Below are 72089 nucleotides of genomic sequence, written 5' to 3' on the forward strand. Positions count from 1 at the left end.
AGTTCCTGCAGACAGCAGGGAGAGCTTGATCTCAGAGCTGCTCAAAGTGGCTGCACAAATCGAGCTTGGCACATCCAAGACTTAACATGTATGGTACACAGCAGCTATGGTTGTGTCCACAATCAAAATGTGTGATGAAACATTTAAAAGCTGCTTCCTCTAACCTTTGCAAGACTGACAATTTATTTAGTAGGCTGTTTAAAATTCTGCAAAGCAACTGCAGGAGTCCAGATGCTTAATAAAAGCGGTGCAGGTGGAGGAGTGTGTCTGAGGGCATTTCCTGTAGCAGAGGAAGGAGAACACCATTATGTATCACTACCTTTGAGGGGACGTATCCCTCCATGGTAAAAATACTGTTCTTGTTTTATTTTAGATTTTAATTAGACAACTCCAAAGTGGCCAACCTAGTCTCATATACATGCCTCTACATTTTACAAAAAACACCAAAACTATATCTATACATATAATTCACTGCAGTTTTGAGCTGCTATGTTATGACCATGCTTTTAACATTGCACATGATTTGTAAAGTAAAAAATTATTTGCATCACATAACCAGCTCTATATGTATGGCTTTTCTTTACACTGTAAACTTGCTCGGTATCTCACCTGGTCAGACCTGGATTAACGAATGGGCCTACAGGGCATGTGCACCACCACGGCATAATCCGGTCCTGCACATGATTCAGCATTTGCACACTTGAGTCCTGTGAAACAGGAGACACTAAAACAGCTCAAAGAAATGTAGAAGCAAACTGAAATTGCGTGGTCAGAAAAGTATGCTTTTTTAATGTTTGCTTTTGTGAACACACTATCAGTTAGGTTTGTAGTAGAAAACAGTGTAGGTGGTACATTATTTTCAGATGTGATGGAGCACCTCTTAGTGCCATTCACCAGACATTTCCTTTCCAAACTGCCAGAATGTGCACAGCAACATTCCTCTATTTCAAATTTTTTTTTATTTATAAAAATATCTTTTTTTTTTTCCTCGCTCACTCACAGGACATTTCACTTTGAAAGAATCGTGTAACATGCAATACACAACGTACTATCTTAGCAAATAGCATGCATTTCTTATGTATTCTCTGCACTAGCATAATCAAACAAAATCATAAAAATAATGATTGTTTTCAAACTGGTTTCTCCAGCACACCTCTGTCAGCCATTGGTTAATCAACCATATAGTCTGGCTTCTTAATTTGTGTAAGTCAAGATGCTTAAACAATTAATGATATCACAAGGTCACAATGTTACAGTTTTCCAAGGAAATCAATCAATGTTTCCTTGATGTTATCTGTTTGTATTAAGCTGGGATAGGAAATAGGAACTAACAGTGGAAAACAACATCACATTTAGGGCCGTACAGTATTTTAAGAGCAGTATGTCTAACAGGGATAATTGACCCCAAAATGAACATTCTGTCATCGTTTACATACCCTCATTTTGTTTCAAATCTACATGATTTCTTTTCTTCTGTAAAACACAAAAAAATTATGTATTTTGATGTATATTTGTAACAAAATTGTTTTGTTTACCATTCACTTCCATTGTATGTACAACAACAACAACAACAACAAAACACTATGACATTTCTCCAAATATCACACATATAAGCCACATAGGTTTGGAATGATAGGGTTGGAATTTTAATTTTGGGGTGAACTATCATTTTAAGTGCAGTGCTGGGAAATATGTCACATTAGGCAGGGGGAAAGAGAATCGGAAAGCGTGAATGTGTTGGTTCCCTATTATGTATTTCATTACTTGTCAAGTAACAGTGATATGAATGAGGCCAGTCCATTAGTAAAAAGTGGTTTATGCAATATACATTGGTAAAACAGATCATTTGTGTGTTACCTGTGTCATATACTAACTCAAAAAAGTGGGACTTGTCAGGATTAATTAGATGTAGACTAATAACAGTGCTGTGTATGAACTAATTTGCTGTTTCAAACCATCAAGGAAATGTGACTTATTATAAGGAGGATCAGATTTGCCAGCAACAGGTGCCCTATTGCCATGGTAACTGCGAAAACAACCCAATGACTGATAGCCATGATTGGCTAATTGTGTTACTCGAAACAGCAGAGACTGAATGAGATTTGGAGCTTTATGCAGTGTATGGAATAAGCACACCACACACATACACACACACATGAATGTTAATGCTTCAATTATGAAATGATTATTTCTAGATTGCAACCAGCAGAATGTCACTATTGAGGCCTTTCAAATAGTTTCATAAAACTGTCTGGGTCAGCAGCGTTCCTCATATGTATCTCTCAGGTCATCACCATTCTCCCTATGCTGAATCCGAACCCTCCTCCTCCATCTTTATAAACAAAACCAATCCTCCTTTTCGCGTTTGTGGCATGTCTTTGACTCCCTGACCCCAACTCCACCCATAATGAGAATGGGGATTCTGAGTCCTATTCTAAATGCATTAGGACAGTAAACACATCACAAATGTCTAATTGTGTTTGTGCCTTGTATTTTTCCTGGCTCAAGTTTTTGTTTGCTGTGACACCAATGTGACCAGTGGCCCATTATGAATTCTGAACAAAACCGCAATAAGTGATCTCACAAAAAACCCCAACACCTTTCTGTGTCAACAGATAATTACAACACAAATACAACTCTGCCTTTCCATCTGCACTGTGATTGGTGGTAAAAGGGGGCTAATTAGCATGCAACCACACCATTCAACTGAAATTTGTTTTTAACAATTGGCCTCTGTGTGCACGGCCCTCCTATAAGCACTTATGTTATTAATGGAACAAAACTGAATTCAGAGAGGTGCACATTTCAGATGGTGCTATTTGGCCACCGCAGTCGCTGCTCTGTAGAGACCACATAAAAGGCAATTATGGCTCAGAGTAAACTGTGGGATATTGGGAAACTGAAAGTTAGCATAACATTAACACTTTTTGATTTGATTTGCATTAGACTGGTACCTTTCAAGATCCTTTGTATTCTGGTGTGTATTCCTTGTCTCCTGTCTTTAAAAGGATGAGCCATGTTGATTGACTTTTAATTACCCATGAAGCTTTTCCTTTCAGGGATCACACGACTGGATTCTAAAATAATCAGTTCATTTGGGTCCCTTATTACTTTTTAATCTAAGAAAGGAAAGGAAAGCAAATCATCACATCGAATGAGTGAATGAGCTGAATAAACTGTGCTGTCATGGGAGATTTTGTGCTTCTGTCACAATGAAACTTGTCAATAACACAATTTAAAGACACAACAATTGCTATGGCTATCCAAAGTGTTTGTTTATGCGTTTTAGACAAACCTCACATATTCATGTATATTTTTTTTGTTATCCACTGTATGAACTGAATTATCAATCAAATGATTAATTTGAAACAACATCAGCATTGTCACACTACACTAGGAGTCAAGGAAGCCAGGAATGAGGAGACAAGGAATTCACGAAAAGAGAGTCTTTAATAATCCAGATGGGGAACATAAAGCACATAGAAGACATTCAAGAACCGACAAACACAAACTGAAAGGACTAGGGGTTAAAAAGAAGGGATACTTAGGGAAACACGGGTGCATGGAATAATTAATTAACAGGGACGCGGAACGCATGTGGAGGGAAAACACAACATATTGAATCCAGGGGAATGACATTACTCACCCCACCCGGAAGGTGTGTCCTCGCACTGTAGGAAAACATGGGGAGGGGAGTGGGTGGGAACTAGGGAGGAAGCTAAGGAGGAGGATGATTAACTGGGTGGGGGCCAGCAGACAAAGTCAAGGGGGGGATAGGAGGAGCTTGGAGCAGGAGTAGTTCAGCTGGACCCAGGCCACAGCTTTAACAGCGGCCACAGTGGAGCTGACGGAGGGAATGGCAGCCGATTCCAGGCCGATCAACAGCAGCAGAGCAGGTGGAGCCAGAGGGCCAGAGATGGAGAGCCAATGAGCCAGGGGGATGCCGAGGATCGGGGGGCCAGTTTGGAGCCGAGGACTCTGGTGACAGAGGTGGAGATCCGGTGATCAGCGGCACAGCGACTGAGGACCAAGGTGGAGCTGGTGGGAGGAAGGAGCCCAATGGTGAAATGGAGCGACAAGGCGCAGCCAGAGAAGAGGAGTCCAGAGGCAATGGTGGGTTGACACTGCATGGTGGAGCTGATGGATCGATGTGCGAGGGGAGTGGCAAGGGAGCTAGGAGCTGAGGTGGAGCCACTGGGTCTATGGCCCTTGGCAGTGTCCAGGTCTCAGAGATTGGAGGCAAAAGAGAGGGCAACACTGGAGGATTGCAGTCCCACGGGGCTCGCACCGCGATGATGGTGACCTGTAGGTGAATAGAGGGACTGCCAGACAACAGCGGTGGAGGGGGCTGGAGATGGTGGGAGGGTGGGGATTTTCGAGGAGCGGGCACTTGAGGGCACTTTTTAGGAGTAGGCAGTGGAGAATCGGAAGCCCCCCAGGGCTGGATGAGGGCATGAGGGATGAGGGAAGGAGAGGGGGCAACTCAATCTCCAGTTTAGATTCCCAGTCAGTGAGATCCTCCTCCTTGATTTGGCCCTTTTGCTGCGCCATACTCAGCTCACCCTCATACTCAGCTCATGGTGCAGAGGCTCCCCTCCATGCTCACACTATCTGCTGCTTTTTCCCTCATGGTACGCTCTGTAGCCAGCTCTGCCCTCTGGTCTGACAGCTTGGGCACTCCATCTGGGGCAATCCTCAACTGAGTTACTCGGTATTGCGCTGACTCGCAGATCGCAGCGGGAATTTTCTTTCCTTCTTCCATGGGCTTGGGCTTAAGCTTCGCACAGCAGGGAGATGGTGGGCTGGGCTCTGGGTCAGGAGTGACACTGGCGATAAGCTCCTGGGAACCATCAGGTTGTGTCGACTCCACAACAAGGATGGAGGAATTTGCTTGGGGACCATCCTCAGACATTGGAGTTCTGTATGCAATGTTCAAATTGGCATGGTAGAATGCACAGAGCTCATCGTCCAGATAGTTGGAGAGGCTTAACAGTACCAAGAACAAGCTCCGAGTGATTTCTACCCCTGCTCCAACAGGAGGGTTAGTTATTCTGGTCGAATTATGGGCAACACAATGGAAAGAAAAAAACTGAGAAAAACAGGAAAAAAGGGGAGACAAACGAAGGTAACTGTTTTGAGGTTGGTTCTTCTGTCACACTACATGAGGAGTCACGGCAACCAGAAATGAGGAGATGAGGACTTCACGAAACGAGAGTCTTTAATAATCCAGATGGGGAACATAGAGCACATAGAAGACATTCAAGAACCGACAAACAACAAAATTAAAGGACTACGGTTTATAAAGACAGGATAATTGGGGAAACACAGGTTCATGGAATAAAGGGTAAGCAAATTACATATTTATATTTTAATATATGCTAGAATATGTGTTCAATGATACAAATTTATCATTAGTACACTACGTGTGTGCACCACGCAAGCAAGAGGAATTTTAATTAAACATATGCTCAGCTTTCAAACTAGCCTTTTAAAATAGATTTTTCACTAATTTGTTTATCCACAAGGTGGCAACATGAGATGAGTTGTAACCATAGACTGTGAAAAAAAAAGAAGATGGACAATGTGTCTCCACTTCCTTCCACTATAGAAGTGAAGTGGCCACTGTCATCCTGCGATCGAGTCTGTGCAGTCAGAGCCAGATTATCCATAAGGGCACTTGGGCCAGTGCCCAGGGGCACCAACCATTCACAACAACTAGGGGGGCACCACATGATACAAGCTTTAAAAATATTTTTTGTAAATTGTTTTATTATTAACTTGAAATCCGCACGTCTAGCGTCTCTGTCACTCCCACGTTACACTTATTTACAGGAACTGAACTAAAAATACATTTATAAGTCATTGCTTTCAAAAATGAATTATATGTGGGTTATCTTGTTAATGCTACTAAATTACAGCGATAAGACCACAGAAATTCCAAAAATGGCATTTCCCTTATATTCAGCTTCAAAAAGTGCATTCATCTTTGCCATGTTACATTCATTTGGTTGACTAGTACTATGTGCTGTATTAACAAAAACATAAATGGCATTAATAAAAACACTAACACTGACAAGCTACGCAATATCACTTTGTGGTCATTTATCGTCCCCCAGGTCAATTGGGAAACTTCTTGGATGAGTTGGATGTGCTGCTATCAAACTTTCCTGAAGATGGGACTCCTCTGGTACTGCTTGGTGACTTCAACATCCATATAGACAAACCCCAGGCTGCTGACTTCAACACTCTGCTCGCCTCATTTGATCTCAAACGAGTGTCTACTACAGCGACTCACAAATCAGTCAACAAACTGGACCTCATCTACACACGCTGTTACTCCGTGGGCAACCCTTTAGTTGCTCCACTGCACACCTCAGACCACTTCCTCATTACTGCTAACCTAGCACTTACTCCTCAAACGGCACACACTCCAACGTAGGTCACATTTAGAGGGAACATACGCTCACTTTCTCCATCTCCCCTATCTTCTGTGATTTCATCCTCACCTCCTTCACTCTCTCAATTTTCAGCTCTGGACACGAACAGTGCTTAGGAGACTCTTTGCTCCACTCTAACCTCTTGCTTGGACAACTTTTGCCCACTGTCATCTAGACCAGCACGCACTACCCCATCTGCCCCCTGGATGTCCGACGTTCTTCGCTTTAAACTCAGGGCTCTAAATCCAAATCATCTCTAAATCCAGCACTTCTAGAAAACTACAGAGCATTATCCCTTCTTCCATTTATTTCAAAGACACTCTATGTCTCTATGTGCAGAACAACCCCCTGGACAGCAACCAATCTGGCTTCAAAAGTGGCCACTCACCTGAGACTGCCCTGCTTTTGGTTACTGAAGCCCAGTGACTGGCAAGAGCAGCTTCAAAATCCTCAGTACTCATCTTGCTGGACCTGTCTGCTGTTTTTGACACCATGAATCACCAGATTCTCCTGTCCACCCTCAGAAAGATGGGCATCTCTTGAACCGCACACATGATCCTTCAGGGTGTCTTGGAGGGGTGATGTTTATAAGTCACAACAACTTGCTACTGGGGTTCCTCAAGGCTCATTACTTGGACCACTTCTCTTCTCCATCTACATGACATCATTAGGATCTGTCATTCAGAAGCATGGCTTTTCTTATCACTGCTATGCTGATGACAGTCAACTCTACTTCTCATTCCAACCAGATGACCCGACGGTAGTTGCTTGCATTTCAGCCTGTCTGAGTGACATTTCTAGCAGGATGAATGACCATCACCTTCAGCTAAACCTTACTAATACAGAACTGCTTGTGGTTCCAGCTAACCCATCGTTTAATCACAACTTCTCTATACAGCTGGGTTTGTCAACCATAACTCCTTCCAGGACAGCCAGAAACCTAGGAGTTGTGATGGATCATCAGTTAAGCTTCACAGACCATATTGCTACAACAACCTGGTCCTGCAGATTTGCCTTATACAACATTAGGAAGATTAGACCCCTCCTGTCAGAGCAAAGCCACCCAACTTCTTGTCCAAGCTCTTGTTCTCTCCAGAATGGACTATTGTAATGCTCTCCTGGTGGACCTTCCTGCATGTACTATTAAGCCTCTGCAGCTGATCCAGAATGCAGCAATGAGGGTTGTCTTCAATGAGCCAAAAAAAGCTCACGTTACTCCTCTCCTCGTCAGGTTACACTGGCAACCAGTAGCTGCTCGCATCAAATTCAAGGTACTGATGGTTGCCTACAAGATTACCACTGGCACGGCACCAACATACCTAAACTCACTAGTTCAATCTTATGTGCCCTCCAGAAGTTTATGCTCTGCAAGTGAACGACGCCTTGTGGTGCCATCCAAAAGAAGTTCAAAATCACTCTTACTGACATTTTCTGGACTGTGCCCAGCTGATGGAATGACCTCCCAATCTCAATTTGAATAGCTGGTTTCATTTTCAAAAAACATCTAAAGACTCATCTTTTTCTTCAACACTTAAACCAACTAATACTAGCACCTACCTTTTCTTTTCTTGTGTTTTCATATTTTTTTTTTTACAATTTGTTTACACTTTAAAAAAAAATACTTAAAAAATAAAATAAAATAAAAAAGAATAAGAAATAAAATACTGCCGCAAAGTTCTCCACTAAATAAAATACTCTCAGTCTCAAACCAATATCATATAATAAAATATAATGAAAAATATAAATAAATAACTATGATAAGAGTGCATCATTACCAATCCCAGCTTGTAGGCCTGCTCATATTTAATATATATATATATATATATATATATATATATATATATATATATAACTTTTCCAAAGTGTAAAGTGCAGCGTCAACAGTTTCAGTTTTTAGACCTGCTCAGATTTCATTATTGCGTTGACCCGATCCGAATTAAGAGCAAAGGTCTGTTTAAATGCCGGCAGGAGCTGCGTTTGAATTACAATGGTTTTTTCCCTAGTTGTAGTGATGTTCACACTCGCGTGATGCCTTTTGTAAACCTTAGGCCGGTGACACACTGGCACATTGCACCTGTCAAACATAGTCTATTTTGCCGTCAATACTGTTGACGGTGTGCTTTAACAGTAGGCTTTATATTTATGCTCAAAATGATATTGTTGTCGTGAAGACAAGATCCTGGTCTGTCGGTGCCTCGGCAGCCTCCCTCTATGTCACCTACAGTAGCAGCAGCGCGCCAGCAACGCGTCAGGCATGATTCTGGTGTGTAAAGACACAGAAATAGCGAAGCAGCCATCAAGCAACTGAAACGCAGCAGAAACACCATGCTCACGCCACGCAGCCAGTGTATCACCGGCCTTAGAATCAGCTGCAGGGCGGGATTTGCGCTGAACGCGGAGACTTCCACTACTTAATATGTTCGTTTGGAAACACGAAAATGTACCCATGTTCCACACACAAAATACTGCATTCGGTCATTCGGTACACACGTGCACCGTACCGAAAGCCCTGTACCGACACGGTCCAGTACGAATACACGTACCGTTACACCCCTAATATATATATATATATAAAACCTGGCTATGCGTTCTGTACTAGACTAACTGAGACTTGTATACTGTTGTTTTTCTTCTTGTTGATCTGATTGCTTCTATTGTTCTCATTTGTAAGTTGCTTTGGATAAAAGCATCTGATAAATGATTAAATGTAAATGTACTCGACCAGAAAAATCTTTAGTCAAGGGCAATCCCTCTCTTCAGGACATATGCAGCACACAAAAAACAATAAATTACTATGGACTGCAACAACAATAAATGGCGGTGTTAAGGAGTGCCAAGTTAAGAGATCTATAATTTAAACAAGCACATGGACATTTTATCACTCATAATCTCTGGAGAGAATTAACACAGACTATGAAAGGCTATTCATTTGACTGTACACATGAATTCACCTCAAGTTTAAGTGAGGGCTTGGCCTTCAATGTCTGGTCACCTTTGCCATTGTCCGATTAATTTTGTATATTTTTTTTTAATGAAGAATTGATTTAGCAATAGATTCAAGTTGGTCATGCAGATTTACATCACTGATAAATAGAAAGCAGAATTCTGGTCACCCAGAATATTCACTACAAAATTTTCACATTGTGACCACACATTTAAACACGGTATAAATGAGAATACATTACAGATCAACTATGTACAAGAAATATTTCAAAGATTATTTACTGCCTACGTGCTTAACCAAATAGATTACATGGAATTAAATATTTCAAAATATAAGAAGAAATGGGAAGGGGAAATCAGCAAGATGATGTGCTTGAGTGCATGTGTAGAGAGAAAGAGAAATGGATAAATGTGTGTATCAGAGAGGCTCATCATCTCAAGACCTCACAAGGATTTATTTGAACTCCATCTCATCCTGACTTGAAGTCCCAATGACACTTCCAGATAATGAGCCTTAAGATATTTCTCAAAGATGTGTGATTTTTCTTCTCTCAGCCTCTCTCTCTTTCTCTCTGAGCTGTAAGGATTAGGTTTTGCACTAATAACAGATCTTGTCGCTCTTTTAAATGGGGCATCTGAAGGGCTCTTAAACCTTGGAAGCTTTGATGAAATAATGTAATCTAAACTCCTTGACACAATGATAGACCACAGCTGTGGCTTTGAGCAGTGTTTTGACTTCCTTGTGGACATTTTCACAACAAAACACTTGAGTTCTTTAACTGTTATACTTCACTGTAATGCCAGAACACTGTTATTAAAGTATTCACCACACTCTGCATCATATTACCTTGTACGAATTGCCATGTAGCTGAATAACTCAGTGTATAATAAAACAGTGGAAGTCTTTAGAATAATAAAAAGTAAAACAAATTCAATTAAAAAACTATACATTAATTAACTAAATATTAATTTAACAAAATAGTGTTTAGTTCAAGGATTAACCTGGAAAGAGCTACTGTTGTTATTTTTCTCACAAGCTCTGGAAACATTTTAGGCCAATCTCCTCAGCTGTAATTGTCATATGACAAACGTGACGTTTTGCCCACATCATCTTTAGCTACTGTGCCAGCAGAGGTGGACCAACCAATTCTTAACTCTCCTGGATTAGTTGACATATAACCTGATTGGAATGGTTGTAGTTTGAGTGCAGTAATTCTCCAGGACAATGGAAGGCAGCATAGAGAACAATGACAAATCTGCAGTGCAATACATACTCCAGGTTTGAAATTGAATGTCGATCTAATTTTAGTCTTTTTGGTTGCTGCTGTGCTGATTAAATATGGCTTAAACTTTTTTTCTCAGCTGCCTGACACCGTGTCTTCACCGGACACGAGTGGTGCGGCATGACAAAACATTATAGATCTCATTAATCAGTGATGCTGTCTACACTGAATGCGGTGCGACACAACAAATCCCAGACAGAAAACTGTGTTCGATTTATGACGCATTGAAAGAACAATTATTTTCAATGGTGGCTTTGTTGCGTCCAGTTTAGACAGACTTCCGTGACAACTGTCATGTCCAGTGTAGACACGGTGTTAGGTGCCAGGCAACACAAAACACAAGGGAATCTACTTTAATAAAGTTTGCATTTTTTTTCTTTATGGGTTACCCTGATTGATCAGTGAGTTGACTAAACACACTTTAAGCTATATCAAAATCATATTATGTTGCTCAATTTGGCCCACCTTCAATTTTTTATATCTGACTCAGCTTAAATGACATTTATATTAGCAGTTAAATACTTTATGTCTGTTTCTTTTGTGCATTTTAATTTTCTCATGTAAAAAGGATGCACAGTAGCTTGTACAGGACACAAACAGGCAAAACAGACACACATAGCAATAAGGCAGTTTGCGTTTACTAGAGTGTGATGATTGCTAACGTCTCACAGCTTAAGGGCAGAGAGGTCATGTCCACGAAGACCATCAGTACCAGTCTCTTACTGACTATAATCATATTGGAGTCACAGGTCAAAACGGTCTGCTTTGATGATATCAGAATCAGACGTATGACCGAGTGAGTAATTTTGCCTTTAGAGCTGTTAATCTCCAGCTTTTGGCCGGTAGTTTCATTGTACATGTTATCAAATGTAATGTGGCACTAAAAGTAGATAAAAGGGTGCTGTAACAGTCACAGGTGCTGTTGTTACTAAAGCTGAGTTATAATATTAATAGTAAGCATAATAGTAAGCATACATTTTGTTAATTAATTTGTTTTAGTAATTACATTTATTGTTCCAAACACACACACACAGACACACACAATTCAGACACCTTTTTCTCAAAATTATTTTAAAGCTTTTATAGTTTAATTTTTAATTATATGTTAACATATATTAATGATTTTATGCTTATAGTTTTCATATAATTTTTTATCAACTCAATATATTATATATAAATAATATATAATGTATAAAAATATATTAATTGTTAGATGGATGTCAGGTTTATTTACTGATTCTTTATAGTCAGTAGCAGTGAAACATTACAGGCTGCATTTGATGCCTTGAAGGATAAGCATACGAAAGAATGTGTAGGAAGAAGGGAAAGCAGATGGCCTTATCACATACATACGAAGAACACAAGTAGACGCATATGTGCACATCTACAAAACACAAACACACTGTCCTCAGATAGCATCAATCATCCGTAGGAATCAGTAAGATGCATGACTCATTTTACATTTCATAATGCATAAAATAAATCCAAGTTATTGGTTTCTTATCACATAAACGGTGGAAGGTGCAAAATCGGGCATTTTCAAAAATGTTTGCCAAGAAATGCTCAAATCAGATTTTCTCCCTAAGAAACATTTTCACTATATGCAAATAACAGAGCAGAGTGACCTTGTGATGTGGGAACAGATGTGGCTCCCAGTGAGCAAGCAAACACTTCAACATGTACAGATGTCCTACAGTGTGTAGTTGCTCTTAATGCAATGCTGAAGGTGAGAAAATCACAGCAGTGCTTACGATGCCACAATATCTCTAATAACCAACACTCTCACACTCTAATATCTCAATCTCTTAGATGAGAGACCTTTGTCAAAGAGGAAATTTTTTCATCTCGTGATACTGGAAGTGACAATATCATATTCATTGACTTCCTAGTGTATAGATAATAACTGTGCTCTTGCTTGGCGCATGCAGAAAAAAAATGACAGGAAATGAAATGTCACAGATCAGCCAAGAGTGGCAAGAATAGCACTAGAAGGTTAGTAAATAAGAAAGACAAAAAAGAAACTACACCACTTACTTAATCAATCCGGAACAAATGAGAAAACTTGAATTTAAGGGAAAAACTGTACTTCTTAACCAGTATACTTTATGTTTGGACAGAGCTTTTCATCTGCATTAAACTTACTTGCTAAAACATTTTCCAAAATGTTATTTACTGAATTATTGTAGTGAACTGACTTTAGGATTGACATTCAGATTCAACATTATTTGTTAAGTTAGGGTTACCGTTAGGGATAAACTTTATTTTAAGGTGTCCTTGTTACAGTGTAATTAAACATTTAACTATTGAGTGATGTTAATTAGCTACATACTTACTATATGGTTAGGGTTACTTGCATGTAATTATGCATAATTATTATAATAGTAAGTAAATGTAAAATGTGTAATAAGGACTACTTAGAAATGAAGTGTTACCTAAGTTAGTTAGTATTTAAATTACCATTGTTGTTTAATACAGATGACTTCCAAAGATGTATGGCAAGGGCTTTGCAACAACCAAACTACATAGACATGAAACATAATACCCTAAACATAAAAAAAAAAAAAAAAAACATTAGTTAATAAAACCTCTTAAATAGTCTACACATTCATGTCTATCAGACATGAACAATGTATAGATACACAAGAAGATAAAAGTAAAGAAACGTCATGTCGATTAAAGGCCTAAAAAGTACATTTTCAAAATTAAAACTCTAGAACTGGTGCAAACACTCAGTAAGTTTACATTTTCAGTTGACATCAAGTGATGCTGCAGTTCTGAAGGGAAAATTCAGCGTGTGGATTGTCATGCAGTAAGTAATATTTACAAAATGTGTGATTTTTGTCTGGCTCCAAATCAAACTCTGAACAAACTCTGTGAATTATCTGCCAGCTTCTCTGATATGCAAGTCAAGGTGTTGCTTCTCAACATCTGCTGCTTTGGCTGTGGATGATGGATCCCCTGCCCTAGCTTGGGACAAATTTGTTTTGCTAACAAGCATGTCTGTCCAAATGAATTAAATTAGCCTAGTGTATTTGATACAGTCTATCTGATTGACGAAGCATATCACTGTCCCTACAAGTTTTTGCAGTTTGCAGTGTTTCCCGCTTCTTGCAAAACACCTCAAAAGTGTTACTGCCTGTGAGAAAGTGGACTTTTTTTCCACCATAAGATGAAGCGGAAAAAAAAAAAAAGTTGTGTGATGGATTCTCTCTCTGCCGGGCGAAACCAAGGGAATCAAACATCAAACCCCGTCAACAAGGCACCTTTTCCAAGTCACTGATTACAGCTGCTCTTCCATCTGTGCTGGGTTTGAAGAGTGCGACTCGCATATGTGTGTGAGAAAGAGCGTGTGTAAACCCAATCAGAACAAACTGCTTCCCAACAGGTAGAATTTAACAGTCAATATGTCTCACCTTTGTGTCCTGAAGTCCACTTGGGGACTCCAAGCTAAAAGCTTCATCAATTTCACAGACGCAGCTTGGAAAAGTTGGAAATTGTTTCCAAGGTCCCAGGCATTGGCGAAACTCTCATGGCTCCTATGACAGTTTAAATCAAAACAAATCACAATTAACCAGTTGAACTAACAGTTTTGTCTGCAGTGTTAAAATAATAATGAGGAGCTTCTCTTCCAGAAATTCACCTTAAACTAAAAACATGTTGACACTGAACTTAATGAAGATTGGTTTCAGGTTTCTAAATCTCCAGTTAAAATTGTGGTTTTTCAGTTTTGCAGAGTTACTTGTTAGAGTAATTCCAGTGGCATTTCAATGATGTTTGAACTCATCCAAGGTTTTCATCTCCAGTCTCATAAGTGAGAAATGCCATAATTGTTTTTCTTCTTTATTTTTGTGATAAAGCCTTTAAATGAACATGACACTTAATTTCTGGCTCAACAAAGGCAAGGCGTTACATGGGAATGTATGATACATTTCATCTCATTCTCTTTTTTATGACACCAGAAGACATAAAAGTATATTTTGAAAACTGACACATTTGGCTTTCAGGAAACTGAATGTGAATCTTCAGAGAGCCTGATTTCAAAGACCCAGGAAACGGAGACAGACAAACACTTTTTTCCTTCTTTTTACATAAACAACAAATACATGTGCACACAGTGGATTTTTAAAAGCCTCTGTGAACTCCAGGTTTTCCACAGAAGTCATGTCTCTACCCTCTGGCAATATCTAAACAGCAGACAATATGCAGTCAGCATGCACACTTTAGGTATGAGTGTAATCTTTAATCTTCTGTGTTTATGGCACCTGCTATTTGCAGAGAGATAGGATGTGGAAATATTTCCCTTCTCCCATGGCACCCTTGACATTGTCAAATCACGAGGGAGTATTCGGCTGGGTAAAATATATGCCATTCACACACATCTCGTGGGAAACAACCGTGCTTTCCGTGCGTATTCGTCGCTAGCAGACATTCACTCTTAATAAACTTGAACTACTTAAGTAGTTTTCTCAAAATGCAAGTAATAACAAAGATCTATTAGAGAACACTTTCCAGCATAATCATCAAATTATCGCAGCCCAGGAGATTTATTTATTCATTACCTACATGGAAGATTAGGTTGGAGGCAGAATTACATTTTAAGAACTGCAACTAAGCGAAAAAAAAAAATAGATAAAAAGTGCTAAAAAGTCAGAGAAAATCCCAAAGTTAAAAGAAGATGATACCAAAACAACACCAAATAAACCAAGAACCAACATAATCATACTTTACACAAATAATTATTTTGGTTATACTTAATTACGAATATAACTTGAATTAATGATTTGTGAATAAGTAAAATACAAACAAACAAACAACAACAACAAAAAACTTATATTATTTTTAGCCTCGTTAAAGTGTGAAAATCTCTATCCATAAAAAAATAAATAAAAATAAATAAAACACACACACACAAGTATAACCAAATAATACTCACCATTTATTTATTTATTTATTACACATAACAAAGGACATTTTTCTATTACATTTTTTACTGGATTCTAACAGGGTGTGTTTTAAGCTAACGAAACCCAAAAGAACAACATGCAAGCAGAAGATTAACATTTATTATTTATTTCATATATATTAACATTTTATGTAAATAAAATAATTCAGAGGGAACTGAACAAACTGTAAAAATTACCACATTACCTTAATTTTAATATAAACCCAAGTCTAAATGTAGTACACATACACATGGTAGACATTAGATTCCTTCCAGCAACATTATTTACCTTAAAAAAATAAAATTACTGGAAAGTGTTGGCTCACCTGAAATGTACATTCCTCGTCTCTGCAAAGGATCAAAGGGAGAGCTTTGACTCTTTGCATGGTGATGTATATGTGAGTGAATCTTAGCTTTCTTTCAACCATGGCTGACACAGACAGAGGCCGACTCATCACATGACAGCAGTAGTGGCAAGAGTGAGGCTGTTAAAGCCCTTTTGAGGATTGCTGGGACTGACAAACGAGTGCCACTTCTGCCCCCCCTGGTCACTTCTCTCTTTGATGGTTTTGAGTGAGTAATGCTAAAAATTATAGATTAAAAGAATGAAAGAAAGAAAAAGGTTAGGCACCTTATCATTCGTTTAGATCAAATAAAATAAATAATAAAAATAATATAATAATAAAGAGTAGCTACATCATGAGTCATAATTTATTGACATTGACTGATCTTGAGAAAGTGTATTGACTACAATAAACAGTGTTAGTCTTTTCTTTTGATTTGAATAATACTAGATGATGGTTTACTTCTTGAGCTGTTGATTTGTTTAAATATCTTGGTTTTTGGATTGACACTACAATTACTTTTAACCCCAATATTGATTACATTGTTAATAAAACACAAGATTGTTTGCATTTACTTAATTGTTTTACATGTCAAGTTAGGAGGTAACATTTTATAGTCACGTTCAGTTGTAAGTCATTTATAAGTGATTAGTAAACGATGAAATAATAATTTACAAAACATTCATAAGCCAATAATAAGTGATATGCTAACAATTTGTGTATGTTTTGTTCAATCATTTACAAGTCATTTATAAGTTATTAGTTAACATGACTATTCATAAATGATTAAGTGCTTATGTTATGTTTTTTATCTCTGTTTTGTAAATTAACTTTACAAATCTGACGCAAATTATCTTAAAAAAATTGCATCATGAAATAAACATATCCTTAGTAAATGGTTAAGGTTAGGTAACTAGTTAGGTTGCTACTTAATATATTATGAATAACTTATAAATCATTGAAATGTCAACATTGTACTATTATCTCTATAAACATTTGTTAACCATTAGTAAATAATCAGTAGCCTATATAATTACTATTTGTTTCGTAAAAGTTGTAAACTGGTCTGTTGTTTTTTTTTTTTAAGAATAATAAATTATTTGCTGTCAAATGAATAAATGTGTAAATGACTTACAGTCAGGGGATTCTAGTGGGTTGTGCTGGATCCACTGATAATGTGAACCAGTTTTACCCTCCACTCAAGTGCACAGCGTTAAAATACAACATGTGCGTCAGAAGAAGACATCTGTTTACACCCTCATCAGTCAGCCTTTACACTGCAGTACACACTACAAAGTATTCAAAACCTGTTGTGCAAAAGTATGAATAAATCTTTTACAAAGCTTTCTGCATCCCCTAATCTAAAGTTTAAACTACTCATCACTTGTAAATGTGTTACATAACATTGTATATTTGTATTACTTACAAATTATCTGTAGGTGTATTCAAGGCATTTACAACACTTTATGTATCTAAAGTATAAACTACTCATCAATGTTTTAAAAACCTTCCGTTACAGGTTGTGTGTGTGTGTGTGTGTGTGTGTATCTATATATGCATACACACAACCTGTAACCAGTATATCTCTGTGTGTGTGTGTACGTTTTGTATGTTGTTTTGTTTATGTTGTAATATTTTGTTACTTGACACTTAACTGGAAAACATGATTTTACTGTCGAAATCTAGTCAATTTGAAATCCTCCGTATCATAATTTGAATTGGTTCTACTCATTAGCCCCACTGACGTCCTCAAACTAGCCACATAGCATCGTTCAGCTGAGTCATATTTTGCAATTGGATTAATGCATATTCAGATAAGCTTCAAATAGTGTTATGAGCTGATTTCCAGTCTGCCTTGCACTTCCAAAAGAGCAAAATTAAACACTGCATATTTGCTGCCCCTTGGGTTTGCAGAACAGACAAACATGAAATATTCTTAATGTCAAATTTCACACACGAGTAAGCTGCTTTCTGAGCATTTTTAAGAATCGTGTACAAAATAGGAAAACAGTATAGCTCAGAGGTTGCTCTTTCATAACTCAGTAGACTTAATTTTTCAGTTTTGTTTCAATGACTTTTTAGCTTTGTCTCAGTTGTTTCTCCTAACATTCCATTTATCCATATGTTTTATTTTTTAAATTAATTGATACTTTTTGGTGTCAGTTTTCACTTTCCTAGACCATGATTCTTATAACACTTTGTTAATAGAGTGCTGCATCAATGACACATTTTCGTGAATGCCTGAAATGAGGTCTCGTAACACAAGGTCAAAATATATTCACATTCTGTTTACCGAATGTGAATCTATTTTTCTTTTAAATAAAGACTGGACTATCTGATGGAAGTTAATTGGTGATATTGTTGAAATAGTTTGTATATAGTCTATGTTTAGCTTTAAACTTGCATTTACTGTAGGCTTAAGGTTGTTTTCATTTGTGAAGATTATCATATTGAACCAAATGTGTAAAAATCCTAAACTGCTGCAGCACTCTATTTGCCTTTATGATTATCTTACTCAGTTTATTTGAAAGTATGTAATCAGTGGTGTTTTTGAGGGCATCAATGTGTGAAGAACTTTTGACAAGCCTGATTAAAATAGTTTAAAAACTAAAAAGTTTTCAGGCCTTTTCTACAGAGAGAACAATAATACAATTCTAAAAGCTCTGTTTGTAAAAGCTAAATGTCACAACCAACACATCAAACTGTGTTTTAATGTATGGTAGTCTGTCATGACAAAACAGTGCCCTTCAAAAGCCAAAGTCTTAATTTAGAGTTATTAAAAATGTACTTATTTTAGTACTTAAAACTGTGTTCACAGGAGGAAGTCACAATTTTGATATGTGATTCTGGTGCTCTAAGTCCTGTGAGCGGTTTAACGGCACTACAAGCTCATTTGACAATTCTCCTGCCTTACAGTTCAGTTGTAAAATTAAGTATTCAACAATGTAAAGTGCCATTGAAAGATATTTGTGGTACCACCCAACTTTCAAATGAGCACATAGAATGGGCTGTAAAATCAAAAATGCATTTGAAAGATGTCTTTAGTAAGTTTTTGTGTGGGGACGGGGGGACTGAAAGTAGTGTGGATGTATTGGTGCATTACAGTAAATAATGCAGTGTGGAGAAATACAACAGCACTCTGTCTGAAGTGTCTGCTATTTTTCAGCAGTTGACAGACTACTTTTTCAGGTCAATGCAAAAAAAAAAAAATGTCCTAACCTAGATCATCACTAGAACACAATTTACAAAGCACTCAAAGCAATGGCAATGCAATGTATAAAATGCAAGCGCAGCACTTTCCTAATTTGCTTTTTCTTTTACAGAGGGAGTTTGCCATCAACATACCATTTGTACTTGTGCTCATAAAGGCATTTTACTTAGCAGCGCTTTGCAAGTCCATTAAAGCTCTCTGCACAGCCTGTCTGCTAATGAAGAGAGGCAGTTTTAGGACTGCGATCATCCCTGCAGCACCAGCTAACACTTACAGCTCACGGAGATGCCTCTTATGAGGTTCAACATATTCATACCATAACTTTCTAATCTTTTGGATTGATATAATTTTTTTTAAGAACTCTCTTATGCTTCCAATTATATGATTTAAAAATACTGTAAAAACAGTAATATTGTTAAATATTATTATAATTTTATATATATATATATATATATATATATATATATATATATATATATATATATATATATATATATATATATATATATATATATATATATATATATATATATATATATATAGAACTCTTCTTAATATAAAACATTTGTGCTGCTTAACCACCTTGAAAATCACAGAAGGTTTTAGGCTTTATTATATAATTTTAACAATGTCATGATAAAAATAATTTATATTTTAAAGTTTTAACTTTTTGATTAAATCAGAAAATGCAATATAAACTTTTAACTTGCATTTATAAAGGAAACCTTTATCTAACACATTGATAATGCCCTATTCAGAAGTGCATTTGCCTCCCATGCCTAATTTATTTTACAAATGAAAGCATCCGATAATAGTTATTAGGATAAAAATGAGTAGTACGCTGCCTGTCATTTCATCTTAACACAGTGACTACTATAAAGGGGTACCAAATTAAAACAGCTTTATCTAGGCTACTATGACGGGAGTCTTCATCTCATTTAAGAGTATATCTTTTGACAAAAATACTATTTATATCCTAAGGTAGAAAAAATAACTTTACACATTAGAGTCATTTTTATCTGATAAATAAAAAGCACTACAAGCTTCAAAGTCTCCCCTTTTTTAAACTCTCCAAATCACCAGGCATTCTGAAATGTGACATTAACAAACACCTGAGGCATTTAGTAAAACTTTTCTAATATGATCATATAACTTTGTGTGTACTTAGTATTGTCTGAATGCACCTAGAGCTCTGGTTCCATCTTATCGCTTCATAGCCATTTACTGGCGATGGTTTAAAGTCAAGACCACAATGTCAGATCAAATATGGTTAATGATATTTGGTTGTTACGGAGTGCAGAACTTGAGATGCATGAAGAATCTGATGTACATTTGTATATACAGTATGTGTGTGCAAACACATGTGAAATGCCGTAAGGCTTGATGGTGAAGTGTCTGAGAAAATAAATCCTTGTCCCTCCTCGCTCCCCACTTCTCTCACTTTGTAGTTGAGAGCACCTTCGCAGCCCAGACACTAGATACTCAAGTGTTCTTATGAACCTCAAAGAGAAGGATAGACATAAAAAGGGATTTTGTGAGAGTGAGTGATCAAGAGAGAAAAATAAAAAGAGCTCAAGGTGAACGGCTTGAGAATGCACATGTTGAGTGGCTTAGGCAAAAAGAAAGAAAGAAAGAAAGAAAGAAAGAGAGAGCAATGAGGAGGGTTAAGAGAGAGAGAGATCAGCAAAAATATAATAGTGTTGCAGAAGAATGATACAATTCAGGCTTTAGAGGGAGCCTGACAGGAGAGCATGAGGGATAGAGAAAGAAAGAGAGGGGGATCGGATAAAGGGATGGATGTCACTAGCCGTAGGCTGGGTGAAAAGGTGTCAGTCCCTCAAGTTGGACACGTCACTAGGAGTTTGGAAATGAATCTTCTAGCTTAGGACAGACCTGTACCTGACAAGACAAGCATATATATACTAACAATAGAAGGGACTGATGTACACACACACACACACAAACACACACACACACACACACACACACACACACACACACACACACAGCTGTTGGACACATAAAATAATACCAAATATATAAATATATACAGTTACGTATGGCCGTGCTGATATACATGCGAACACTGTTATATTGCTTTTCTAGAACAGTGCAAAGGACATCTATACAAATACATAAGGAGAAATCAAGGGGTGTCTCAAATACTATTTTGTGTGTGGAACTAATCAAAAAATTTTGTTTGTAGAAGAGCTCTCTTTTGCTTACCAGGGTGGGAAAATACTTGATCAAAAATACAGTAAAAACACCAATATTGTGACATATTTACATATTTTGAAATATTTAGGTGTTTCGTCAGCAAACATCTGGCGTTTTTAGAGAGTGAAATCGATATTTTTTAAACTGGATCCCAGAGTGGATAAATCTGAAAATGCCACACTTGCGTATTCATCTGGACAGTGAATCTGTATATTTTCTGATATCATCAGCCCATGTCTCATCCCTAGTCAGACACTGTTACGTCACATAACAGAAACAAAAACACGAACAAACACTGAACAATTGTCTTTTTTTAACTAACATTAACACAGATGAATAAATGTATTGTTCCATGTTGGTTTGTATACCACGAGCAAGGTTTATGTGCATAGTCAAAGTTTTCTTCTCCATTTTTTTATCTCAGAATTACAGCACTACATACTGGTCTGGCATGTATACTACATAATTTTGTTGGTTTTGTGGTTTTGTGTAGAGGCAGATATTTCTTGAGACGAGAAAAATAAAAAATAAAAATCAGGCAGGGAAACCTCTGCCTTCGTGTGAATGTAGCCTGTGATGGCAAAGCTGAATTTTTAGTAGCCATTATTCAGTTCTTCAGTATCACTTAAATCCTAAATCATTCTATGCTATGCTGATAGCTCAAATTGTTCATTTGACCTATTTTCACTTTGATTGCCTTATTCAGTTTACCTATGTTCAGTTAATTATGTAATGATTACATTTTTTGCTTTTGCATATATTCTGTACTTTAGGTATGTTGATTTTCCTGTGGATTTATTAAAGATTCAAATTTTCTCATTTGTGTGCTTTGTCTCTATGTAAGCAAACCTTTGGCAGAATAACTGGCCACATAAAGAGTTTAACAGCGTTTGTCCAGACAATTTATTTTCTCATTTCTGAAAGTTTTCTTTCTTTTTTTACGGGCGACCCAACCTTCTTTCTCTTCCTGCTGGAGCAGCATGAGTGATCTCTCGTGGAACAAACCAGACTGTTTCTGGAACTGACAGTCACACCAGTCTCCTGGACAACGTGCTCTGCCCATTCTACATTGTGAGGCATCCAACGATGGTGTTTGGGAGAGTTTCACCACCTTTGTGGATTCGGTACTGGAGAAAAATGGATTTTGCCAGTCCCACTCCTGACCCAGAGCCCAGCCAGTCATGACTCCACTGCGCAGAGCAACAGCCAGAGTCCACTGCTGAGGGTGAGCTAAGGCAGGACTTTAGTTAACCTAACAGACGTACCCAGCCTTCCTTCATCATCTGAAATCTCTGCCTGTCCTTATGACCAAGGAGCCCATTTATGATCTATATCTCTTTCCTGAACAGATTTCCACCCAGCCTCCCTCTCCCACCTCCTCTTATGGGTCATCCACCATCTTCTAACCCTTTGCTGCTGCATCCTGCCAGCCCTTCAGCTCACCTTAGCATACCTTCAATGTTGTGAAATCGCTGCAGTTCTGCCAGTCTCCATCGGCATTGTGGCTGGAGGATCCCTCATCCCACCGGCTCCCTAGTTCAGTTGTTGACCATTTGCCATCTCCCTCCTTCCCCCTGGCTCTCTCAGGCTCCTCCTTCCCTCTGGTTCCACCCTGGTCCTCAGTTGCTCCAGCGAAACCATAGCCTTCTGGATCCCCGCCTGCGCCTAGGTTGCCGGAGCCTTCGTATCCTTAGCATCACCCTGGCTGCATCACCCACCATCACCTCCACCGTAGGTCATTTTCATGGCTGCGGCCTGGTTCCTCCTGCACTAGGTGCCTCCTGTCTTCTCCCTGGCTCCTCCCTCCATTTGGGGAGGGTGATCTGTCACACTTTCACCCTGACCTTGGTTTTCTGTCATTTGATATAGTTTCACTGTGTTTGCCTTATTCAGTTTATTTCATTACCTTTCTTGTGTTTGTATATATTCTGCCCTTTAGTTCTTTTGTTCTTGTGTGCTTGCTTCATCTCAGTGTAACCAAACCTGTGACAACAGCATTGTAATTCAGTGATTCACTCATAACAACAGTTACATGTTTAGTTAATAAATGAATCCGAGATTCTGAAAATAATTAATCATTCAGTTACTCACGTAAAGCTGCGGTAGGGAACTTTTGACGCTCTAGCGGTTAATGAACACAACTGCTTGTGTCTTGCGGAAGAACATCATAGCCGGAACGTCTTCTCTCTGTTTATGTTTATGAATAATCATAAAGGTACTGGGATACTCCACCGCGGTACCCCCGAAGCAATCTAAAATAGTCAGAATATAAACACTTATTATAGGTGCACCCTAGTGATTCAGGACAAGATAAAAACACGGTTTGGAAAATGGATTCATGGTGTACTTGCTTATTATATAAATTTTTCTACATTTTGAACACAAACAAAGTTACGGACCGCAGCTCTGATTGGTTGTTTCTTACCGGGAGCGGATGCATTTCTGCAAATGGCAATAGGACCACTGGAAGGAGCCAGAGGAGCTTGATTTTTTCACAGATTATCTGTCTCATATTCTACCGTGAGGACATAATGACAGGTTTCACAAATATGTAAAAAATATATTTTTACAAAAGTTACCTACAGCAGCTTTAAATACAATACATGCATTTGAAAAAAGCTAAGAAAGTATTACCTTTTATATCTATATTTGAAAGTGTAGCATTTATTATTATTATTATTTAGGGGTGACCCCGAATAGTCGACGATTCGATGCTTCGATTCGAGGAGCCTGGTTCGACTACCAATCTCACAGTCGAATATTCGCAGGTGTTATTGATAATGTCATTCAGACTATATGGGGGAGTTCAAATGTATGATTTCACCTAGAACTTGCGGTTTTCTCCCAATTGGTTAATATGCAGCCTATTATGATAAAGCCGTGAATAAGAATATGATAGCATACACACGTCTACAAAATGTCTGATAAAGATCTCTTGATCTGGAAAGCATTTGCTGTCTACAAATGTCTGACAGATGTCTTTCAGATGTCAGTTTTGTATACATTCCAAATCATTAACATCTTATAGACATCTAACAGACATCTATTTGACATTTAAAAGGAAACGTCCTATAGACGTATTGCAGATGAGCAAACACTCTTATATATAGCCTATAAGTCTTAATATTAATGTTATGTTGTCTAAATAACGGAGCGTATTCTACTAAATCCCATTGATTAAAAACGTGTTATCAAATGCGTCTGTCTACTGGTCATTTTCAGCGCGTGCAGCTCAAAACAGAAATGCAGAACATTAATAACTTCTGTCATATAGGCTAACTTAACTATAATGAGAGCACTATTGTAAAAATTGTGAATTGTTAGGGTTTCACTGACGTTTAGTATTAACTATCTTTTAATCAAAACATAAAAACATTGTTTACACCATTTGTATCTGTGAGGCATTTGTTACACATTTTCCCTGTGCGTTAACATCAGTAATTATGGATGTCGGATGTCTCACTTGACTCAATGTATTTTGCCCCGCCCCCCAACATATGATTCGACTATCAGTTGAATATCAACAAGATTCTAAAATTCCGATTTGACTATGGGAATCCTTAGTCGGGGACACCCCCCCTTTTTCTTTGCTTTATATTCTTGCAAATATTAGATTTATCATGCAGTTTTCATTTCAATGAATTTCAAGACTTTCAGATGATTGGAACACACATGTAGATTAGAGACCCTTGCCAGGGCTGTCTTGGTATGTGCCAGACACATTTGCATCCACTTCTATAGTGTATTATGTGTAATACACAGATGAACGAGCTCTTAGGAGCAATTTTAGTAAATCCTCTTCCACCATCCGGCTTCCGCGCACCCCCTGCATATCAGGAGGAAATGCCTCTGCCTGAGTCTGTCAGTTTAAGGACTTCTGAAGGGTGTAAATGTTTGGGTGTGTATGTTATCAGTAGCCTAGCATGTGTGCTTGCATGAATGAGATGCATGTTGGTGCAGAGGGAAATTAGTGTTTGGCTTTTAAATGGATGATTACTGAAATTCTGAAAGAAGACTCATTTGTTCTTGTCTCAACATTCCTGCTTCTGATAGAAACTCCACACTAGAGCCACCTGCCTCTCCAGTAACTTCTTAATCAAAAAAAAAAAAAAAAAAAACCTGCAGTGTGTGTGTATGTGTGTGTGTGGCCTCCTGTTTGGCCTTCTGCTGTGTCTTCCCACAAAAAACCAAATGACTGCTGCAGTGTCAGTCCAAAAGTGTGTGCATTTGACAGAAAAGAAGTAAATCAATCCTGAATGCTGGATGTAATATATATCTGCTCTCTTTCATGTATCAGAACTGTAATTTAATTTTCAGCCAGCCGCATATATAGATAACATAAATGCTAATATTTGTTCAAGTACATTTGAAGATGATTGTAAAATCCTTGCCTGCAGTTCTGAAAAATATTAAGGCAGAAATAGTGGTGTTTTATTCTCTATCTAATTGTAGTAGTCCACATTCCACTTATGAAAAAAGTACCTTGGTATAACTATTTTTTTGTATATGTCACTGTGGGACAGAAAAAAAAGAAAGGAACACAGCTTACTTTATGTAATAAAGGCAAAAACAAAGGAGATAATCTAAGGCCAAAGAACAACACAAGATAAATGTGACGTGACCTCATGAACACAAGACTGAATAAGTGATAGAGTCGTGACGTCAAAACTCAGAAGACTAATGGGTCCCCTAGAAATTTTCCTATTGGCTTTTTCAGTTTATGAGTAAAATATCATCAGTAGTAAACATAACCTGATGGTAAGGAGTGCCAAATATAGGTTCGGGAGGAGCCTAATCATTCAGTTCTGTCAATTATCATAAGCATATATAAGCAGCAGTCACTGATTATTCTGGCATCCCTCCACCTCCCCATCTCCTACTTTATTTCTGTCAGTCTCCTTCTATGTAGTACCTCAACGGAGAGTTGAACTGGGAGCTATACAAGTCTAACAAGTTTGTTTACAAGAGCAAAGGAAGCAAAGTTTCCTTACTTCAGCAAAGGAAAACCAGTCTCCTCTTGGCAAATCCGTCCGTTACTAATCATGTCGGAACGACAGTTTCCACTTATGACAGCTAGATGAAGTGAGTGAGCAGTGTTTATTACCTTTGAAATATGGATATTTTTCGTACAAAGAAAAAAAAAATCATGGATTGACTACAGGAGGCCATTATTACCCCATTTGTGTGATGCACATTTTATTATTAATGCATGCACTTTATTTGACATCTTGTGGACTGTTCACCAGAAACACCCACCCACTGCAAAGATAAAGCTTAGCCGTAGAAGACCCAAATATAGAAAAAAATCTGTGATTTTTTTTTTCACCTTTTAAATGTTGTAGTAGGCCTCTAATACAGAAATATGTTTTCTAAAATCGTTGACATTTTTTTCAGGTTTTAGTGAAATGTTGTAATATTGCAACATTTTGCTCTTTGGGTAGCAGAATTTCAGCGATCTTACTCACTGAACAAATGTAAAAAAACAAAACAAAACAAACAAAACAAACAAAAACATCTGAAGGTTAATCTGCTGGGTGAAATGATTCTGTAACCCCATTACAATAGTGAACAGTGCCTTGCGAAAGTATTCATACCCCTTCTTTTTTTCCCCTAATTTGTTATGAAGCAGCCTTATGTTAAACTGCTTTAAATTATTATTTTTTCCCCCATTACAATCTACACTACATTCACCATTATGACAAAGCAAAAACAGAATTGTCACAACTTAGTAAATGTATTTTTTTTAAAAGGACGTTGCATAAGTATTCATAAATAAATATTTAGATTAAGAACCTTAACCCAGGCTCTGGGTGGGCCACTAAATGGCATTCACAGAGTTGTCTATAAGCTACTCTTGCTGTGTGTTTAAGGTCATTGTCCTGTTGGAAGTTAAACCTTCTGCCCAGTTTGAGCTTCTGGACTGGGTTTTCATTAAGGCTATCTCTGTATTTTGCTGCATTCCTTCTACTCATTTTGAAGCATTCCTTCTACTCTGACGAGTCCCTCAGATTGTGCAGCTGAAAAACAACCTCACAGCATGAAGCTTCTACCAGGACACTTTACTTTTGGGATGGTACTCTGCAGATGATGAGCAGAGCTGGTTTACTTCTAACATGATGCTTAGAATTAAAGTTCATCAGACCAGAGAATCTTGTTTCTCAGAGTCTGAGGGTCCTTTAGGTGATTTTTTGTAAATAGTTTTCATGTGTCTTAACTGAAGAGAGGATTGACTCTTACCACACCATAAAGCCTAGATTAGTGGAGTGTTACAGTGATGTTTGTCCTGTAGATTTCTCCTATCTTCACATTATGATCATGGAGATCAACTAGAGTGACCATCAGCTTCTTGCTCTCCACACTAAACAAAGCCCTTCTCCATCAGTTGCTTATTTTGTCCAAGAGGCCAGCTCTATGAAGAGTCCTGGTTGTTTCAAACTTCTTCCATTAAGGGTAACAGAGACTAAATGCTTCTGCGACCCTTCAATGAAGCAGAATGTTTTTCTGAACTCTTCCACCAATCTGTGGCCTGGAACAAAACAGTTTCTGAGCTGTACAGGCAGTTATTTTGACCTCGATTTTGGCTCTGATATGCATTATCAGCTGTCAGACCTTTCCAAATCATGCCCATTCAATTGAATTTTCCACAGGTTAACTTCACTTGAAGTGTAGTAATATCTATAAGCAATATGAATGCCCCTGAGCTAAATTTCAAAGGTAAAACCAGTTTTTTGCTTTACCGTTATGGTGTGTGGAGTCTTCATAACTTGATGTTTTTTAAAAATAAGTAATTATTTTATGAAAAAAAAATAAAAATAAAATGTTCTGATTATTTACAAAACGTCCCCATGGAATTAGAAGGTTCTATCTGACATTGTTGTCAAAACTGAGTTATTCACATATTCTTATTCTGTGTCAACGCATTTACATTATGTGACAGATTTTTTTATTTAATTTTGTTAAAAAAAATAAGGTTCTATCTACTTAGTCGAACGAAAAAAAAAAACAAAAAAAAAAAAAACAAGGCTCATATATCTCAAAACTACTCAGAATGCAGAATAATAATTCCAAGGGGACGAAAACCTGATGAACTGAATGAAATCTTTGAAATATTCTTCATAACTTCACATTAAACTTCTCTTGTTTAAAGTCCATCTCAAAGTCACTGATCTCATTTTGGACAGCATCAGCAATATATCATACACATATGTGGTTTTGTAAGATTCGCAAGATTGCACCCTATGTCAAATTTTACAGTCACAGAAATGCTTATAAATTCCTTTGTTGTCTCACAGTTAGAGTATTGTAATGCTCTTTTAGCTGGAGCTTCTAAATCTACTTTTAATAAGTTGCAATATCTACAAAATTAAGCTGAGACAAGGACTGGCAGTAATATTACTCCAGGGTTAGAATCTTTGCACTGGCTCACAGTAAGTTTTTGAGTGAATTTCAAAATTATGATGCTTACTTTAAGCATTACATGAACCAGCACCACATCACTTTATAGACTGGCTACATCCTTGTCAAGGTTTGGCAAAGGAGGACCAAGATGCAAAATGAACAGGGGTAACAGAGTTTATTAACCACAAATACAGAACATGAAGCAGGAAGATAGTCTACACAATAGGGCAGGGAGAACAGGTTGGTCAGGATGGGGGTAGCTCCAGACTCCATGGAAAAAGTAGACTAGGTAGCAGCTCAAGGAACCACAGGCTTGGCCGTGGGGATGGTAACTCTTGAAGTACCAAAATGTCTGTCATGAAAAAGAGGAGGCAAGACAAGAGGACCACATGGCCAACACAAAGAAAAACAGCCATGTTCTCAGGCACAAAACAAGACACATTAAACAAAGACAGGACAGGACAGACAAGACTATCAGGGCAGGATCCTGAAACTCCTAGTCTTAGATTGCATTCCTCTCAGTAAAGTTTGTTGGTTAATCCTCAGACATGTCTAAGATCTGTGGGTGATAAGGCATTCTCTTTCTAAGCTCCTGTCCTTTGCAATTCTCTGCCTCTTGAACTTAGGGAAGTTCAGAATTATGATGTTTTAAGGTTTTTTAAAACTTGCATTTGCTTGTTGATTTTGTATTGTTTTTATTGTATTGAAAATGTTGTGTTCAGTGCTTTGAGAAGCTGCTTTTGAAGGCGCTTTATGAAATAAAGTTTATTTTTATTATATGATGTCTTCCTTCGCTGGTGGCATTCTGAAATGGAGAAGAACAATGATAATTTTCCAGGCTAAAAATATAAATGGAAATTGATCCCAAACATTCTGACAAATTTTAAAGAATTAAAAGGACAATACTGTCTGATAGTTTATTGTGCCTTTTACTCATCATGCTAATAGCACTTATACCCCCCATAATTCAGAATATTATCACCTGTCCCTCAAGCAGAGAGCAGATATTTGGGTAAACAAGCAAAGGACCAGTTGACAAAATTTTTATAGATACAAAAATTTTAAAATATTATTACACAAATACTTTCAAATTATTGAAGGAATAATTTATTCTTCAGCTTATGTTGATTGAGTGTCAAATTGGTAACAAAAATACATTTAAAACTTGTGAATGATCAAAAACAGAACGTTTCTATCAATATTTCTTTTTCATATGGAACAGATGAGAAGTACAATTCACCCACATAATGTGCAAGGTGCACATGCAAATTTTGCTACCCCTTTAACCCAACGTTGCGAAATTACAACACTGACATATCTAGCACAAAATCTAAAATGATCATTGCATTCAACAATACCTTAATATCTACATGAGCTACACATATTAATAATCACAGAATATATATATATATATATATATATATATATATATATATATATATATATATATATATTAGCCATTTTACTTACTTGAATGTAGATTTATCCAGTCCAGTAAAACAAAATGATGTGCTTCCAGGGGAGTTTGCAGATTGTGTGAGTTTATGGCCAGGTAAATAGGTCTATTATTTTTTTTTTTAAATCTAGCATCCAATAGCATTGCTAGACTGAAGAATAGGACCCATTAATTGTGTAAATGTGGTATTAGAGAGAGAAAAAAACAACAAAAACAAACAAACACCTGAGCAGCTTTATTTTAGTCGAGCTAAAACTGATGTTGTTACATGATGTTGTTTGTATATTACAGCCGTGCGTGGGCCTAGAAGTAGGGTTAGAAGTGCCAGGACAATTTTTTTTATATAACTCTTACTGGATTCATCAGAAATTTTGTTCTACACAATAAATACTTGAGATGTTGTTGTACAAAATTCATAATGAATTTATTGAGTGAATGTATTTCATCTATTAAAAGATGCAGCAACAACAACTGATTTGATTCAGAATAAGATTATGAAGTCAGAGAGTTTCAACCTGCTCGAGGAACACGGGAGAGTCTTCAAGGTCTCTGCCATTAGCCCTATCCAACCCCAGCTACACATGTGTTAAAAGACAAAACACTCACATTCCGCTTGTTGGCATAGGTGAAGTGGCACTCACATCCTGCAGATTGTGCTTCAACCCCCTGGCATGGGTGACAGTTTGAAAGGACGGCCATCTTGGACTGCCCTACAGTCACAAACAGATGGAGGTGGTGGTTTTTTCCACTAAGCTCCGCCAGCAGCATGTAAGTCCCTGTCATTCCTACCCATTTGTCCACCTCATTTCCTTGCTTCTTTAACAGCACGTCTCAATATTAGCTCGTAGGCCAGCAGTAATCAAATCATAACCATAAAGTGTTATGTCTTTAGCTTCTTAAGTGCAAATTTATGCTTAGGAAAGGTGTGGAAAGTTTGGATGTGAAAATATTCAAATTTCCCATTCTTTCACTGGGAATGGTGTCCTGGGGAAAACATATTTTCCTAAATGTTGTATCGAGCGTTTCATGCACTGATATAGCCTACTGTGATATCTATGTAATAAACCATGAATATGTCAGTACTACCTGGAACAATTTCAGATCTGCCACCTTCAAAGTGACTGAGGTTGTCTAACTTCCCGGGGTTCTCACCTCAATAAAATTATTTTCTTTCCTGTATACATTTCATCATAGGTTACATTCATATTTTCTCATTTGGCATTGGTCTGAGTCATCTTTTTGCATGGCAGATTGCCTGTCACGCTGCTGAAATCTCTCTTTACCAAAGCATAGAGAGAAACGGCTAGAAGCAGAGGAGTCTCATTAGAGTCAGCTCACACTGTTCATCTGTTGGCTAATCATTAAAAATGGCGAATAATAATAAAGTTATTGTTCTGAAAATGAAACTATTAAAGGTCATTTTGCTTTCTGGTGCCACAGAGACATTGCTGGCCAGGCAAGTCTTATCAGTCCTAGCCACACCAGTTAGTCTCAATGGACCTGAGAGGTTTTTTGAAAATAAGATTCCACCCTGCCAAACGCATGGCTATATTGGGACTGCAGGATGGGACAGAACTAGATTTTAAGTGCTATTTACTCTGAAAGGAGAGTAAATCCCTCACCATAATGAGCTGTCAAATTCTGGCAGTGGAGTTTTGCTGCAAAGAGTTGTCACATGGTTCATAGGGAGATTCAAGACATGCTCGGTGTATATGTGTGTCCGTGGAGGTACATTTAAAGCTTTGCTGCACGTGTAAGTGCATCTCCGTGCAGTGACACGGATAAAGACATTTAAATTAACTCCCAAAAAAAAAAAAAAAAAAAAACTCAGACATTAAACATTATTAAATTTTCATTAAATTTTCCCCCACATCGCTTGTTTGATTATCTCCAGGAAGTACATCAGCTTCAGAGATTAACCAGGTGCAGAAACAAACAAAGAAAAAGAAAGAAAGAATTAAAAAGCGGTAAGTGTTTCAATGATTTGATTGCCGCTCTTTTGTAGTCATGCTCTTTCAGATTGTCATTTGCATTACTTTAATCCTGCGACTTCAAACCAGTCCAGAGAGGCTTTGGAGCATAGCTGAAATTGAGTTGACCCTCTGAGTCCTGGGCAGAATGCAAAAAACCCATACTCCCACTCTGTCAAGATTTACTAATTAAACTTGTCAGTCAACAGACATGCATGACATTGTATTCACTTCAAGGGATAGTTCACCCAAAAATGACAATTCTGTCATCGTTTACTCACCCTTTTGTGGTTCCACACCCATAAGACTCAATTTTCTTTGACAAAAATGAAGATAGTTTTTTTTTTATGAAACCTGATAAATTTCTGTCCTTCCACTGAAATACTGTTTTATCAAAACTTTGATCTTTTAAAAAGAAATCCATATTAAGTAAGCAGTTTAATTTAGGCTCATTAACATATAAATACTGATCAGCAGACATTTATTGAAAACACCATCTATTGTAAGCGGAGGTTCATTCTTACTTGCTTAATGCTTGAAAGAACAAACCTCATTGGCTCTCATGTGATAAGCAAGCATTTTTGATCTTCCATTTACCATTTTGATGTGCTTTATGTATGCACATCTGTTCAAAGCCTAAATTAAAATTGTTCATCTTAAAAAGCACTCCTGTCTCTTTTCAAGACTTTGAATTAAACTGCTCAGTTCACATGGATACCTTTTCCAATGTATTCACGGATTTTTAAAGTTTTGGTCAACTGGGCTTTCAGTGGAGGAACAGAAATTTCTTAGGCATCGCTCATGTTTTGGGTCAACTATCCCTTTAATATACTTTTGTTTTGTGACTGTAACTTTACTGTTTTATTAAACAGGGAAAGTGGACAAGGCAAATTTGACTCTTTATTGTGATGAGCAATCATTAGATAAAGAGGATGGACAATATTCTTTATCCTAAAATGAGAAACATTGCATTCATTCTGGAGCAAAATAATCATGATGTTCAATTATAAACGGGCTGCAGAACAGGTTTTTAGATTATATAAAATGTTACTCTTGGCATGCTAATATAATCAGTCATATATGTATACATTACCAACCTTAAACAAACTCTGACCCTCGCTGAAAATGAAAGTAAGGATTTCTCTGTAAATGCCGGTTTAATTTGTCAGTGTGGGTTGGCAGACAATTAAATAATCCCCGCTCGCAAGCTGCAAATTCTAAGTGGTGTTGGGCCAGTAATTGCTGAGCCATGTAATGACAGTATGGGAGCCGCAGCGGTGCAACTGATGCATTAAAGCTGAACGGGAGCTTGAAAATAAACCAGTCTCTTGTAATGTTCCCTTCAAAACTGCATATCTGTTACGTCAAGAAGAAATCAGCTCACAACAAGGTGGGGCAAAATGACAAAGCAAGAATCAAAGCAAACTAAGATTGCAGCTACATAGTGCCAATTCCAGTTGTCATGCGTTCTGAAGTGACCATGATTTTCTGGAAATTGAAGCAAGGATCTATCTAATGCAATACACTGTTGAGTGACTGGTTCACTCAAGGACTGCACGGCTGTTTCAGTGAAGCCCAACCATAGTATTTTCAGAGAGAAGAAGAGAGTGGGTTTGGAAAAAAGATGAACAGATGGAGTGTAAGTAACTGCATCAGCTCTTGAGAATTAATTCACTCCAGAACATATAAAGAGATTTTATTAAATTGATAAAAATAACAACAGCATCTGACTAGGAAAACACATACTGGAGAACTGAATCATCTCTGATTAAAAAGAAAAATGAAAACTGCCAACAGGCGTAATGATGGCTTTCTTCATCGTTCAACCAATGCATTGTGGGTAACCACTATGGCTCATCTTCAAAAACTTCAAAACAAGATATGAATAGCTTATAGTACATCCACTGGCAAATACTCATTTTATTGTTACAACTCAGCAATAATCACTGATTGATGGATACACAGTTCATCACATCATTCTCAGCATTCAATGTGAGCTGCAATCTGCAGTTATTGATCATATGAGTGTTGGGCTGCTTTCTGACACTCATCATGCTAACCCTGTGCAGATAAGGTCAAGGACACATCAAGTGTGTGCTTTAAATGCATGAAACTGCAATGTAAAGAAATGGATTCTGCATTTTATGGTCAGTAATCACTGATCTGGGACAGGGTTTGATGTTGCAGCGGTTTGAGAAAGGCAGAACAGAACGGAACAGGTTAATTCTGCAGTTAGAGAGGGCAGGATAAGCGCACATGCTGCAATTACACTTCCCATGCATTTGACCTCTGAGTCTTCATACTGGGAACCTCTTTAGGGAGATAAGCAGATGTGAAGTCAGGTTAGTAAAAAAAATGTGTTTTCCCCTGTTAGATAACACATCAATGAAGAAAGAAAGATGACTCTCTTTTACAGGAAAGGAAGATAGTGGCTTGATTAAATAATTTATTTTTGTGAATAAAAGGATAAAAAAGCAATTAATCACATCTAACAATAAAACGTATCATATAAAAATGTATTTTATGATTAGCATCTAACATTTACTTAAATATTTCTAGGTGAATGAAAGGACACTGAAGAAAGACCTTTAGTGTTTTAGAAATTGATCGCTGTTTCCTTTTAATTTGCTTTTTGAATGAATGCTCTGGTAACTTATGGTAGACACGTACAGTACAGAGCATTGATCTATAAACATATTGCTGTCTCCTAACTCAGTTGGTTAATGTGCATTAGTGCGTCATAATTTCCAGCTTATCTAGCATTTACAAAATTATTATATTCATTAATCAAAACAGTTTTACATATAAACATAAGGGAATATCTAAAGTTGTACACCTTTGGAAGTAATTGGACTGAAAAGCTCCAGTGGAATACTTGTCATGACAAAATGTTTGATTGTACATGCATTTGCATTTTAATTACATATAAAATGCTATTACATTTCCCAAAATGGAAAAAGTCTTATTTTAAATTTACATGGTTGGTTTATACTCAAATATTGCACTCTGCAATTCAAAGTTGCAATAGATAAACAGTATATTAAACACTGCAAGCTTGATACACTTTACATATATAGAACTTATAATATGACAAAACTACATTTTATTGTGTAAATTGTATTTACTGACAAGTGTCATTTAACAAAACTAAATATTATTTGGCATTTAACATAAGTTATATAAACCAGACATACATAAGAATATAAACTATAAATGTTTAAGAATCTTTAAGGCTACCTATGGGCGATTCATGATCTGAATTTTGTTACATGAAACCTGTTAATAATTCAAACTGACAAACAAATATAATTGGTTGTGTCCTTTTATAAGCTCCATACTTATACACACTGTATTTGTATCAGTAATTTACAGCACACATAAGTTGCTTAAATATTCACATACTTTATATTGTTTTGTAGTGACTAGATAATGTTATTCCAGTTGCCATACAAATAAGAAAAAAGTTCCCATGTGCATAAATGAATGTTTAGCCAAGTTAACCAGTGTTAGACCCTGTTCATATTTTGTTTCAAATGAGCTCCAGTCCACTTCTCCATGAATATAGCAACTCTCCTATAATAAATATTTGTTGCACAGAAATAATTCAGAGGTGACGATCGTTGATTGAAAGCTGTCACTCTGTCAGCATTGCAGGAGAAGCCATGAAACACTGTATTTTTGCACTGCTCGCTTCAGTGTTTGAAGTACCTGTCACAGAAAAAGGTCACATGGTGCCATGAATAATTATGAGGCAGCACCTTCAACAGGATATAGCTACTATAAGGTATTCATGAGTATGCAGTCTCATGAATAATTATAAGATACAGCTGATGTTTTGTCAATGATGATTTCAACTGCAGATGGCGAAAATAGTCCCAAAGATAAATGAATGTCTTCTAACACTCTAGCCATCAGCCATATTGCCCTGCAGCCCAAGACTAGTTGCCCACTGAAGCTAAGCAGGGTTGATCCTGGTCAGTACCTGGATGGGAAGCCTCCTGGGAAAACTAGGTTGCTGCTGGAAGAGGTGTTAGTGAGCCTAGAGTTGCTCACCCAGTGGTCTTTGTGGGACCTAAAGACCCAGTGTAATGAGACCCAGGAGACATTGCTTTGGTTACTGTGTTTACCGTGGACTTTTGTAATGCTGTCTCGGGGGGCCTTCTGGCAAGTACTATCAAGCCTATGCAACAGGTCCAGAATGGTCTGCTTCCAGAGTGGTCTTCAACGAGCTGAAGAAAGCTCATGACACACCTCTCTTCATCAGTTTGCATTGGCTGCAAATAGCTGCTTGCATCAAATTCAAGGTACTGAGGCTTGCCTACAAGACTACCACTGGTGCTGATGGACAACAAATGGATGATTCAAACATTTATTTCTTTCCTCTTCTTCTTCTTTGGTTATTTAATCTAGTGAAAAACACACACATATCTGAGATACATTTATTTCATACATTAATTTTAGTTTACTGCGTATACTTCTACTACTGTACAAATAACAAATACTATGTAACTACATAATTATGTAAGTAGTTTCAGATACTATTCAACTACTGTACATTTACATATTTATGTACTTAAAAATGCACTGAAATAGTACTTTTGGTATACTTAAAGTCTTTTAAATTGGATTTATTTTAAAATATTTATTTTATTTTATTAAAACTTATTTCATACTCAATGCACTTTAATTGCACAGAAGTAGTGATGAAGTCCAATTAAAGATATACTGAAATATATTTGATTGTTCTAATGTGCAATTTATAGGGTCTAAATGAGTCTACTCCACCAAGCTACTGTTTTAAGCATGAGCCCTGTCAGACTGGTCGTGGCGGTGGTGTTGCAACAATATATAGTGATATTCTCAGTGTTACTCGCAGGTTTAACTTCTGCTTCTTCTACTTCTGCTTAATGTTACACTGTCAGATGCAAAATGCAGATTAAATCTATAATATCTGATTTCCTGAAAAAATTTGCAGATTTCTTATTAATATTCACTTATATTTTTTAAACTGGTTAAATTGTTACACCTTTTCATATTTTATGTGGTGACTTTATTTACATTAGATAAAATAAAACAAATATTTATTTTTGTTCCCTGTTCTTATGTTCTTTATTATTTCATTTATTGTATACCCTTTAAATTAACTTATTGAAAGAACAAGAGCAGCAGCAGTATGGTGTAACATTTATTTGAAACGCATGCATTTGGCACTTGCTACATTGCATCTTTACACTTTTCTTTCATTATTTTCATAGCTTTGGAAAACTTGTCTCGGATGTTTGTCTGTGTTGCTTTTTGCATAACTCCAGGTTGTCGACACCAAGCTTTGTTCCAATTTCTTTCTAGGAATAAATTTTTTTCTCTGAATCTTTAGAGTATGTCCGCGAGTGATCATACAGGTGTGGATATATTTCAACCAGCTCAGCTATTAGACACTCCAGTCCATTTATGTTGCTAGTGACTAGGCTGGAGATATAGTTATCTTGCCTGACCTCCATTGAAAGAGAAACGAACCTGAGGAAAAAAAAAACGCACATCAAAGAAGGTGGAGTTTCAGAACACACCCACTGACTGCATTACTGCCACAGACCAATGGAAGCTCAAAGGTGTTTAGGAGTCAAAACAAACTCATCCAGCTTTGGTCAGATGTTTCAAACTGCCAAAACAAACCTAATTTCTGCCTGATTTTGTTCTAAATTATATCATATCAGTTCGTTCTCCGATCCAGGGGTCGGCAAGTAAGTTTGGCATCAGACCAAAAAAAAAAAAAAAATGTAGCCACTAGATGGCTGGCCAGAACATAGTCAAAGGATAATAATAATAATAAAATAAAATAAAATAAAATAAAATAAAATAAAATAAAAATGAAGAAAAATTAAACTAGAACTGCCTGTGACAGACTGCTTCACCTTCGTTCCACATCTAAAGTATTTAAGTTTGTTTGAAATATCACAGTTCTGTTCATAACATATATTTAAAATTAAATAAAATAACAGGAGAGTTTCAAAGTGGCTTTTTTCATACCACATGACAAGCTAACAACATCGTTCTCAGCATTAAAAGGTATAATTGCTCCTTTTGGCAGTACAAATTTTGTTTGTGATGAAAATATATGTGATGAACATACGTCTTCATCAGTTATTTTGCCTACGGATCGAAGCATTTCTTAGAGATTTCTGTTCATTCGAAATCGGATACAGATGAAGTAGCACTGTAAGATTACATTTGTTTCCATGCATTATTAAGAGAGCTATTGAGTGTGAAGAAATACTTTCAGCTGAAAATATTCAGTATAGAATGAACAAACTAATTCCTTGAGAATTATAACCATTGCTGTCATCATAGATTCCACATTCTTTCTGATTTGAGTGATGCTTCTCTATCAAGCTAGCTAAATATGTTTAATCTGAATTCTTGCTAAAAATGCAATTATATTATGGGTCATTGGCATGAATTGTAGTCGTGATGGAGCGGTGGTGGAGCACTTTAGGAGTGAGTGAAAACCACGGTGCTCTGACTTTTTTTTTTTAAATCAGCTTTTCTCTCCACACAAAATCACACAACTCTATAATCCCATACTCTGATTTTGAGTAACTGTTGCTGTCATGACCAAATCTATTTCAGAACCAGCTGCTATGAAAACAATCTGACTGCGGGTGAGGGCCAGATATTATTGCTGGCTGGCCAGTTTTGGGGCTTTTAAGATGGTTTAGATCCTATCTGTCCAATCGCTACCACCTTGTTTATTTAAACAGGGAGACATCTCAATTATCACCATTAAAGTAAGGAGTGCCACAAAGATCTGTCCTAGGTCCTCTGCTATTTTCAATATGCATGTCACCCCTTAGTACTGTTATGCTGATGATACTCAACTATATATCTCAACAAGACCAGAAGACACTTATAAATTATCTAAGTCACCAGATGGTGTTAAAAACGTAAAAGATTGGATGACCAATGATTTTCTGCTGTCAAATTTGGATAAAACAAAGATATTACTTATTGGACCAAAAAACAGTACACAGAATCTCTTGGATTACAATTTGCAACTAGACAGATGTACTGTTGTATTAGACAGCAACTTTTCTTTTGAAAATCATATTTCCCATGTTACAAATACAGCATTCTTCCATCTTAGAATCACTGCCAAGCTACAAAACATGTTACCTGTTTCTGATGCAGAAAATCTAGTTCATGCATTCATGACCTCTAGACTGGACTACTGTAATGCACTGCTAGGTGGTTGTCCTCCATTCTTAATAAACAGGTTACAGGTAGTCCAAAATGCAGTGGAGCAGAGTCCTTACCAGGTCAAGAAAATATTAACCCAATTTTACAGTCACTAGACTGGCTACCTATTAAGTTCCAGAAAATTAAGTATATCAGTTACAAAATAGTATTAATTACCTATAAGGCCCTTAAAGCGTTAACTCCTCCTCAAACTCTGGATTAGCATTCCTGGTAACGTTTGGGGTTCAGAAACAGTCTCTGTGTTTAAATCTAGATTAAAGACACGTCTTGTACTGCAGTTATATCTGATGAAATGCCTTTTATTATTCTTTAGCTTGGTTTAAACAAATAAATTTTGCTTGGTTGGAACAGCAGCTATGATAATTATGTCTTTATTTGTTTCACTGTTTTGCCAAGGATTTACGCATGCTTCAGTCTGGATCCAAAACACCTGAGAAGAGATGGTGCCAAACCCTCAGAGGACCTCAGATGATGCCAGCCCTGAAACAACATACAGAACTACCATATTTTGCTTGTTTGGAAATTTGATTGCAACATAGACTAATTGCTGTTAATAGTTCATTGTCTGTTTGATTAAGTCTTTAATTGATTTTTTTTTTTACATTTCAGCCATATGTACATTAACGGACAGTCACCACTGATAAGCTAGAACTAAATATATTGTAGAAACTTAATTTTATGTAAAACTGCTTTACAACAATTTGTATTGTGAAAAGCGCTATAGAAATAATCTCGAATTGAATTGAATTGAATTGAAATGAAATGTGAATTGTACATTGTCACGCTCCTGGACTTCTGTGTTCCTGCTTAGTTGTGTTTTCCTTTCCCATGTGCTCCATGACCTTTTTTTCCTCATGTATGATTGTCATTCCATTCACCTGTGTTCCATTTATTATCCTCATTAGTCTCTCACCTGCTCTCAGTCCACAATTACGATCACCTCACATGTGTCACTGCTAATCAAGCTCCCTATATCCTAACACTCTCTTCGCTGTCACATTTCTGGTCTCACAGTTGGTTATAAACATTGAATGTTTATTTATCTGACCCTTACCTGCAATTTTCTACCTGCCTTTTGCTCCAGCGTTATGCTCCCCATTCTCCTCAGCTCCAGTGTTCCATCATCTCCATGCTCCGCTGTTCACCTGGTACTCCCTGGAAAGGAAACAGGACTCTGTTATTTAGATAAGTAGCGATGGCGAGATAAAGCATTATGAGGCATTATAGCTTTTCTGCTAAGTGGTTCACAAAAGGGTTTATTTTTAATGCTGAATTTGCTTATAATACCAAATGATGACCAAAGAATGTAAAACAAGCAGATACATTAAAGATGACCTTATGCTACACATTTTTACACCAGTTAATGGTGAAGGAAAAAAAATACATTTCCACATAGACTATTCATATGAATATAATGTGTATTTTATAATGGTTGTATAACGCTATATAACATAACTGTGTAATAAAAGTATTGGCTTGGATTACTGGACGCAGGCTCCGAAGACTTGGCACAGAACGTAACATCACTACAGATAAGCCCCACTAACCCTTGCTACTCCCGAATTCTCACCTGGACACTTTGCCTTGTTTTCTCCAACTTGAGTGTGTTGAAAAACCTGCTATTGTTTGGCCTTACCACTGTATCCCCTTTTGTATCTTATGATATACACAAGTAGTACTCAAAATAAAGTGTAATTATAATTTTTATATACTAGTTCTTGTGCGATATAGGATATAGCTGTAAATATATATATATATATAACAGTTGTTTACAGAAGCAGTTCTGGGGTGGATGGTTGGTGCTTTGTCTCTCGTGAAAACAGGAGCAAAGGAAGCAATGTTTCCTTACTTTAGCAAAGGAAAACCAGTCTCCTCTTGGCTTATATAAAAATCATCACATTCTTTTTTACAAATTGTTGTTTTGTTTTTTTCTAATTAGTGACCGCTGTTTGACTGCTGTTTTGTTTTGTTCTCTCCGCTGCATTTCTGTGTGCGTCACTTGTGAGTGGCGCATACGAAAAGCTGACTTCATACATCATGCCCCCGGAACTGCTTCGTTTACAACAGTGAGCACAAGCTAGATTAAAGTGATAATTACGTTTTGAATGTGGATATTTTTCTTACAAAAACGCATCAATTCTCTACCTTTGTTCACCCCCCAGAGCCAAGTGAGACACTTTTTTTAATGGGTGTGCTTTGTATTAAACTTCTATTGGACTGATGCAGTGCAACACCCGCTGAGTGGCAACAAACAGCTTGAATGATCAAAGACCTTTTATGAAATAACTCAGACTGGATTCGTCTGAAATGAGAAAGTAATATACATAATTTATGGCTTAATTTTCTTTTTTTTTTCATTTTTCTTATATTTGTTTTTTTTGCTTATTTATAAATAAGCAAAAAACATGGGTTCTGTCCTATATTATTAAACCAAGGGCTGGGTAAATATAGCATAGAACCCATCTTGGGTTAATTTTACCCAGTAAATTAGGTTGTTTATTTAACCCAACATAAGGGGTTGATTGAACCCAGATAAAGTTTATTAATTTTTACTATATTACTATCTTATTGTTTACTTCATACATTAAATAATGTTTACAGATTAATTTAAATCCTCTAAATGTTTCTAAAATAATCCACACAACCACTGGTTTGCATGTTAACTTCCTTTATTTTCCTTTAATTATCATTTACAACATTGTTTATATCATTTTAATAGGCTATACATATATTGCCCATATTTAAACTCATGAAACAAAAAGTAAAACTAAAAATTAAACGTTAAACAGAAGTAATTTACATCTCTGTTGTTCTGTTTCCACCGTACCTGCGCTGTTTCGCGCTGGTTCTCGTGCCGAGCTAGAGTCTTGTTCGGCGGGGAACTGATCACGCCTGAGGCCGCCCTATTTGTATTCTGTATCTTTATGAATAAAATCTTTTATGTTTTTTTTTAAATGTAATGATATTCAGCACAGTAATGATTTTATAGATAAAATCAAATGTATACAAACCTGTATTTTACAGACGAATGCGTCAATTCGATGGCACTAAGAACTGCTCTCTCCAGAAGAGAAGCAAATTCCCGTGATAAATAACTCAACCGCTGGGTTAAGTCTGACCCAGGATCTGAGTAATACAAAAACTACCCAAACATTGGGTTGTTACATTTGGCCCAGGAGCTGCAAAACAACCCAAACACTGGGTTGTTACTTTTGGCCCAGGAGCTGGGTAACACAAAAACTACCCAAACTCTGAAAAAATAACCAATCGAATTACCCCAGAAAAAAATAAATAACCCCAGATTTTTTAGAGTGTAGATGTAATTAGAGTTGGGTCTGAGTCCACCTTTGCTGAGTACGAGTCAATACCAAGTCCTTAAACATCAAGTCCAAGTCTGAGTCCGAGTCCAAAAGGGGCCGAGTTGGACTCAAGTCCGAGTTCTTAAAGGCAGAGTCCGAGTCGAGTCCGCACGAGTCCAGAAAGTAATTAAATTAAAAAGATTGTAAATTGGTATTGTAAATTTTTACATTCTAGTAATATTTTAACCTTTCAACCCATTAAACCAATGGCAATGTAAAAATGTAATAAAAAATACCACTGTTACATCTAGTCATTGCCATTGAACATTTTTATTTTATGTCAACAGAACTAGTTTCCTATCAAAAAAGGTTTCAAAGGTTTTATTGTATTACAATACAAATGAACCTGTTTTATTATTGTATCACACTATATTGTCCTCCAGTTAAAGCTGACATTTCAATTATTTAATGCCTCTCCCCCACATTTGACAGAGGTAAAGTGCAGCCAATGAGGAGATCCTTAATGATGGCATTATGAATTTCTTGTTCTTGGAGAACTTGAATATATATATATATATATATATATATATATATATATATATATATATATATATATATATATATATATATATATGTTTTTTTTTGTTGCATGATTCTAATCTGTATATTGTAGATTATGTATAGGCCAAAGGGGTTTTCAGGGAAGTTGGACAATAATTAAGACTCTAAAGACTCTATGTTTAATAGGAATAAGGGATGATTTATGAAATATCTGTACTGTTTTTATAGTTAATGATGACACATTCACAAATTGAGTTTGTAGTAAACAGAACATGAACACGAGTAGAGCAGCTGATGAAACTGAACTGCAGCACGTGCCGGTTAGAGTGGTTTTCGTTCTCGAGTCAAGAACCGGTTGCATCGGTTTTCAGATCATCAGTACACTGAACCGAAAACCATTTCTTTCGGACTCGTACGATTCAAGAGCCGAGGAGCTGATTATACTGCGCATGCGCGATTCAGCGTGAAGCCAACTGACTCACAGAGCATCTGAACCAAACTGATTCTTTTGGTGATTGATTCTGAACTGATTCTGTGCTGATGTTATGAGCACGGGTAAACCGAGGGCTTGAATGAAGGGCAATCTGGTGAAACTTAAGTTCATTTAATAACATATACATCGCAATGGATTATGTATAGTAAGTGGATCATGGTTTCTGCGCTGATGACACCTAATTTATTTACTTTATATCTTCAAGACTTAAATCCTCATATGCAAATTATTGCTGTTACTGTATTTGGGTGCATTGTTGCAAAACGTAATTGTAAACTTTTCATGATTATGAGGTTTTTAACTGACTGAAGTTATGATTACTGACTTTATATATTTGAATGTTTGATAGACTTGACGCCATTACGTCATCACCAATGACTTCATTACGTTGAGCGTAAAAGAACCGGTGAACCGTTTTTTTTTTTTTTTTTTTTTTCAACCGGTTTATTGAATCGAATCTAATTTCTCATCTCAATTTTATGCTGGATTTATTGTTACACATGACGTGGACTCGAATGTACTCGGAATATTTTCAGAGTCCAAAATGTTCAGTCCGTGTCAAGTCCAAATACAAATTCACCCGAGTGCGTGATAAGTCCGAGTTCATTCAACTCCGGACTCGAGTCCGAGTCCAAGTTCGAGTACCCCAACTCTAGATGTAATTATTGTAATAAATCAAGTTAAACTGAATTAAAATGAAATAGAATGAGTTAGAGTTATTTAAAAAAAAATATTATAATTTTTTTTAAATGGTTTTAGTTTTAGTTAATGATTTAAAATTTTGAACTGACAGCATCTCTAGCATGAGAGCTTAACTTGTATTGAACCCAGAACCTTCCAGGTGGAAACAGTCTGAGAGAGACGACATGGGCTGTAATGACTGGCCCTTAGCTATGATCAAATCTCATAATTTTAACCGCTTCCTAGCATTAATGCTTTTATCCTGTAGTTTTCATGTCAAATGAAAGGCATACCTGCAAAAAGACTGCAGGCCCAAGTTTCAGTGGCTCTAATCGCATTTTACACGACTGGCTTTGAGCTACAGCCAGCACCACGTATATATGGTCAAATCCCAGCGTTAGGCTGTTTTGTTTCTCACTCATGGCCTCCAGGCAGAACAGAGCAACTTGTTTACAAGAGCCTATTTTGTCTAGGACATGGCCAGTGATTTGCATGTACTTATGAATAGCTTAGCTGAAAAAGGTATGATTCTTTAGCTTTCTAACATCGCACGCAAGCATTAGATCGCACTCATTTTCATTTGACTGCCACATACATCTTTCTCTACAAATTACATCTCAAAGCCAAATCACAGATGGGTGGCCAAATTAATTTTGGGAAATTACATTTCATATGTAGATTGCACCCAATTTAATGACTGGATTACATTGTGTGTGTGTGTGTCTGTCTGTGTGTGTACATGCCTATTGGATGTGGGGATTTGGATGCTTGCTGTCTGTCTGTGTGGGTGGGTCTTGGTGGGCGGAGGTTATAAATGAAAGGTTTCTTATAATGCACAGCATGCTGCCACACACCAATATGCAGCCTGTGTGTGTCATTCTCGCTTGAATGTAAAAGCCTGTGCCCAATGGCCTGAGGCCTGCCTCCCTTCCCATGGAAGCAGTTCAGGCTAAATAACTCAGAACAGCACCTTCCACTCTAGCCCTAAACACTCCAATTTTCTGCCTCTTATGACACAGATGCAAGCTATACTTTTGGCCTGCAAGCACAGCAATCTGCGGGAGAGCAATGATGCCAGACAGACAGTCTGAGAGAAAGAAATGGAGGGATGGAAGAGAGAGGGGGAACACAGAGGAGGCCATGAAGAGTAATGAAACAAGAGCAGATAAAAAAAGAGAGATGAACAAAATGTGAAAAGAGAAGTGAGGGAATGGGATAAAAGAAGGATATGGATAGGCACTCAAAAAAAAAAAAAAAAAAAAAAAAAGCGAGGGAAGAGTGCATTGAGAATATAACGGCAATAAAATCTTGCACAGTCCTCCAGTATAGCCACATATTTCCTGAGAGAATAGTTTGAAGGACAAAGACGTTAAGAAAAAGTTCTATGAAATCCTGAGGAATGACAGGAACCAGGTCCATTGGCCAAATGGATGTTCTATGTGAAATCTGCTCTGTACCCCTTGGTAAAATCTACCACTACCGATGCTTATACCACAAAAAAGGGACAAGCCACAAATTAAATTTACTGTGTTTTATTAATTACTCCCCTCATTTTAGTTAAATCATAGCCACATTTAATTGATTTGTTTTCTCGTTTTAGGTAAATTGTGGCCCTGTTGTACTAATTTGTTCCCTCATTTTAATTAACAACAGGGAACAAATTAGCATTGTTGAAAGACAGAATTTTCAGTAAACTATCCTTCAAATGTGAAGTCAGACCACATAAAGTGTAACATAAAATAAAATTAAATTTGTGCCCTTTTAGAATATCATGGCCATTCAAATACGGGACTGGCTGAGAGGTCTTTCCAACAGTGCAATATTCTACAGGAACCGTTTCACCATTTGTATCAGTCCACATGCAGCATTTCTCACAGCGAGTGTCATAGCGGATGACCTAACCCATTATAATTTTAAGAATACTACTGTTGGTGTGTCACTGAATGTAGTTTTACAAAAAATTTTCGGCGAGAATGCAGTTATTTAAACTTCTATTTGAAAATTTGCTTCGAGGTTTTCAGAGATGTGAGCTTCAGGGTGTCATTTAGCATGTACACACACATTTTTTTTAAGACTCTCCTTTGATGATTTTATTTATTTACACACATGTGCATCGAACTGTCTTATAAAAATAATATCACACTGGTAGTTGGGCAATATGTCTGACAGGGATGTGGGAAGTTTTGAGACGTTTTTGGAAAGTTACGCTGATGTGGGCTCTGTAGACAAACTACTACCTGACAGTCTATGCTACATTACATCATCAAAGTGAGGACTTGGAGGAGCTTAAGGTGCCATTTGGGACAGAGCCCGTTAGGCCTGTTGCATCTTCAGTTTCAGTTTGGGCAGACAAAATAAATCTTTACCCAGCTGAAAGATAAAAAACATGGATGTTTAAAAAAAAAAAAACACACATTCATTGCTCCCGAGTTATTTGGATAAATCAAGCTGTTATTTTGTGTTGCTTTCAGATGTAGATTCCAACTTGATGTCTTCCAACAGTAAAGCATTTTATTGTCATACAATAAGAGAATGGCATATGGGATGTAAAAATGGTAATATATGTTTTCTTTGTATAAGTTTACTTATTGAAAAGAAGATGACTTACAGCGATTTATACTGTAACTGTTAACTGTCTCTGTACATTTAAATAGGTTTAATTATGAAATGTAGGGAGATTATCATAAATCAGGGGTGTGCAGTCGAGGTGAGGGGTACTGTCCTTCAAAGTTTAGCTCCAAGCCCAATTAAACACACTTGAACCAGGTAATCAAGACCTTACTATGCATATTGGAAACTTCCAGGCAGATGTGTTGAGGCAAGCAAGCTCTACAGGACAGTGTCCCTCCAGGACTGAATTGGACACGCCTGTCATAAATGTTTTTCCATATTCTGCTATGATATGTAATGGCATTGTCTGGCAAATAACAGTTTATATTTGGCCTCCAATTAACATTTTAAATTTGTCCTCCTATTAAATTCATGTTTCTTTTATGAACTGACTTGTTGTAGAATTAAACTCAAACTGAGTGAACCTTAATCATCTATACTGTAATTACCCTTGTATATTACAATTAAAAGCGAAGCAAATTTTTACTGTTGAGCAAATGCTGTGCCCTTATTCTTGCATTTTTTTCTAGACCACTTGAAACATAAATCATTATTGTGTTACTTCTGCATGGATACATTTAAATTAGTACAAACTCCAATTAAATCCAACTTCCCAGTAACTTTTACTCCCTTGTGGCACTGATTTTTACTTTATTAAGTGAACTTAGTCCTGTGAAGGACTTGCCATCCATTCAGGGTACGGGCCCGAGAAGTTGGGATGTGACCCTGCAGAGGATAAAGGAGTTTGAAAAAAATTGATAAATTGATTTTGATTTTATACATCAACATATATTTAATTGATCGAAGATGCATAAAAAAAGATTTGTGTACATGAATTTGTTTAATAGGGCAGTTTGAGGAGCTCTTGAGCATGTGTTGCCTCTGTAAGGGTGACCAAGAGGACCAATAGTCTCTGAGAGAAAATATAATGACATGGATGAAAAACAGCACATTATTATTAAATTGAAAACTGCCATAATCAAGACACTAAACACAATATTTAATGCTTTTTACAGTTATTCATAGAACATTCAATCTCTCCGCTAGTGTTGAGCAGAGTGACACGAAAAAATTGAGTTAGTGCTTAGGCCAAACAGCAGAGAAGCGCAGTAATCCCATCTTCCCCAACGAAAGGGGTGGTGCTCACTATCGTAGCAGCAGAGAGCTCCATCCACCAGTCCTCTCTTTCTCTCAGGCACCAGTGCTTCATATAGTCCATATGCTCTGGACCACATGCAGGGCAACCTGTCAATACTATCAGCACTGGCAGATTCTGCCTGTAGACCAGTCAAAGGCTGAGTCTAGCTGACTGGGAGCGGGAGAGGAGCTAGGTTGCCTGTTACTGCCAGGCTAATATCGACTTGGCGGAGTGGTATGGGGAAAAGGAAGGCTTGGAGAATTGGACATGTTAAAGTTAAAAAGTTTAGGAGAAAACTTTTGCTTAAGCACACATTACAGTACACTATTTGGTGGATTTAGCATAACAATGTTACAAGTCAGCGAGCGTATCAACTGTGGATATGTTTTCCCAAAAGAGTGAATGCATTTGTTTATATATTTAAATGAGCACTGGAAGCAGTTTGCAATGGATTTATTGTTGTTGACATTTTTGTTTGCTGTTAACCTCACTGTATCTTCGGGCTTCAGGAGGAAGCTATTGACATGCATTGCCTGGTCTTTACATCTAAAAATGCAAAATGATCTACATTAGCATTCACCTTCAGAAACTAATTGGCTAATTAATGCCAATCCAACCCGTTTTTGTATGTTGCAACTTTCTGTGCAATGCCTGTGCAAAACACTCATCAGATACTGACATGGCATTTAGTGACTGATTTTAGATGAACCTTGTCAAGTGCCCTCACCTCTTCTGGCCAACTGGATTGCATTCAGACTCATTTCTAACTGGGCGGTTTGTAACAGCATTATTTTGCCTTCCAGGGGTAATGGTAATTAATATTTATTCGAGGATTCATTCAAAATGTACATTTAGTATTTTTATTAATACATTTTAAACAATACATTAACTGTCATTGGCTGTATTGTTGGGCACTTTTTGTACCACAACCTTTTTTCTCCTCTCTCTGTGAAGACAGAGACATTTGGCCTTATTTTCCCAAGACACCTAAAAAAGCCTCACTGCCATCCTCTCTACACTAATAGGCCCCTTCCTGGGTCATTCTGAAGCAGGGGCATGTTCCCTCAAACTATCCTCCTTCATAGCCTCATCAAAGCTTCGCCTTTGTTATAAAATCTCTCCCACTGCCGCTGATGTCTTACACTAAACTTCAGCATATCGCCGCTTGAAGTAGAACACACACACAAGCACACACACACACACACACACACACACACACACACACACACACACATAAGGTCCTTAGAGTTTGTGCTTATTTGTGTTGCCACGATGCAATAATGTTGATTATGTTAGTGTTCTGACACTTAGAATTTTAAGATGTAGAATAGTAAGCAGCTGCTTCTATTGAATAAACAAACAGTTTTACACGGTAGGCTTATACTTTATTTTCATTCACAATGTTTGCAAGTTTGCATGTCACATTTAAATAATAAGATGAGGATATGGCTATTAAATATACTATTTGTAATAATGATGATTAAGTTTTATTATTTTTTTTATTTTACATAATTTTGCGTGAAAAATACATCAAGCAGCAATACATTAATGGTTTCTTTAAGAAGAAATGTCAAAGACCATGTCAAAGACAGGTAGATACAGTACAGTGCAAGTGCATGCCAGGGCCAATCCACCAGGCAGAACAAGTGAATTAGCAGCCCTGAACCTGGTAGCACAGGTCAGAGCCAGCTGGAGAGCACCAGTGAGGACTACACCAATAGTCACATATCTACAGAAACAGGTGCAAGTTAGAACATGAGCAATTTTTTGAAAATGTTGGCTAGACACACAGACACACACCGTCTGTTTGGACAAGAAAATAAGTTGAACAAGTATTTTCTAATTAGTGGTTTTTATTTATAAAAAATAGAGATTAGTTGTCCAAGAACTTGACTTGAAGCAATTTTTATGTCATCCATATTATGTTGGGGCACGTGACTTTTCCCATGGGCCCCTCCTAGTTCTTGGTCACCCCTGTGCCACCCCATTAAAAAAATCCTAGAATTGGCCTTCTTCTGAATCCATTTTGCTAAGATAAGACAAAGCTTTGGCAGTCTTTTTGTTTGTTCACTTGGATTTATCTGGCACATCCACATATAAATAATAGGAGAAAAAAAAAAAATCAACAATGTAGTTCAGTTTTAAACATTTAAGGACACACATTTTTCACTGACCTTCTTCTGTCACCATGCAAAAACAAATTAAGCTTCAGTTGTTTCAGTTGTCTGTGAGAGTTTGATTTTTTTATCGATTTTTGGCCAATCCTCTGTGGGACTTTAGAGTTGTGAAGCAATGAAGTGAAAAGCTTTGCTCAAAGTAAAAGTCTTCTCTGCACAAAACAAAACAAAACAAAACAAAACAAAACAAAACAAAACAAAACAAATTAAACTGTTTAAAGATCATATGTAATGTCTTTGTCTATAAAATTATGATGTCATAACAATATTGAAAATATGGACATTTATCCTGAGTTATAAAAGCTTCATAAAGTGACAGTTTGATATAGTTTTTCAATGGTAATTTCAATAGTCTAGTTGGAGACAGCACACCCACAGACCACCCACAGTCTCTGACCACCTGATGCATATTACACATAAAAATGACAATAGCTGTCTGGAATATAACAGTGGTGCTATTCATGCCGGTGATCACCAATCAACCAGGACATAAAGTTCGCAGTGTACATGCCTTATACAAGAGAAAATAATATTTGAGAAAATAATAATACATGAATATTTGCCATAGGGCCAGCTATTTGAATTTTTTATTTTTTTTTTGCAGTCATATACTAATGTAATAAACTTAAATCTATGTACATATTCTTTGTTTTTCTGAGTTGTCTGAAACATTTCTGAGAAATTGTGTTTGCAAAGTATTTACGTAACTGCTACTTCTTTTGTGTTGTCTGTAGGCCTACAGCCAGTCATGGGCATAATTGGAACCAGCTTTTTACACTTGGTTTGGTTTCAACTAGTCCACGAAAACCTCAAAAACTTCTCTAAACTACTAGTATTCAGTATATATATATATTTATTTTTTACTTCAAGTCCTACCCATTGTCAAAGACAATGACAATAAGATTTTCCTCATACTTTTTGCTTTAATGATTAACATCATTTTTTGAACTTTTTATTTACAAAAAGTAGGAGTGACAACAAACAAACAAACAAATGAATAAATAAGTATTCTTCATGGTTTTTATCAATGATGTTTTTACCAATTATTATTATTTTTATTATTATTAACAACATTAGAATTTAATCACAAATAGCTATATTAAACAACTTCTCTAGAAACTACAAAGTGGACCAGACTTTATGCCAGTGGTTCTCAATGTTTAGCTTAAATAAGAATCTTTTTGCTAAACCATCTGTGTCATGTTCCGAAAATAAATTAGCTTTTGTTTAAAAACACATGAAAGGTTTTTAGAAAAATACAGAATTGTTTTTGCTTTTCTTGTGCATTTAATCATAACACCCTAATCACTCTTAATCACTCAAAATAACCTTAAATTTCTTTTCTTTCTTTCATCTTTCTACAAGGAAAAATTGGCACTCTTCTCTGCACATTCCTATCTACTGTATCACAGTAGGATACACTGTTATGCACCTCAAAGCATTTCCTCCTGAAAACCATTCATTTTATTTGAACTTTAATGCCTCCGTACCCTTTAGAGTCTGGGCTGCTACATATCCCTTTTGGTGCACCAAAGCAGATGAGCAATTCTTGGAGTTTGAACACCTAGAGGACTTACAAGCCACATGTGTACACAGGGGTTAATGCTACAGTTTTTTTCCCCCAGAATTGCTCTGTTGTTAGCATTTATCATATAAATTGGATGGGGCAATATTGTTGCCCAATTTTGTCAGTTATCACAATAAGCAGGCATCAGATTGATACCCAGGGGTCAAATAGAACAGGGGACAAGCAGTGACAGCTCACTATAAATCCGACATGTTTTCCTGGGTCTCATTTGGTTGTCAGTGTTTAGCTACAAGGCCTAATGACATAGTTGCCATGACATTCATTGTGTGTTGTGGTTTATTGAATTGACGTGGTAAAATACTGGCATGTGTCTAAAATGTACTTCTAGAAAATGACAATAATTATATTTGTTTTTAAAGAAATGGTGGCTCGTTATGAACCAGATTCACAAAATATGAAGAAAAAACCCTGGAATATAAATTGAGAAATCAGTGTGTTCCCTATTCTACTCTTCCTCTCTCATTAATTAATATACGCACAAGCTGCCACTGATGAGGACCTGGTAATTAGGAGAGCGAGGTAATGACACTTCATCATCTCTTGTAAATCCCTTGACTTGATGGATTTGATGCTGGCTAAGCTATTCAATAATGCAGCCTGCAGAGTGCCCTGTACTACAACATCCTGCTCTTTTTTTTTTTTTTTAGCAAATGACAACTATGTAGCGTCACTTATTATCAATGATGACTTCTGTTCACTGTTATTTTACCCTCTGATGCATGCTATCTACTACAGTAGACAGAACTTTTAAGCGATTTTAAACATTTAATTTCGCAGTTGTCAATTTGAAATTAAATAAATAAATACATATGTATATGACTTGTATTGCTCTCTCTCTCTCTCTCTCTCTCTCTCTCTCCGTATATACGGTAGCTTTATATGTGTTCATGTCTAAGTAGGCACCAATTCCAGGATAGACACCCTGTTGAAAAAATAGCATATGTTGGTTAGGTATGTTTTGATGCTGAGACGCTTGTTTATGCTGGTCCTTTGCTGGTTTATGGGTTAACCTTAACCTTAACCCTAACCTTAACCCTAACCCTAACCCTAACCCTAAAGGGCCAGCTTAAACCAGCAAAAGAACCAGCATAAACCAGTAAAAGGATGAGCATAAACCAACATCATGTTTACATATATATATATATATATATATATATATATATATATATATATATATATATATATATATATATATACGTACATACACACACACACACACACACACTCAAAACACACAAGTGTGAGTTAGATTAATATTATTGTTCCTGTAACATTCATTAAAAATAAATGATAATGTTTATCGAGCAATACAATGGATCTATATTGAAGCAAAACTTGTAAAAAAAATCTCATACAAAATGACATACTGAATTTGTAAACTATTTAAATCCATCTGACTGCTCGTACCAAAATTCATGACAAGATTTTGATTTGAAATAATCTGGCTCCAGTTTCCATTTGTGTTTACAAAATGCCCCAGTTGCCTAGTTCCTGAAACAGCACTTAACACGTGTCTACAAAGAGATTTTAAAATATTTCAAGAAAATAAAATTCTAATTCTGAACATTTACCATGGAGAATGTCTTCCACATTCAGTGTAACATTAAGGTTTCAAAGCTGTAATTCAGGCTTCATACAGCAAGCACATCACAGTTTCTCCTCTGACGGAGGTATAGCAGATAGTTCACAGCAGATCAGCTTTAACCACAAATGACAGGGGGTTGAAGAAGACTAGTTAAAGATGTCAGTGCTCTAAACAACTGCACCCTTCAAACACTGCAATGCTACAGTGTGTGGAAGTCAAGAAACCTAAAGAGCTATGGTGCATTAAACATCTAAAAATTAAATCTTAATGAAATCACCCCATATTACAAGTATTTCACCATATGTAAAATATATGTAGATTTATTCAATGAGTAAAACAGTTCAGAGGTAACAAATACAACTTTATAGTTTACATAATCTTCTAACAGATATAAAATCTGTGAATTCTCTGTATGAAGGTGTACTTAACATTGAAAGAGTTCTGATATTTGACATGTTCTGTAATTTGTACAGAAATGGTTGATCTATCTTGTCCGCTTTTATACAGAAATGTATGTTCACTTTCAAAGGTCGGGACAACAATTGACAAAGTCCTGGCGATTTGAATATCTAGTGGTCTTTAAACAACTTTTAGATTGAATGGAAGTCAATGCAATGTTTAAGAGTGACGTTTCCCATTTGATTGAACAGTTGCTCTGGGGGAGACACCAGGTGGGCTGTGCAGAACTATAGCACCCGCTCAAGGTGAAATACCTCTGTATTTCAATAAACTAGCACAATCATTTCCATCATTAAAGGATAGATGTGGGATCAGAGTTCAATGTCTGCTTTTTAAAAGTACTGCAAGACTATAAATTGCAAATTGATTTGGACATGAGAATTTGGCTTTAGATTTGGCTGTAGAATTTAATAACTGGAATGTAAAATAGCCTTTAAGCAAAGCAATTAGACTGCAAAAAGCAGCCGTGTCCTGTCAGTTTCTGAGGACAAGATCTGGTGGCTTTAGACCCAGGAAAATCCCCAGGTTCCTCTAAAGCACAGGTGTAAGTGAATATGTGTGTGTTTGTGTCTGTGAGGATGGACAGCCATACACAGGTGAGGTCATTCGTTCTCTTACCCTTACAGCCGATGTCTTTATCCTCCTGCCCTCTGATGTCTCTTCAGAGCTGAGGAGGCAGGTGCACACGACTAGAAGAAGCCACCCAAAGCAGGTGTTATAGGTGTTCCAAAGGCCAGCTGGGAATGCACTATTATAAACTACTTTATCCAATATAGTAATACAGTGGATGACTCATATTACTGTATATAGGTTATATAATGCAATAAAATGAGTCAGCGTAAGAGCAAATGTATTAAAAGCCTATTGCAAATGCCAGCCTGCATAATCAGCCCTCCCTACCCATGCTTTTTTCATTTTCATTATGGTGTTTTTTAATTTTTAATTTTATTTTGTGCTCTTTGTCTTGATGCATTTTCTTTCTCCCTCAGTTACAACAACTGGCTTACATTCTTAAACAGAGAAAAACAAAACTGTGTGGCTCAGTGCATTTGTGCATGCAAGTAATGAAAAACTGACACTAAGGATAAGTATATATATAATTTACATGAAATATACATACAAATATTAGGGCTATATTTAATGCTATTAACACAGTAGATACATTTATTTAATTTAGTTTTTAATGGGTGACACACATTTAGTGTGAACAAATAAAACCTAGTTCTGTTAAATAACTGACAGCCACGTTATGTGTGCTGCTAATAATAATATTAATAATGCCTGCAATAATGAAGGATATATTAGGAATATGAGAGGATACAGAATCATTACAGAAGTTTCCAAAGACTGTATATTTTTTGGTTTGTTTAGTAACGTTAACCAGTTTTAATATCTGTAAACATAAAATACTTTAATAGACTTCTGGTTTGAACAACTGAATCACTGTAATCATGCATTGCTAAGCGCTCTCATGGTGTGATGCTGCCTCTCAGAGATTTTCTCTATTCAAAAGCAGTAAAGCATGTAATGATCTCACAACATGAGACTTGTTTCTTTGGCTTCCATATTAAAGCCCATAGAAATGCAGCCAATCAAAAAGAATCACAAACACTGTCATGAGATGTCCATGTCAGGCCGGAAAAATATATATTTTTTCCTACATAATAAAGGTGGGCCTGATTCTATTGTCAAAGGAAACAATTTATATAAGTAATGGCATAAAGGCTCAACACTTTTGAAAAGGTTGTTTCAGTGGCATCACTAAAGATTTCATCAGGAATTTAACGCACATTCAAAAACATCTCAAAATATATAGTGCATGCTTCTTTAATGCATAATACTGTACACTTCTTAAAATGCACATGCCTGCTTCTAGCCATAGATGGATTTGGATCTAAGGCTAGTGATCTGTGTTGCACATACGTAATAAAATACACTTTCATTGGGATTTTGTACAGCCTTCCAGTACATAAGGGTCTCAAGGTCAACTTTTGATTTATGATCATGAAAGCTTTGTAGACATGACATATTGATATGATACTTCACAAGCATGAGTTCAGCTTTTTAGTGGGGTCTCACCCAGGTGTTCCAGCTCAGAAAGTATCTTTAAAGCTTCACAACCATTTAGTTAAAAGGTGCCCCTCATCTCATGGGAGTTTACATTTTATGACCATATATACTCCCATCCAAATATAATAGTGCATACACGTCATGTTGGAATTATCAAGATGACAACTGAGGGACATGAATGTGTTTGGATTTGTTGTTGAATACAGCAAATTATTTACTGCACAAAATCACATTTGCATGCTATTACCTCAGTAAGGGCCATCCAAAAATATAGTAAATAGCCAAAAATGATTGTAATAACAAGTTCAACAAAGATTTTAATGGCTTTTACGAGCTAGAAACTTGTAATTTCTCTGACATGAGGTGAACATGATGTTCTTGTTCAATAACAGAAACATTTTTTGGAAACTTTTATTGGAGGCTTTTTTCATGTGAATACATCAATTATGGCTGATGGAGAAATATCTGGAGAAAGTCTATAGTGAAATAAGATTTTTTCCCCCATCATTATAAAGTCCAAAATGATTGATAATGCACTATTTGGAGTTGCTTAATTTAATTGTTTTTTTGCTTTTTAAGGTTTTCCTATTTCTGGCATTAAATGGACGGTTTAAAGATAAAGAGTAGACAGATATCAAGAGAGGACAGGTAATGTCCACCTATGTCGTTTTGTCTTTCTATTTAGAGTGGCTTACAGGTTGGCGAGCATTCATCACTTTTGGCAATAACTCTGAGGATGCCGTGTTCTTCTTCACCGGTAAAGGCAGGCCCACCTGCTTAATTCCCAATGGGAAATGGAGGATTTAGATATTATACAGTAGCAAGTGGAGATGTGTTTCTCAGCTGCGCAGAAGAGTCAGGTTGATTGATGACTAGCGACAGGCTAGCAACGGGGGTCAGTTATGAACACATATAAATGCACAATTACGTCTCTTAGCCTGAGTTTAGATCCATACCATTTTCTTTCATCTGTGAGATGTCTATTCCCGCAGGGACCAAGAGTGACTCAGTCTTCGTTAATTGCTGAAACTTTGATCTTTTCACCAGCAGTTTTACATGCAAAGATGGCATCAGAAGAGACATGCTGAGAAAAAAGGGAAGGGAAAGAAAAGAACTGAACAACTACAATGAGCAGATGCACAGTACCACCTAATGGAAAAATGAACACATCATTAATGAGATCCTTTCACCTTGATAGCTGAATTAATTAATTGCGTGGCATGCTTGACTGTGTAGATAAGCTGCTATTCGGTCAAATATGTACAAGCTCTTATCCCTTGGAAAAACTGTCGTATCTCTATGGCATGACCTTTTTAAGTGTTAGTCTAATTGGAATGCATGGTTATTTTCTACAGTGTATCTTCAAACCTGCAACAAAGTATACAGTTTTTTTATTTTTCCTTGAAGTTGTCCTTATCATAGCAAACCCATCCAATACATTGGATTACATTAATTTAGAACAACATTATAATTTCAGTATTAACATAGTTTAAAGGCAATATGTCATAAATTATATTTTCTAGAAACAAAAGTTTCTTTTTTAATTTATTTTGATTTCAAAAACATGATGCGAATGTTGTAGCCTTGCTGGTTGGTGGTCTCATTGGACTTTCAGAGTCGGGCAGCTACGTGCTGTGGTTGTCATGAGTGCAGTGAAGAGAAAATAAGACCATGTTTACCTTATTCTGCACCCCCCTATTGTCTACCTCAACTCACAGTGGGTTGGATCAGTGGGGATATGGATCTTTCGGATGAGAGATGCCAAACTAATCTTGAATGTGAAGACAAAAAGGGAGGGTGAGGAACAAAGGTCACAAAAGGGGCACTGGTCGCCAGCACAGACAACAGTATTGCCTTGAGAGAATGAAATTGAGAGTGAAAAGTTGAGTGTTGGACTGTTCTCCAGCTTACATGCACATGCTGAAAAACATCTTCAACCTCTCATCCCTACTAAACCTTTGAATGATTCATTAGATTTAGCCACTACCTGAAGCCTTTTGCTAAGAGACAAATAAAAGCTTCAACGACTGCCTGATTATTAGACATCAAACAGAGGAGTGAGAATACCCTGGACAGAGCTGGAAGGGTTCTTATTGGAATCGTGTGAAGCTTGGCATCTTGAGAGAGCTTTTGAGGAGACATGTGTAAGCCCTCCTTGTAGCACAAAAGCTTTGCTCTATGCATTTGAAAGCAATAAAAATGGAAGTGTTTGCATCTTGGCCTTTTATATTGTTACAGTGGCAAATGCCAGAGCCTCTCAGCAAGCCTTTGATCTTCTAGAGCAGAGGTCAGAGCTTTGATCCCTTGAGGATGAGTGTTTGCCAGAACAAAACATTTCTATTGAGATCCACTGTGGACGTTATCGACTTAGGGTTCGCCAGGTTTCTCAATGGTGAAAGAAGATGCAAATGGTCAGACCTTCCTTGGGGAGATGGTATGTTGGGTATGGCCTCTTGTAATGGCTCATTCAGTAACAGACTAAAGGAGAGTGCTCACGGACAATAGAATGTAATGAGTCCTGAGAGTTTGCGTTGATCTAATAGATGCTGTTTAAAGGGATCGTTCACCCAAGAATGACAATTCAGGTATTTTCTGTCATGTCCTAAATGTGGATGTCAACCTCAAAATCGAACATGAACATAGACAAAGAGGGCTGTAGTAATCATTTATTTTAGGTCAAACTGGAACTTAGCATCACTTTGATTTCTTCAACATAAAGCCAGTAGGAATGCTTATTTATTTATTTATTTATTTGTTGACTTTTGGATTATTAAAGGAAATACACTCTGTGATCCATTTTGGATAGTTCTCTTTGTGCTTTTTAAAATGTGTCTCATACTGTAACAGTTACACTATATATTATATATAAACTTTATAATTGTTTGCAACTTATTGACTTTGGGACAATGAAACCAGCAAAATAGGTTTATTCATGGAGCACTCTGTCTGTCTGTCTGATCCATTATGTCTCCATATTGACAAAACACTACACATATATCACCCTGTCTCTATATGAGAAGTGTGATATATATGTGTACCTTCAGTATTTACATCAGAGACAGTAGGCAGCATTCATCTTTTCCCTCCATCTACTTACAACTGAGCAAATTAATTTCCTCAGGGAAATTAAGTACTTCTGTGCCATATAAAGTCACTGTCCCACATCCAAACACACACTCAGTTACTGAATTACTCAGTCCTGCATTGCTTACTGTACTTGTTTGCAAAGTTAGACCTATATATTTTCTTAGATATCGAATTATGGAGAAAAGACAGTTTACTTATGATGTTTTGGGGGAATGGGAAAGGCATTCTGATTTCCTAATGCAGTCAAACATCTTTCATAATGATAACTGAAAACCATGATGCAGGATGGGAAAGTAGTTTTCAAACTGAACAGAATTCAAACATACACATTAGTACATGCTATACACTATAACATTTATTCAAATACTGTATTGTAATGAATACAAACCACTATGAAATTATGCAATTATGCAACAATTGTATGTTCCTAAATAACATCCCCTCTAACATATGTTGCTTTTGACTTCAGAGTTACCAGTACATTGAATTACCAAGTGTATTCACATTATGGTGACACTAAAAAAAGAAGATAAGGTGAAACACTTTTTAGACACAACATAAACTTTTTGTTTGTTGAGAAAGTTTGTTGAGAAAAAAAAAAAAAAAGGCTAATGGCCTTGGCTTGTGTAATTTAACTCAATTTTGGTGACTTGGTTCAATAAACATCTTGGCTAATTAGTATATCATATCATTGTGTATATTTTAATTGCATTGAGAACTTTAAAGTCACCCATAATACTCTCCTAGTGTGCCTCCTTCTGTTAAATCTCCAAAAAGCTATGCTATTTTTAATCAAATTACAGTAATCAATTTATGCCCACACACACACACACACACACACCCTTGCACACTTATCTTAATCAGGGAAGTGTTAATTGCAAAATTGAATGATTGTTTTCATGAGTCACCTCTTAGTTGAGATCTCATTAGCGGTAACTGGGTGTGTCAGTTTAATATTGTCTGCAATCGTCTGCAGCTCCAAAGTTATATCAGATCCCCAAATGTAAAAAAAAAAAATACATATGACATATTTCATATCTTAGTTCAGTTCAACCTGATGCCTGACATTCAAAGTTATGTTATTCATTATGAGCATTCACTTTATTAATGTATCTAGTTTCTATAACAAGTTGTTAATTAGACACTCTTCCAAATTTCACTTCTTTTCTTTGCCAACCTCCAATTTGTAGTGAATTCCTCTTCACACAAAAAGTGATGTTTGCACATATCTCTTTGATGTTATTGGCAAAGAGAAGCAACAGACACATTGAGAACCCTCACACCATCTGTCATGCTTGTTGTACAGAAGAAGTCTTATTAAACAAATGCACTCAATATCACAGATGTATCGTTTATGAAACATTATTTGTTTCCACAACACTCAATTTTCTCTCTAATTTCTTTCTCTTCCTCTGTAGTCTGGGATTTATGGCTGCACTTTTGAAAATAGCTGTTAGCCTCTTAACAAAAAACTTATTTTGCAAGTTTTGATGGGGATAACAAAAAAGGCTTTTGAAGATAATTTGGTATGTATTATTGGTTTATTTATTTCCCCCTGATTCTCTTATCAGTTAAATTTTCTGAATTTAATGAATGGTTATGACTTACATATTTAGGGTAATTACTATATAACAACATATCATTATAGTTGCATGCATGCATTTGGAAACTCATTCCACATTTGCTTTTAGTTTTGAGAAGTTTGAGAAAAAGTGTTTATTTTGCGTAAATAATTAGTAAATATTTGCATCAATAGCTTTGGAAAAAAGCTGTTCGCCTTTTAATGCATTAGCATGAACAATTATACAATTCTGTGATCTTTTCTGTGTCTTCATTTAGCTGATGTACTTGCTCAAAATATCTTTTTTTACCTAATTACATGATGCTTTATGCTTCTGTATTCAGTAGTGGACAATAATAGTGGTGTTAGAAGCACACAATCACAGAGATTGATTTAAGCAACTGAAGAATTCATAATCAATCTTTAACCTTCACAACAGGTTTCTCAGCACCTCCTTTGCTTTCGACTTTGGGCTCTGATGCTCGCATGCCATCAGCTCAACTCCTGGTGTGTTTGTATATGGCAGCATGCAATATAATGTAATGTTCTTTTGTTTGTTTTCCCGATTTGATGCCCTTAGAGTCTCACAGTGTGATAGTATTCGTAAGTTGGTGGGAGTCGGATGCCTTGCAGAGAACTGCAGTGCTTGTTTGCAGTCATGCTCGAGCAGTAATAATTCTCATGGTGCCAGACCTTTAAAACAAAGAGACAGAAAGTGAACAGTCGCTCGCTGAAGCGGGAGTGACTCAAACGGGTGAACCGATTTTGTCTTGCTAGAGTAAACAGTTTGTCCCTTGGGAGGAGGTACATAAATCGGCAGCAGACTAGAATGATGAAAAACAGATACGGCAGATTCATAATACAATGCTCCGTGAGTCTGGCACTGGTCAAATGACTGTAAACAAGACACAAAAGTTTTGCACTTCTGCTAATTGCTACTGTTTTGACGAATCGGAGTCATGACACTTTTGTCTATATAAAGGAAATTTGATTGAAAATGGTTCAAAGTACCAGAATCCTCCTCTACTACACATTGTGAAAGAATATGAGAGAGAAAGTGTGTCTGAAACAGGAAAAGAAGGCGAGAGTGTTTAAAATGTAAAGATAGTACTGAATAAGACCTCAGAGTCATTTGGCTGCCACAATTTATCTGTCAGAATGTTGAGGTGTATTGCTCTGACAGTCTCTGTGAAAGTTTTAATAAATGTCTTGTCACCAGCTAACACTTTTTAAAGTCTATTGGGGAAGCAGGCCTAAGGCTTGGCTAGAATATCTCGACTGTGACTTGTACAAAGACTGTGAAAAGATGAACAAATGTGGTGGAGCCTGCAGAGATATGAGCTAATCACAGCAACAGTAGTTAGGCTATATCATTGATTGAGTAAGCCTACACAAGTGACATGATTGTGAGATGAATAGTTATTGCAGTCATGTTCCCATTTTTTGTTAGCAATAGAACATTACGACTTGACTGATTCATCGTACAGAGAACAAGTTTTATGTAGCCAGTTTTTAAAATGAACTGATATGGAATTCAATATGCTACGTTCAGTAGTTAAATTGGGTCAGAATGATCTGGATACAATGTTCTGGCACTGTCAGTCCAATTTGTCTATATATGTTATAGTCCAGGACAGTATTATGTCTGCATTTTGATGGTGTACTTGCTAAAAAATATCCTTTTAAATTCATTACATGAAAATATATGCTTCAGTCTTATCAGTGGTGGATCCTAATAGTGGTGACAGAAATTACAGTTAAAATGTCTGTATGGGGTCAGACTTCATTCGTTAATTTGAAATAAATTAATGCTTTTGTTCAGCAAGGACGCACTAAATAAATAAAACAATTGTCAAATGATTAAATATTAAGAATTAAGAATAAATTACATTTGATGTTCAATTTGACAAAATTTAATAATATATCCACAATTAAATAATATTTTTGATCAAACAAATGCTGTCATGGTGAGAATAAAAATTATTTGAAAATCATTTAAGAAATTGTACTGTTCATTGGTATATAATCATTTTTTTTGGGATGTGGGATATTATGTGAGGAAAAATCTGAACTGCCCCTAGATTTTAGTGTTCCCAAATCAAAATTATCACCTGGCTACACAATTTGGATGTGTTTTTTTGGCATATTATTAGCTTATACTTAAAATATGGATGCATCTTTTTAACTAAATCAGAACAAGTAAGAAAGCAAAAGATTGGCTTAGTTATTGAGTTCTGTAGCCCAATCAAGTATTAAGTCATTCATAGTAAGAAAAATGTTGCTATTTCAAAAATAGAGAAACAAAAAAACAAAACAACAACTCAATAAATTCTTAAGGACTAGGAGGCGCATCTGTCCTTAACTTTTTTTTTAATCTTTATTATTTTATTTTTTTTGTAGAACAAACCGTTCTAGAACACTCATGTGTATCCATATGTATCCATATTTTTAAACATAACAGTAAAGAAAAATCCAATGTGACAGGTGACTAAAATGTACAGTAATCTGTCAGCTAAGATTCATATGTTCTGGTAAACTGATAGCAGCTTGTTCAGACATGCATCGGGAACACATGTGGGAATACTATGTACTGTAGCTGCTACAGTCCTCAGTAAAAATAGTGAGGACTCCCTTGTGCCAGATAGACACCATTATACCACGATGACAACAAGCTGCATGTCCTGAATCACTACTGCCAGAAATTTCTCTTTCTCTAAAAGATCATGTTCATGGACACCCCCCCCCCACCCCTTTTCAACCCTAGACTTTTAACAGTGTCTTTGTGATAGCCAGATTCTGATTATTTGGAATAATGGCCATTGTCCCATTCATTTTGACTGCTGGCAGAGACACATTGTCATTTAGAAGGCTAAATTAACACCTGGGGCAGCAGCAGCTTTCCAAATGACTCGAGACGGTTAGACAGCTTGAGTCTAGCATTAATATCAGATTGAAATGGTCCATAGGGAATAAAATGGACACATCCCAAACCACAAATACTCGAGATTCAGAATGTTACAGTAAAACTTGCAAACTTCCCTGATTAAAATGTTGCAAACTGTTTCTCCTACATTCAGGGCTCAAGTGGGAAAAGTTTCACTTTTATTACAGCTCTTGCTTGTGTAGTGATGTATTAGGTCTCAGCTGTACTTAATAAAAATATTTCAACTTATGGAGGATTTTTATCCTCTGTCTTCTCGTGTACTGATTATTTATTATGTTTTGATGAAACTTCACGTTATCAAGTGCTGTTGCCTTTGGCAACAACTGAAGTTTTGAATAGTGCTCATTTTATTCTCTCATCTGTGTTCCTCGAGTTTTGGGTCCTGATGCTGATGTACTTATTCTTTGAAGGTGTTTCACCTCGGCAGATTACAAAGATTCATGTACGCCTCTGCTTGCCTTGAGTACAGACCATTTTTTTTTGTTTTAATTCTGGCTTTGTTTACCTTAACATGAAAATAATTACATGATTTTACAGGTGACAATATAATGAAAACAGTGTTTTTGAGCAGCCACACATCTGTACAATCCAAACAAAATAACACACCATAGTGACATATTATATACACATTTTCAGAACTCTGGATGTTGGTCTAAACCTGTATGACATTCTTTCTTCTGCACAAACAAACAAAAAAAAAAAAACATTAAAGGAGCATTGCGTAGGTTCTGAAATTTCTAAGCGTTAGAGGAACTGCAGCCAGTCTCATGCTCGCTCTCAGTGCGCACGCTCGTATGAGCACGACCACATCAACCAGGGTTGCCGCGGCAACCACTGACGCCAGTCACTCTCTCACACTAGATACGTTTTTTTTTTTTTTTGTACTTACGAGGAGTGTCCGTGGGTGTCTGAATTGTGCTGCCAGAGGCTGGTCGCTTCTTTCCATCCACAGAGTCCATCTGAAAACACTATTGCCGCTGCTTACTATAAAGGCTGGCGTGCCGTACGGTTGTAAGCCCAAGTAGACGAGAACGCGCATGACATCACATTTAGTGAATTTTCGCGCCAATTCAGTAGCCTGGTAATACCAGACTCTGCTACTTCACTTTGCTTTTTTCACATAATTTTTTTACATCATGGTTGGCTCATACATGTACAAATGAAAACTCTATCTTAATTTTTTTTTTTTTTTGTAAAAACCTCCACATAGCTCCTTTAAGTAAAAAAAAAAAAAAAAAAAAAAAAAAAAACAACCAACAGTTGGGTCCTTTTGAATTCCATTTTATGGTCAAAAAATAAAATAAATAAATAACTAGATAAATAAATTTCCCTTTGGTTACCAACATTCTTCAAAGTATCTTCTGTGCTCTGTAGAAGAAAGAAAGTTATACAGGTTTAGAACAACATAAGCGTGATACAATATTTGTGTGGTATATCCATTTAACAATCAACAACAGCATATTTACAAACAAATTCACTGCTGAAAATATAATTATTATTTTAGATTATGCTTCTAGATGCTGTAAAATTTTATTTAAATAAATTGTTTTTCATTGTTAATTTGAAACATCTAACACATGAACTAATGTATTATTAATTAAACAATACTGTAAAGTATTCCTAATAATTAATTGATTAATAATGTGATGCACAGGTATTTTTGTTACAATGCTTAGCTGTCAGGCGGTAGAGTTTCAGACATTATTTAACAGGACTTGCAGTGGAATTGGGTTTTGGGTTAAGCTTTTTGTCCATTTGGCAACAGAAAAGTTGAGGATCTAGCAAAAGGAAGATCACTGCTTTTGTTACTTTAGTGCTCTGACTTTGATGATCCAAAACAGTCTTGAAGTCTTTACTCATACTTTGTAGATACATTGCAACAAAGTCGTGGCTGGAGACCCCCCTGACATGAAATCACACAACTATGACTGACATCGCTGACATCTGTATTAAAGTCAACCACATCTTCCATCATGTTCTTTCCTTTGAGACTGTAAGCATGATTCTAGTCATTTCCACTTTTTCCTCAAGCAGTGCAGTTCTATGGAAGCCTCACCACTTTCCTGTGGAATGCCACTCGCAATACACACAATGCATTTATCCCTGGGGTCCCACTCAAACTTAGTTTGCGGGGCACTTATCAATCTGCTGGACTGGCAGTACTGAGGGAGTTTGTGTGTGTGTGTGTGTGTTGTGGTCTTTGGCATGATAGATAGCGGCTGACAGCAGACATAGGACAGATACAAAATCTTGAGGGACAACATAATTTTCCTCTTGAGGTGTTAGCAGTGGGAAAGCCATCTTGCAAGCCTGTGTTATATACAGTACATCAGTGTGTGCCTATTGACTGTCATTTCACCTTGACAGCTCTAAGATTTAAGGTTTCTTTTTTTTTTTAATTCAATTTTTATTTTTAAATATTTAGCGTTCCTTAACTGACAACTCATAATATGCCAATGTATAATGAATTGTTAGCAATTTTTAGCAAGGTGCTGTACTTTAACACATATAATAGGCTAATAATAATAATAATAATAATAATAATAATAATAATAATAATAATAATAATAATAATAAAAATAAAACATTCAGACCTCTCCAACTCAGATTTTTCTATTGACTGATCACATATACATTTTTCAACTGGCCTAACTGAATTTATGTAAATAAGTAATCATCTCTGAATGTTTCAGTTGGCCAAATTTAATTAGTGTCAATTCAGTTTTCTAAATTCAATTAGGGAAGCTGAAAAAGTTAGATGTAACTGGTCTAGAAATGTTTGAGTTGAAGATGTATTAATTTTTTTCAGTGTAATGGACAATATATTATAGCATTTTTTTTTTAAATCTAGCACATGTAAATGTTTATTTCAGAACACATTATGTTTCAATTTGTATGAATTAAAAATTCAAGAAAAAAAAAAAAGAAAAAAAAAAAGGGTTATTACAGTGGTTGAGATTAGAGCTGGCTGATTAAAAGGACCCCAAAATGAAAATTCTCTCATCATTTACTGTTTTTCCAAGCAATGGAATGAAAATAATGTATTTTATGTTAAACAGAAGAAAAAGTCATAGAAGTCATAGAGATTTGGTACAACTTGAGGGTAAATGATGACAGAATTTACATTTTTGGCTGAGCTATCCCTTTAAAACCCTGGCAGCTCTACAGTCATTCACTGACAGGTTGAGCTTTATTGTTTAACCCTCGTGCAAATGCGTAGCCAGACTGTCATTAGCAGCAATTCTTGGGGAATCAGAGAGCCTAAACAGAAATGACATTTTTCAGCAGTAAATTGATGTAGGTCATGCAAACATGTGGAGGTCAAAGCAAACATGTTAAAGTATTATCTTGCAGTGCAAGTTTTGAAACCAAAGCATGCAAGTGTATTCATATAATTTTCTCTTAAGGGTTCTTATCATGCAGTACATTATGCATAATATTCAATTCAATTCAATTCAAGTTTATTTGTATAGCGCTTTTTACAAAATAAATCGTTACAAAGCAACTTTACAGAAAATTATGTTTCTACAATATTTAGTAGTAGCTAGTAGTTTGTGCACATTTGACAGGATTTTAGAAAAAAATAATAATAATAATACAAGACGTAGTCAGCTAAACGATGAACTATCAATATTATTAAGTTATTATATGATTCAGTCACACATTTAGCAATAATTGTTAGTTCTGTTTGTTGATTCAAGGTTAGCATCATCTGGGGTCCTCTGAGGGTCAGCATCATCTCTTCTCAGGTGTTCTGGATCCAGACTGGAGCTTGTGTAAATCCTAGTTACCACGGGATGTAAATCCCGTGGCGAAACATAGAAACAAAATACAGACATCATTAGCATAGCTGCTGATCCAACAAAGTAAAATTAGTTTAACCCAAGCTAATGAATAAAAATGCAACTTTGAACAGATGCAACTACACTCACAATTAAAAAGAAACATTATTCGAATGCTTGGCGAAAGAGATGTGTTTTTAATCTAGATTTAAACAGAGAGAGTGTGTCTGAACCCCGAACATTATCAGGAAGGCTATTCCAGAGTTTGGGAGCCAAATGTGAGAAAGCTCTACCTCCTTTAGTGGGCTTTGCTATCCTAGGAACGACCAAAAGTCCAGCGTTTTGTGACCTTAGGGTGCGTGATGGGTTGTAGCGTGGTAGAAGGCTAGTTAGGTACGCAGGAGCTAAACCATTTAAGGCCTTATAGGTAAGTAATGATAATTTGTAACTGATACGGAACTTAATAGGTAGCCAGTGCAGAGACTGTAAAATTGGGGTAATATGATCATATTTTCTTGACCTCATAAGGACTCTAGCTGCTGCATTTTGGACGACCTGTAGCTTGTTTATTGAAGAAGCAGGACAACCACCTAGAAGTGCATTACAATAGTCCAGTCTAGAGGTCATGAATGCATGAACTAGCTTTTCTGCATCAGAAACAGATAACATGTTTCGTAGCTTGGCAATGTTTCTAAGATGGAAGAATGCAGTTTTTGTAACGTTCAAAACGCAGTTTTTTGTAATCACCTTATTCATATGCAAATCATAAATAGCACATAGCTACTGCATGGATTGATAACATCTCAGTGTTTTATGACATGCTCTTTGAAGATATAAGTACTGCTCATATGTAAGAAAATATGAATTAATCCCCCACAGGTCTCATTGAATAGTTGGGTGGTGGTCAGTTTCATGATTTGTGTGTGGTGAATCCCTCTTCCTCAAGTTTTTAAAATCAAACTTTAATGCATATCTAAAGGTGACACCGATGGGTTCTCAAGGTCTTATGACTATAATCTATTTTCACAAAAGTTATAATTAATTTAATTTCAGGCTGTCTCAAAATCTTCTGAAAGGTGAAGCAGAAAGGCTTTAGGTAAATTGACCAATTGACTGACTTACTGATCAGATTTTGAAATGAATTTAGTTAACCACACATTTATGAATTAGGTTTTAATTCTCTCTCTCTCTCTCTCTCTGTATGGTATAGTGAAGTGCTATTTCAGCTTAACTGACATGTGTTCACATTAGCAAGTCAAGTCAAGTCACTTTTATTGTCACGTCACCCCAGCACATGTGCCTTGGTGGGTGAAATTCCTGGGAGTGTACTCCAGAAATTGCAGAAACAATTAACATATAACCATACAGACTTCAACAGGGGAAAATATGCAATATGCACATACATATAGTCAGTACACAAAGTGTACTATTAGACTTACTGTTAGCACTACACATTATATGCAAATGTACAACAGTTAGCACCACTACACATTATTCCCTCTACACATTATGTACACATTCTACATTATGTAGACATATATACACATAAAAATATGCTAAGGTGCAACAAATTGTACGTGAACTGGATACAGAAATGTCATGGATGTGCATTGGATGGTATACAGTGGTAGCAGAAAGATAATTGTATTAAATGCAGTGTGTATGTATAGTTCCTTCCCAGTTCTAAAGTGAACTTTTCTTAGTTACAGGGGTATGGGCAAAAGCTGGCCATATCAATTCCTTGTTTAAAATGCCATTTTCGACAACAAAAGATAAAAGAAAAGACATAATTATCCAAAAATGTCTGTCCACTGTTAGATCTTATTTCACTTCCTGAAATGTATTTATTAAAAAAAAAAAAAATTATATGAATTTGGTTTTATAAATAAATGATTAACTTTTTTAATGCAATATGCAGCAGTGCTTTATAAACAAGAATTTTAATCTTAGTAAAGTATTACAAATGTACCACATCAACTTATTATTATAAAATGTAACTGACAAGAAATATGTTGAGGGAAGTGTGCGAAAGGCTTAACTCTCAAGCATTAGCATTCAGGCTAATCCCAGAGGTGTAATCAATGTGGAAATACCTTCCATCAGCAGTATGACAGAATAAACTAGCGCGATAGCATATCAAAGTGTCTCGCACCAATAGTAGGCCAAAGAGCCGGAGCTTTAATAAGGAAAAGTGGGATGGGTCAATAGCAACTATTGACAAGTCTGTATAGCACTCCTAAGACCTTCACTCTCCCTCTCTCTCTCTCAAACTTTCTTTTATACAGAGCTTAGCAAAGAGTGGTGTGCAGTAATCAGGCTTAGATCTGCGGATGCTAATGCAATGTCCTTGGGGGCAGACTCTTTTATGCTGGGAATATTTGTGTGCATTCTGCTGCCCCCCACCCACTCACACACACACACGCACACACACACACACACACACACACACTATCTGTGTGAGCATTTGAGATTGCTGTTAGGATCAGGATTCCACAATGGGGATCAATTAGAGGAAGTTTGCCTGCCTGTATGCTGTGAGCAGCACAATATGAGATCCTTGTTGTCAAAGAGTACAGGATTTCAATGACACTGTTCATTCGGGCCACATACATTGCTTTGTGTGTGTGCTTTCTGTGGCACATGTATCTGTTTGTCTTCTTGTACTGCTAAGATTTGTTTCAGGAAAGACAGACCATATCCTCATCCTTGTGACCCAAATAGTGATGTCTGCAAGGCAGCATTTCTGTTCAAGACCTGAGCTCAGCAATTGCATGAAAGCTTATCCATTACTCTGATATAAAATTACTATAAAAAAAAAAAAAAAGAAAAAAAAAAAAACTATACATTGAATCTTTTTTCATTATAACAGCAGAATTTAAAGGTATTTTCATTAAAACTCACTCTCAGTTCTGAGACAAAGTTAAAGCTTTTGTCCTTCTGTACAATCTGTTTGTAAACTTGGCAGCCAAAATGTTTGCCACATTTTTTAATTACTCATTTTTTTTTTTTTTTTTTTATGAAGACACGTTGTGCATTTCTGCTCCCTGTTGATAGTATGGAACTGTCCAAACACATTTTCTCCTCAGAGACCGGCTTCACAGAATCTGAGTCTCAAAGTGTTTAGCTTTGTAATTATGACCAGAACCCTTTTTTTTTTCCTGTGGTACATCACTATGTCTGTGAGGCATTTCTGATTGTAGAATGTCAGTATGACATTCACCGCTGATTTCATTTCTCACTGTTTTCTAGCAGGCCCAACGAGATTGTGTTGGCATGGATTTTGATTCATGAGGGGTCAAGATCGCTTGGCTATTATTGGTTTTTATTACTGTTTGGTCTTCACCAAAATGTATCCATATATCACATCTGTGTCAGCAAGTCAATATTCAGTGGATGTTTTTTGGTCCTTTCTTCCATTATTTGTAACATGGTCTGCTCTCAGACTGGCAGACAGTGTTGATAGACTTCAGTAGATTTCTTGAGCTATGTACGGGAGTTACCATTTTTAATTTACATGTTATTTAGAATAGACAACGAATTTAAACAGGTTGTCTTTTTATATTCAATACAAGAACAATATAACATTTATCTTTTTAAGACCAAGCTACTATATATATATATATATATATATATATATATATATATATATATATATATATATATATATATATATATATATATATATATATATATATATATATATATATATATATATATAATTTTATTTTGTGAGTCTCTTGAAACAGGGCATAGCACATTTTTTATTTACAGTAAGTATATCATCATCATAATAATTATTATTATTTATTTTATTTGTTAAAATAAGAATAAAACATTGTTTTACAATAAAAAAATCATTGTCCTCTGTGATGGATATCAATACATATGTTGAGGAGACCATCCAGGTTTTAAAAAATGCCAATACAAAGTGTTCATGTAGCTACACTGTAGAATGGTGGAGCTAGACACTAGCAATGCCAAGGTCATGGATTCAATTCTGAGGGAACACACAAACTGATTAAATGTTTAACTTGAATTCACCAGAAATTGCTTTGGATAAAAGTGCCTGCCAAATGCATGAAATATGAATTCTTTATGTGTATGTGTGAGAGAAAGAAAAGAGTGCGACAAATAGACAGAGAAAAATCAGAAGGACTAACGAACAGGCCTCAGCATGCTTTCATTTGTCTTCCCTGCTTCTCATCGGCTCAGTCTGATTAGCTCAAGGTATGGTCAAGGAGAAGGAACAAAAGAGAAGCGATGAAAGAGCGAGTGAGGGCAGCTCTGCGAGAGAGGGGTAGTGCCCCTGCATGTTAGGCAATTAGAATGGAAGGCGAGTGATAATAAGGGTTTGATTAAGTAACACAAGGTCTAGAAAATATGCAAAGACTGAGATATAAGAGGAAAATGTGTGTCCAATATAGGCAATTTCTGACCTTTGACCTCCCATTCAACGCAGAAATTCGTAAGGAAATAATGTTTGTTAGAGCACAGTTGTCTATTACTCTCAGTAATGTTGAGTGAAAATTAGTATTTAAAGGAAAAATGATAGATTTTGATGATAAACTATTCATAAATGTTAAATATTTAGCCTAAAGCTAG

Source organism: Carassius gibelio, chromosome B7 (genome assembly GCF_023724105.1).
Source record: "Carassius gibelio isolate Cgi1373 ecotype wild population from Czech Republic chromosome B7, carGib1.2-hapl.c, whole genome shotgun sequence".
Taxonomy (NCBI): domain Eukaryota; kingdom Metazoa; phylum Chordata; class Actinopteri; order Cypriniformes; family Cyprinidae; genus Carassius; species Carassius gibelio.